The 72089-nt window shown below is 40.7% G+C and overlaps 2 protein-coding genes and 1 non-coding gene across 3 annotated transcripts; 2 read left to right on the top strand and 1 right to left on the bottom strand.

Annotated features, from left to right (window-relative positions):
* Positions 1 to 19695: 19695 nt before the first annotated feature.
* Positions 19696 to 33263, top strand: FAM3C (FAM3 metabolism regulating signaling molecule C). The gene is made up of 9 exons (XM_069850849.1): positions 19696 to 19763; positions 20908 to 21012; positions 21921 to 21950; positions 22364 to 22487; positions 26422 to 26480; positions 28321 to 28371; positions 28821 to 28905; positions 30598 to 30724; positions 31747 to 33263. Exons 1-9 carry the CDS (start codon positions 19751 to 19753, stop codon positions 31834 to 31836), a joined length of 684 nt encoding a protein of 227 aa, XP_069706950.1. The 5' UTR covers positions 19696 to 19750; the 3' UTR covers positions 31837 to 33263.
* A 10044-nt stretch (positions 33264 to 43307) lies between these two features.
* On the bottom strand, positions 43308 to 54956 carry WNT16 (Wnt family member 16). Its single transcript, XM_069849757.1, has 4 exons — positions 54865 to 54956; positions 54530 to 54780; positions 51622 to 51908; positions 43308 to 43991 (listed from the first exon to the last, which is right to left on the bottom strand). Exons 1-4 carry the CDS (start codon positions 54942 to 54944, stop codon positions 43527 to 43529), a joined length of 1083 nt encoding a protein of 360 aa, XP_069705858.1. The 5' UTR covers positions 54945 to 54956; the 3' UTR covers positions 43308 to 43526.
* TRNAG-UCC (transfer RNA glycine (anticodon UCC)) lies at positions 49221 to 49292 on the top strand. The gene has a single exon. It is a non-coding gene; the product is annotated as a tRNA-Gly (tRNA).
* Positions 54957 to 72089: the final 17133 nt, after the last annotated feature.

Genomic DNA, 72089 nt, shown 5'->3' on the forward strand with positions numbered 1-72089 from the left:
TTTTTAGGACTTCTAAAGCGCTTTAGGAGACTGCTTAGATTCAATAATGTCATGTGTGGGAACCATCAGATCTCCACATTCACAGATTAGAGGTTTTGCAAAAGATTGCCATTCTGCATTTTATCACCACATGCAGATTCCATGCGGGTCTCCAGCTTGTTATACCTTGCTTATAAGACTTCAAGACAGCAATATTTCACTGCATCTGCATTAATACCTACGTAACAGATGTTAAGACAACTATTTATGAGTCCCATATGGCAAAAGAAAATTACCACTTTCCACATCTTCTAAGTGAAAGAATACCCTGCCCTCATCAAATAGACTGATTTCACAAAAAAAAATCCCCATTACATTTCCTAAGAAGTTAATAGGACATCATATATAAGGATGCAACATTCAAGATACTTTAATGAACAAGATAAGAGATCTTCCTTTAACCTATCCTGGATATATAATTTATACAAGGCATTGGTCTCTATTTTTGTCAGTCTGTAAGATTTAAACAGTACTAGATGTACTCGCAGAGAGGACAATGAAACAAGAAACCCTGTGGTTGAAATGTGAATTATTTTAGCAGTGGCAATTATACTGACTCCAGTGGAATTTTGCTCAACTACATACAGATTTCCTTTTATAATCACATGCACTTAACTTTAAATAAAAATAGACCTAAAGAAAGGGAAAACTCAAGTCCCCCAAGTATGGGAATGATTGGGCCTGGAGTTTATTTTGATATTATAGAAAAAGGAGATTTCTGTAAAATATTGATCAGGATCAGTGCATCAGTGACAAGGAGGATGTGGGGGTGTTCATATCTATCCTCTGGACTAGGATATTTTGATTACTTCCATATCCATTCTCTACATCCGTTGTTACTCAGACTTCTCATTTCAGAGATCTGATATTTTGGCAGCTTGCAAATTAACTTCTGATAACGACAGGGCAAGAAATCAAGAAAAATGAGAAGGAATCTATTTTAAATACCTACCACATCATAGGACAATCACTAAATAATATGTTCTGTTTCAGATATACATTCCTACTGTTTATATAAACTTCATGACATCAGCCAGAAAGATAACAAAATGCTGCTTTACAGAAGACTTTTCCATACATTTTCTTGCCTGTTTGGAAGAGGCAGGAGAGGAGAGGAGTGGGCTTCATGCTATGCTTATACATTTTAGTTTCTATTTATAGCTAAGTGACTCAAACTTGGTGAAAATCACTTTTTCCTATTGATTCCAAGGCAAACTGCCTGGAGCATTCTCTAAGTAATTTCTCTTTTCTTTTCTTTTTATTTTTTTTTTTTTTGTGTGCGTATAACATTTTAAAGATGCTGTAGGCCTTGCATTTTACTTAAAACACCACCATAATACTGATCCTATCAACTGCAAAGGTAAATGTTTTGTATGATTGCGCTACTGTGTTGAGTAAAGTAATGTTTATGCCACTGATTTTCCAAGTTTTAGAGAGCTGGGTCTCTGCCAGTAGTATGAGGCTGACTCATTGAAAACTCCATGGAAAGATCTGCTACGGCAGAAGTATTACTTTATAGCATACAAACATGAAGCTTAAACTCATAAAAAAAAAAATACTGTTAAAAAGCCAGCAGGAATTGCTTTGATACCAGAAATGAGAATCAAGCGTTATAACTTACTAGCAGAACACCTATTGCCAGAGGCAATAATCAACAGCCTAACAATGAAGCACCCGAAAGATTTTACTTCTGTATTTTACCTTGTTTTCATTTATCCCTGTTAGTCCTAGGATACTAAATAAGGCACATCTCACATTTAGCTTTCTTGTAATTACATTAAGTGAAAGTTTCCATTTTCTTAAAAAAAAACCCAAAACAAAAACCATAATGCAGTGCTACAATTTCATTTAGTTAAAATCAGTAGTTATGAGAGAGACAGGAAAGCAAGGTCAGGTCAAATGCTAAAAAGACTAGTAAAGAAAAGAGTAAAAAATGCAAGACCAATAAGGTCATCTTTGTTCAGGCCTGATGTACCCAAACTCCTAAGACACTTTGGTTTCTGATGTCTGCAAAATAAATAGCTACAGTGTACGTTTTTCTTAAAATCTAACAGTTTAATGAGAAAAGCAAGCTGTTTTGTTGTTTTATTGTTTTAAACAAAGTACTTTGGATTTAAAAAATTGTAAATTTAGAATGTGTTAGATCATGATGAAACATTCAGTACACATATGGATATGAAATGCATTTTATTTCATAGTGAATTTCTGAATCTACAGCAGCAAAAATGGTCAGTTCATATCAGACTATAATAAAAAGGAATTTAAACTCTTCTAGGTACATATTTTATTTGTACTTCTTATGGAAAACCTCCACTTAACAGCCATAGCTATTTCATTACAAGGTAAATGACAAATGATGAAATGAGAAAAGAGGGAAACTTATAAGGATAATTAGAAAAAGTAAAAAAGGAAAAGAGGAACTCAGAGCCTTATTGAGATGTTATGGAGGCTGGCACACACACACTTTGGGCTCCTGCCAGCTGCCACATTTCTAAGGATCTGTGACTCTCTACCCTGTGTGTGCTGTAGCACCCTTGCAGCCAGGTAAACATTCAATAGGATTTAATCGCAGCCATTCTAAGGTTTCATTTACTTCTTCGACTTTGATACAGATGTATTCTGAAGTGCTGGTTATTGCGCAGATAATATTATTATTCCTTCTAATAATTTGCTACTTATGTAATCTTTTTTAAAATATTTGTTTCTATTGCAAACATTTGCTTATCATGGGAACTGGCCTCCTTTAGCAGTCTGTTATGTATACAGTGTCACCTAATAAGTAATCAGGGGAACGTGGCAAAATTTCATATGTTAAGCACTGAAACAACTGTCAAACAGATACATCTAGATCACCCTTTAGAATTAAAAGCTACAAAGTCCTTATTTTCTTAAGTGAAGCTCCCACTGGGGATTTCTTTGCTCATTTTGAGACTACAGTGTGTTTGAAACTTCAATGTGCTGTGAGAATTTATTGAAAAAATTTCTTGACTGAGGTTCAAATAACTATCCTTTACCGAGGAGCAGCTGGTACCAAAGTATGCTATTTTAAACCCATTAAAAGAAAGAGCCGTTGCCCAGACATGGCTAAAATAAGGTATAGAAACTTCCTTTTCTCTACCTGACTTTGATGTGTGATATGCCCCATATTTTAGATGTGGCTTTCTTCTCTGCTAAGTGCCACAACAGTTTTGTAAAAATACTGTCTTGGTTGTTTGACAGTAGTGGAATTGACTGAATCTGCCTGCCTGCTGCCCCAGCACTTTCTGTTCCCACCCCACCAATAGTCCAGCTGAGGGAGTCAGACCAACAGAAACTTTCCTCCACACAGTGGGGCAGGTTTCAGACTGAGCCTACAGGAAAGATGGGAAGGGGCTCTATCAAGGAGTCCAGTGATAGGACAAGGGGCAACGGTTTTAAGCTGAAAGAGGAGAGATTTAGATTAGATATTAGGAAGAAATTTTGAACTGTGAGGATGATGAGGCACTGGCACGGGTTGCACAGGGAAACTGTAGATGCCCCATCCCTGGAGGTGTTCAAGGCCAGGTCGGATGAGGCTTTGAACAACCTGATCCAGTGGAAGGTTCAACAAAGCCAAGTGCAAGGTCCTGTACCCAGGTTGGGGTAATCTGTGGTTTCAATACAAGATAGGGGATGATGTGATTGAGAGCAGCCCTGTGAAGAAGGACTTAAGGGTGCTGATTGATGAGAAGCTCGACATGAGCCGGCAGTGTGTGCTTGCAGCCCAGAAGGCCAACAGTATCCTGGGCTGCATCAAAAGAAGCGTGGCCAGCAGGTCGAGGGAGGAGATTCTGCCCCTCTATTCTGCTCTTGTGAGACCTCATCTGGAGTATTGTGTCCAGTTCTGGAATCCTCAACATAAGAAGGATATGGAGCTGTTGGAACGGGCCCAGAAGAGAGCTAAAAAGATGATCAGCAGGCTGAAGCACCTCTGCTATGAGGACAGGCTGAGAGGCTTGGGCTTGCTCAGGCTGGAGAAGAGAAGGCTCCGAGAAGACCTTATAGTGACCTTCCAGTACCTGAAGGGGCTACAAGAAAGCTGGGGAGCGACTGTTCACAAAGGCTTGTAGTGATAGCACTAGGGGCAACAGGTATAAACTGGAGAGGGGCAGATTTAGACTAGACATAAGGAGGAATTTCTTCACCATGAGGGCGGTGAGGCACTGGCACAGGTTGCCCAGGGAAGCTGTGGCTGCCCCATCCCTGGAGGTGTTCAAGGCCAGGTTGGATGGGGCTCTGGGCAGCCTGATCAGGGAGGTTGGAACTGGATGTTCTTTAAGGTCCCTTCCACCTCAAGCCATTCCGAGCGCCACCCGCCCCGGCCCGGGCCCCAGGCAGCTGCTCGCACCGGCGGGACCCGCGGGCGGGGCCGGGGCCGCGGGGCGGAGCCGCCGTCCCGGTCCGCCACCAGCAGGGGGCGGGCGCGCCGCCTCCGCACCCTCCGGCCGCGCTTCCTGCTCCGTCGCGCGGGCCGGGGCAGCCGCGCCGGGTGCCCGCACAGCCCAGGTAGGGGCGAGCGTCCTCCGCGGGGCTGAGCGCTCCCCTCCCGCCGCTCGGGCGCTGCCGCGGGGCGGGAGGCTCCGGTGCTTCCTCCCGCCGGTGCTGCGGGAAGCGGCGGCGGCTCCGGGCGGCGGAAGCGGAGCGGGGCTGCCTTGGGGAGGGTCGGTTCTCGGTGCAGCAGCGGGTCTCGGGCGTCTGTTGGCTGGTGGGTTACGAGGTGCGACCCTGGTTGCGCTCTGAACTTGGCGCTTCAGAGAGCGGTTGCGAGCTGGTGAGGAGAATGTGCGGCCAGGTTTGCCTTGTGCTGCTTGTCGAAACTCTGCGCGCGTTTCTTGCGTTTTTTAGCTTCTGAGTCGCTGAAGTAGAAAAAAAAAACAGTAATTCTACGCTTTTTTTTTTTTTTTGCTTTTTTTTTTTGGTAGGTAAATGCTACTCTGAGAAACACTCACTGGTAAAATATTGAAAAGGACCAGGTCTTCGAAGCAAAGGCAGTGGTTTACAAAGGCTCGTAGTGGTAAGACTGGGAGCAATGGGTATAAACTGGAGAGGGACAGATTTAAGACTAGACAAGAGGAGGAATTTCTTCGCTCCGAGAGCGGTGAGGCACTGGCACGGGTTGCCCAGGGGAGCTGTGGCTGCCCCATCCCTCGAGGTGTTCAGTACCGGGTTGGATGGGACCTTGGGCAGCCTGATCCAGTGGGATGTCCCTGCCCACGGCAGGGGGGTTGGGACCAGATGATCTTTAAGGTCCTTTCCAACCCTAAGTATTCTATGATTTTACAGTTGGATCGGATGCCGTTCTAAAAAAGGCATCCCATCTTACAAAAGCAGTAGATATATATACTAGATTTAGACGAAGAACCTTGTGAGTTCTCGAAGAATGTTTATTTTTTTAGGTTATCCTGAGACAGCGACATCTTATAAGATAATTAAGCATATCAAGAAATTCTTGCAACTCTTAGGAGAATATTTATCCTTTCAGGTTATTCATCTGTGTCTGGAGATTAGGTATTACCTCTTGATAGAAGGCAGACTTGTATTACAAGATAATTAAACATACAAACCAGCTCAATTAATTATCACACTACCATATCTTAAGTTATAGTTTTTTTCTGAGCTGCCGAGGGGCTGTGTAGTTAACCTGATTTCTTCATGTTTCGATTTTTTTTTACATTTAAAGAGGCTAAATGATAAAGTAATAACTTCAGGCTTTTGTAAAGATCTCTTCATACGTCAGGTATTCTTCATAATATTATGTGTGCCCTGTAATGCCACACAGGCTTAGAGCCCGTGGTGGTTCTTTGCAGGTGAACCTAGCTGGGTGCTCCTCTTCTTTTAAGAAAATATTTTCTTTAAGCTAAGTGGAGAATTATTGAGGAGGGAAGGATCCAAATAAAACCTAACCGAAAAGGCTGGTTGATGACTGTGCACAACAGTCCTGCTTTTTTTTTTAAAGCCTGCAAAACTAATCCAGGTGTGAATGCCTTCATTAGCACATACTCCCCCTCAGGAATTCTTTTAAGTATGAGGAAATCTTTTTCATCTATCGGTTTGTGTATTTTTCAATGTGGCAAAACAAGTTCTGTAACTTGCTCCAAGCCCGCAGGTAGGCTCCTCACAAGATAGTGGCTGGGTATTTAACATTGTGTAAGAACGTCTGATCACTTGATGAGGTGCTTGGTCTGTTGTGGCCATTGCTTCCCTCTGTTTCCAAAAACTGTGGCCTTTTGCTTCGAGGTACCCACAAGTTAATGCCTGGTCTCTCCAGGTGCTGCTCAAGTGCTTCAGGGAACATAAGCTCCGTGTTTAATGAGAATTTTATAGGCGCCTTAAGAGAAGAGCGATGATAGAGTTTGAGAATTTAATGACACTTCAGCAAGGTAGTACTTAAAAAAATGAACTGTTACTACTGAATGTATAGTTTCTGGGTTTGTTCATATTATTAGCATAATATATGAGAAATGGATTTTTTATTTGCTATAAGATCACAAGATGCAACAGTAATATGCAAGTTGCAAAAAAATACGCATTTACTTACAGATTATTTCATAGCCTGAAGATTAGGTCACCTTGATGCATCCATGACAGTTACAGAGAACTAGTTCCTTGTGATTCAAATTGTTCAAGAAGTGGTTGTTATTTGAGTAGAACTTAGCTTCTGGCTTTTAAACATAGAGTCCCAGTGAAGTCAGAGGATTGACATGGGAGTGTAAGGGCTGCAAGTCTTACTACTTGTATCAGTGATCGCTGTCTCTGTGTGCCCTAGTATAAGTGGTATATGTTCAGTTTTTCACTAAAATCTGGTGAGAAAGTTTAGAATTTAAGGCATAATTACTGTAAACCTGCATGTTTTCTGTGCCAGCGGCTAGTTGCACAACCGTGTGACAATTGCTTTGCTGTCAACATCTCTGGAATTACTGTAATTGCTTCACAGTTCAGAATGATCCCTTTGGGAGGTCTTACATTGATATGAAACCAAGACCGTCCATAAATTTGTAGGATTACAATCTGCAATTGTGTCAGAAATCTTGGAGTTTAATGATGAGACTTCATGTGATGGCTGTGCAAATCTAACAGCCTGGTGCTGCTGTGCTTTTCTTCCCAAAACTCTTAAGAAATCTGCTAATCTGGCAGAAATTATATTAATTCTCTTTTATTGGGTACTGGTTACTTTCCTTAGTAAGCAAATTCATGTGGCCTGGGCTGGAGAAATGGTGAGTAGGGCTGGAGCAGCCTGGCAGGTGAGCTCACCTATCTCATAAATTTTCGTGTTTCCTGGTTCAATACAGGCCTAAGGCCCAGTGACAAATAAGACCAGTGATGAGGAAATAACTTTAAACTGGTATTGCTGCTTGCAGCCTCCTTTCTTAGCACCAGAATTTTCAACTTGAATGGGTGTTAAAGCACCTGTAACCTGTAAATAGGTGTTCCTGGCTTCCTAATTCTTTGTCTAAAATGTCATGTCTAACCATGAATCCAAGCATAACTTCCTCATGCTTTTCTCTGTTGTAAGTGTTCTGAGAGGGTTTTTAGGACTTTTTTTTTTCTTTAAAGAAAAAAAAAAATTCTGGGTAGTCTGTTGTGTTAATTCTGGCCTTCTATTTCTTTGAATCTGTCTGTATCTTTATGTTATCCACAAATTTAAAACATTATCCCTATTCAGCAGCACATATAATTGATGACAGTATTGAGTATTGTTTTACCCAGGGTTCTTAAAATCCAGTCACACTTACGTTTTCACAGGGAGTTACTGATAGTTGGAAAATTCAAAAAAACCCCCTATTTTTGCTCCACATATATAGTACCATAATTTTATGATACAAAAATAATTTATATCTTAATTTGCAGGTGGAGGTGCAACTTGGCACTGAGCTCCAACAGGAGCTTGAAAAAGCTGAGAGGATATGGAAGAGACTTTGTGGGAGAGGGGAGAATCTTCGGAAGTCTGTTGGGACATAGAGAGCTGCTAGAGTAAACTCTGCCCTGAGTTTAACGTGCACTGCTGTCTCTGAGTCAGTTTTAATAGCAGAAAGCTGCAGAGTGTGTTTTATTTGTACAAACAAGGTAGTTAAAATCCTGCTTAACGTCAAAACAGATGACAGTCTGCCTTCTTCATAAGAATCATAGAATAGTTTGGGTTGGAAGGGACCTTAAAGACCACCTAGTTCCAACCCCCATGCCCGACTAGATCAAGCTGCCCAAGGCCCCATCCAACCTGGCCTTGAACACCTCCAGGGATGGGACAGCCACAACTTCCCTGGGCAACCTGTGCCAGTGCCTCACCACTCTCATGGTGAGACTTGCTTTCTTGTGACTGGCTGACTTCCTTCCCTTCTCCCACCCTCTCTGCAGTTTCCTTTTATCTGAAGAGAAAGTAACCATCTCCTAGTAGGAAAGATGTTTTTTTTTTTGGTATGTTTGGGTTATCACTAGTCAGTTGAGTTGTAATTTCAAACATTTAAGCTGGTATGAGCTAGTACTACCAGTGCTAGAAAGCTGCTCACCTGCTTCCAGACGCTTTTTTTCTGTTTTTTAAACCAGCCCATATATTCTTGCAGGTATTGGGGTGAGGTGGTTGAGGGAACTGCCGTGGCTGTTTGCTTGCTGGCCAGCTGAACGTCAGTGACACCCGAATAGTTCTGGAGCTGCATTTGAATGAATTTTGGCAGCAGTTTCTTACAGGGATTGGTAGTTAGTGATTTTTTTTTTTTTTAAACATCTTGATCCAGAGAGTCATGACATCAGGAGTTGTTACCGCATACAGTGATTGCATATCTGTGGCTCTGAGCATGGAGGTTATTAATCACTAAAAGCTGTGACTGTATCTGCAGTGCGGTCCCACTCTGCAGTGTCCTGTAGGCATAGCGTAGCCTCTCTGTGGTCTAGGGGTGCTGTGCTGCTACTTCTCCCCCTAAGCTGGTGCGTGATGCTTTTTCTCTGCAGGGTGCTTCCCTCAGCCGGTATCACCCTTTCTATCCTGTAAAAGACTAAAGCCAAGTGTTGTCTTTAAGAGATATAGAAACCCCTGCTCCACAATAGCGTGTCTCCTCATCCACTCATCTCCAGGTTTCTATATCTCTTAAAGAGGAGAGAGAGAGAGACCGGCAGTGCTCTCAGCAGTAGTTGTCACCTGGGAGTACTTTACCCAGAGGCACATCCCAGCTTCCTGGTGAGATCAGCTTGCTCCTGAGCAAAGGTTAAAACTCCTCCGCAACATGCAGCCTCAGCACATGCTGAACTTCTGTTAAAGAAGCTTAAACACTTGGTGGTATCAAAGTAATTTTTTTGGCAGCAGCCTGTTGTGAGGTGCCTTGCTGCTATCTGTAACCTTGATCCTCTCTGCCTTACAAAGTGTATAGGAGCTCCATGCTTTGCTGTGCCTGTGATCTTAGTGTGCAGCTCCATGATGGGGCCAATGTGGTGGTCTGTGCTGTAACTGAATCTCACTCATAAGATGGCGATCTCATTCTGACATCTTAAAGCTGCTTACTAGAGTATAGTTTTGCTCGAGGAGTATAGTTTTGCTCGAGGAGAATAGCAGAGGAGCAGATTAATCTTCCTGCAGCAAGCTTGGACCTAGAGAGGAAGTATTAGCAATGTTCCTTTCTCGTTCTGCTTGCTTGATAACTTTATTCAAAATGGGCCCCAGTGTGATGTGCTATAACCATAGCCTCAGTACATTTCTGTGGTGGTTGAGTGTAGTTACATCAAGTCATAGTAATTATATGTATGCTAATTGTTCTTCAGATCCATCACCTTTTTGTATGGTAGCTCTATTGAGAATTGTTCTATGGGCAGGATAAGATGCGTGGTAGTGATGCATTATTCTGATAAAAGGCTTGGTACTTTTTTTTTTATTAATGCAGACATGTGAAAGCTGTTGTACATTTGAAACATCTGCTGGATTACAGCAATACGTTGTTTGAAGTGAGATCTGGTGGTCTTGCAGATAAATACCTTGCAAAGCTTTATTTACTCCTTCCTGTTGTGGAAAGACTGAACACACTTTGTCCTGTGAAATCGAGGTGGTAATTTTTTTCTTAAGAAATATAACAGAAAACGAATCAGCAGTTTTGAACTTTTGAACAGGTGGTAATTACAGCAGTGCTTCAGTTGCAAAACAGTTTGTTCATAATTTAACAGAATAAAATGTTAAACCTCACTTTTCTAAATCTCCATTCTGAGATTTATGTACTTTTCTATGATGAAGCTGGAAAGCAGGTGGGTGAATGAGGTTGAACGATTTATCCTTAAAGATTTTATCTGAATTCATCTGCATGATTTTATTCAGGCCTATGAAATACAGAGCTAAGATTCTCTTAAGTAGGTACATCAACAGCAATGTTACAGTTTACTTTATCACATAGAATATGGATTTTAGAGATATTATATTTAAGGCAGTTTTTAAATATATGGAGCAATAAATTTTGTGTACTATTTGGAAGTGTCTTCAAAGTATGGATTAGGTGGTGTTTGAGGGTTTTTTTGTGCTTTTTTATTTTTTTAATTGGAAAAGGAATGAGGATTGAGTTTCATTCTCAGTGGGAAGAATGCCTTAGTATCTCAGGCTTCTCAGAGTTCAGGAGAATTTTTTTGTGTTTGAAACTGATGAGTTTGTGTGTTGCTTAAGCTGAAATACTGGATTGATGCCAATAGCAAAAGCTTGCATTGTCAGTGCTTTGACATGTCATTTGGGAAATGCTTGTTTTGCACATCAGGTATCAACACTCTCTGGCATAATGCTTCTTCTCAAGTATATTTCCTTTCTTAGAAGTGAAACTTTAGAGCAGTTTTTGCAGTGTCGGACATGCAACAGTACCTGAATTACCTGTTTTTAATTTTGGAATAAGTTTGTTTCCTTTGCTAAATTAGCCTGAGTTTCATTTGCACTTAATAGAAGTAAAATAAAATCTCATTTTAAGAAGCAAACACTTGGAGTCTAATTCAGTGTTGTCAGAATACCAAGCTGAATCTTACATATGTATGGAAGAATACACTTCAGGAGGGCTGAAACCCAACTAGAGCTCAGATTGGCCAAGTCGGGGGAAGATAACAAAAAAACCTTTCTATAAATGCATTAACAATAAAAGGAGGATCAAGGAGACTATTCAGTCCATATTGGATGCAGATGGAACAACTGTGACGAAGTACAAGGACAAGGCTTAAGTACTTAATGCCTTCTTTGCCTCAGTCTTTCATAGGAGTTGGAGGAGCAGAACAAAGCTCCCATGATCCAAGAAGAGGCAGTTAGAGACTTGCTTGTCCAGCTAGACGCCCACAAGTCTATGAGGATGGATGGGATCCATCCAAGAGTATTGAGGGAGCTGGCAGATGTGCTTGCCAAACCCCTTTCCATCACCTTCCAGCAGTCCTGGAAGACTGGGGAAGTGCCACTTGACTGGAGGCTGGCTGATGTTGTGCCCATCTACAAGAAGGGTCGTAGGGAGGAGCCAGGGAACTACAGGCCTGTCAGTCTGACCTCAGTGCCAGGGAAAGTCAGGGAACAGGTGATCTTGAGTGCTATCATGAAGCACATGCAAGAGAACCGGGTGATCAGGCCCAGTCAACATGGGTTCACAAAAGGCAGGTCTTGCCAGACTAACCTGATCGCCTTCTATGACAAAGTGACTCGGCTGCTGGATGAGGGAAAGGCTGTGGATGGGGTCTTCCTGGACTTCACTAAAGCCTTTGACACAATTTCTCACAGCATTCTGCTTCGGAAACTGTCAGCCTATGGCCTGGACAGGCGCACACTCTCCTGGGTGGAAAACTGGTTGGATGGCCGGGCCCAGAGAGTGGTGGGAAATGGTGTGAAATCCAGCTGGAGGCCAGTGACAAGTGGGGTTCCCCAGGGCTCAGGGCTGGGTCCAGCCCTGTTCAATGTCTTTATCAATGACCTGGATGAAGGCATCGAGTGCACCCTTAGCAAGTTTGCAGACGACACTAAGCTGAGTGGAAGTGTCGATCTGCTGGAGGGTAGGGAGGCTCTGCAAAGGGATCTGAACAGGCTGGACCGCTGGGCAGAGTCCAATGGCATGAGGTTTAACAAGGCCAAGTCCTGCACTTGGGGCACAACAACCCTATGCGGTGCTACAGACTAGGAGAAGTCTGTCTGGAAAGCTGCCTGGAGGAGAGGGACCGGGGGGTGTTGGTTGACAGCAACTGAATATGAGCCAGCAGTGTGCCCAGGTGGCCAAGAAGGCCAATGGCATCTTGGCTTGTATCAGAAACGGCGTGACCAGCAGGTCCAGGGAGGTTATTTTCCCTCTGTACTCGGCACTGGTGAGACCGCTCCTCGAATACTGTGTTCAGTTCTGGGCCCCTCATCACAAGAAGGATGTTGAGGCTCTGGAGTGAGTCCAGAGAAGAGCAACAAAGCTGGTGAGGGAGCTGGAGAACAAGTCTTACGAGGAGCAGCTGAGAGATCTGGGGTTGTTTAGCCTGGAGAAGAGGAAGCTGAGGGGACACCTCATTGCTCTCTACAACTACCTGAAAGGACGTTGTAGAGAGGAGGGTGCTGGCCTCTTCTCCCAAGTGACAGGGGACAGGACAAGAGGGAATGGCCTCAAGCTGCACCAGGGGAGGTTCAGGCTGGACATCAGAGAAAACTTTTTCATGGAAAGGGTCATCGAACACTGGCAGAGGCTGCTCAGGGAGGTGGTTGATTCACCTTCCCTGGAGGTGTTTAAGGCACGGGTGGACGAGGTGCTGAGGGGCATGGTTTAGTGATAGATGGGAATGGTTGGACTTGATGATCCTGTGGGTCTTTTCCGACCTAGTGATTCTGTGATTCTTTATCACTTTTTAAAAAAGTTAATAATTGAACTTTGTTGTAGTGTTTGTATCTAAGGAGAAAAAAAATAAACGTATGTCTGGGAGTCTCTCAGTTTTTGTGTGGACAAACCTTTTGCCGGTGTGGAGTTCTGCCATAACCACAAGGAATTCATGTGGATGTTGGAGTGCCTGTAGGGAAGAACTGCTTGGATTACAGCCTGTGTCATCAGAAGATACAAATAGTGCATGATTGTACAGTAAAATTGACCTACAGTAGTGACTTTTTTTTTTAAGATATTATTGGGTTTTGTGTGTGCCCTTCACCAGTTTCAGATTAAATGAGTTTTGTAAACGTGGAAAAACTATGCATCATCTAGCAGAAGGGTAAGAGATCATCTGGGTAAAGAAATATATCTTGTATTTGACTGAAACTATCATATTTGAAGCCTAGATTCTCCTACTCCAGTTTATACTTGGATTTTTATTTTTTTTTTTACTGTCTCAGCTGTTTGGTCCATGGCATATAATTCAGGCTGGCACAACCACTGGTTTAAAACCAGAGGTCACATAAGAATAACTAATGCTGTCTCTGGCTTATCTAATTCACTGTGTAATTTTGAGTACTCTGACCTGCTGGAAAACACCAGACTGAAATGTCTATTAGGAGAGGCTGGATTAAACAAAATGTTGTTTCACTGATTGCATTTTACAAGGTATGAAAATGTAAAATGGCTTTTTTTCAGCTGTTCTCTAACAGGAAAAAAAAAAATGCATCTGCTAATCATTGGGAAGGCAGTTTGTGCTGCAAAAAATAAACACTGTCCTAATCGACTCATGACTCAGAAATAAAAATCAAAAGCTCAACCTTTTTTTTGTTTCTTCCTTTGTTACTAAGTAATTTTGAATGCTCATCTAATTCTAGTACAGTGTACTTGGTATGCTATTCATATTAGCAGATAGTAAATACAGATAAAACTACGTATTATGTTCTTTGATCATTTTTTGAAGTGTACAATCCTTTTAAATTCTGTCTGAATTCAATTATAAGTATCTCAGGCTGATACAGATTTAGTATTATGTACCTGGGTAGAGATTTGAATGTACTAGTGTAGAAATACGGGGTTAATATTGAAGGAAACACTTGCACCTTGTAGAATACCTACATTAAGAAAACCATTCTTGTGTTTTTCCAGACTTCTGTGATTATTTACAGACTTCTTTGGTATTTCTTGGTTTTCCTTATAGCTGGGAAGTTGTTTTCCTTCAACATTATAACTACTAATAGCTAAGCAGCAACCAGTGCATTTTGAGAACAGTCTGTGTATTCTATCTCAGCATCTTTTAAAAAAAAAATACACCTTGGAGGTAAGAAGCAAAGTTGTCCATTCCTTCTCTATTTTCTTTCAGAGTTACTTCCAAAGCTAAGATGATTCCTTTAGCCCTTGCTTGTTTTATTTAGGTTATATAATTGTTATCTAGGTTCTTCCATTTAGGGATTATGCTTTTAGATAGACTTAGAGAAAAATACATACGAGTCTCAGTTAAAAGACTAGATAGTACATAGAGCAGAGTATTTTTTGTTTGTTTAGGCAGAGCAGAATAATTGCTTTTTGTTTCACACAGGAATCCTGTTGGTAGCATTCACAATGAGCAGTTATACTTCTGCAGCAATACCACATTGTTGGCCCCAAAATTGGAGAGCTGCTATAATCTCTTGAATCCTTTTCTTCCTGACTGCTGCCTGTTTTAGTTTATTTGATGTCTGTTTTGAAAGTGTATTACTTTGGTTTTTTAAATATCCTTGTCGGGTTTGGCACCTTTTTCTAATTAACTAAGGTTAGATTTCAAAATCATCTTGACCTTCTAAGTTCTTGCCTTTCATCTTTGCTTGTTTTTATGTGCCCATTTCATAAGTATAATGTACACATGTTGTCAAAATGCTAATGGAAATACATACTATTATCCTGGGGATGAAGGAGGCTAATCTGCATTTTTCATTATTATCCATAAAAACATTTATTGCAGTCGTGTTTGATAAACCCTTGTAATCAAATGCATTGCAAGTGAGGAGAGCTTTCATGCTCAGTAAGTAGGGCAGAGGGTGTGGCCAAGTGACATATGCCCTATCTTGTGTCCCCCACTGCACCATCTCTAGGCAAGAGTGTTGAGCAAGGCTGATAAGGAATTCACCACATTACATTGCATTCAGCTTGGGACTGAAATCTGGACTTGGTTCAGTGTTGCAGCAGCGTGGCAGTATTAATCGGAACTGCTTGTTTGCATTTTATCAATTCCTTCACTCTCCTCAATACAATTTCCTCTTGCATGTTGATTATAGGAAGAAAACTTGCTTGATGACCATCATATCTAATACATGTATGTGGAAAGAACTCAGTCTTGGTATGTTAGAAACTTCATATAATCTAATAAAACGTGATGATTTTTACTGGGCAGGATTATAGTCTTCTAGTCTTCCTAAATGAAGTTGCAGGCTCCCTCTGTGAAGTAACTGGCAGGGTTCCCTTAAGAGACACAGGTCGCTTATAAAAGCAAGTATCTGCTCCTCTAGTGATTGAAGCTAGTTTTAGAATGTATCAAATACGTGCAGTAGCTGTGTTGGATGTATGTACTAAGTTTTCAGATTTGTGTTGAGTATCATCCCCACACAAGTTTATCAACAAGCAGAACAGAGTTGGGGGGCATCCCCTTTCTCTTCCTTTTTTTTTTTTTAATTATACACTGCTGGTTTTTGTTCAACTTTGTTATGTTGCTCTATGTATAGCATTTTGGGCTGTCATGGAGTTTGCTTGGAATGCCTTTGGCAGTAGAAGTTGTAACATCTGGAAATGGCCCCTGCCTTGGGACAGACTACAGTGCACGAGGATGGGTGGAGCAGAAAAAACCGCAACCGGTAACCTCAGATCCCAACTGTCTTTTCACATATCCACTCCCTACTAGTTTGCATCCAGAGTGAATTAACACTTTTCTACACGGGTAGACATGCAACTCCATGCAAGGAAATGGACAATGACATACCAGTGTTCAAAAATGATATATAATCCATAACTTCTTATCTCCTCTGATTCGGTGAGCTGTCTACCTTTTTCCTTCCTATTTTTGAGGGGTTGAGCAACTAATGCGCTGGGCTGTGCTGAAAGAGCAATTTCTGAACTTGCTAATACGGCAACACCAGCTTCCTGCCTGTCTGCTGGTTTTCTCTCACTTTTGTCATTGAGTCCATCATGCTCTGCCAGTTCAGAGAGTATGTGCTATGTCAGTTTAACAAAGCATTCTCTTCTTTGTTTTTTACTATTCATAGTTTCACAGCTTTATATACTGGAATTCTAGCATTTTGCTGGACCCTTGTGGCTGGCTAGCTGAGCTCACCTGAAGGTTAGCACTGTCAAAGTCTTACAAGAAAATTATCTATCAGATACTTGGAAGAGGCATGACTCTACTATCCTGTAGACCACATATTTGTAGTTTTGTTCTCTTTATTCATGATGTGGCTATGTTTTACTGTAGTTGAAAGGTCGCTGGTCTGAATGTTGCACTGTTTCTTCTCCTCAATGCTAGCTCCTGTGAATTGGCAATGACAAGTAGCAAGGCTTTTCTGACAGATGTAGTTGTTGCTGTGAGAAGACTTGTCTGCACTGTTATCACCATTTTCATAGGAAAAAGGAGAGTGTGCTCCTCTGGCCTCATGAAGAGTTGCACAAGATCCCTTTGGCAAATAGGAGTTTTGGAAGTTTAGTAGAATAGCAGAAATCCACGGTGATGTTCATCTTGTGAGTTAATACATAGATATTTGACTATGCTGATTGGAATTTGTTCTGACTTAAAACATGTTTACTACTGTCCATGATAGATGTAAACGTGCAGTTTGCCACACTTCTTCCAGTACGCTACCCTGGGGAATAACAACTTCTTTTCTTTTGACACAGGGGAAAACCAGCATCTGAAATCACCTGTTTTAGATTCTTCTGTGGGTAGCTTCTTGTTTCAAGGCACTTGCTAATGCATGTGAAGGATTTCTTGGTTTCTTTCCAGTGCCCAAGCTTTATACCTCTAGTGATAAACCTCTTAGGTTCTGCACTAAGAAAATAATCTGAAGAAAATCCATGTTCCACAGTTGTGTGCAAAGCTTGCCAAAACCAGCCGTTTCACTCTGACTTGTAGATGCTGGTCACTTCTATTGCCTGTTTTGTGGTGCTCTCCTTGGCCTTCACATCTGTATAGGGTTTTGCTGTACTCATCACGAGGCTACCTTTAGACGCTGTTCTAGGCTGCCCCTCCTGCCTGAGACTGACTAATAAGCGATAAATACAAGCCTTGTTGTACTGCGACATAGATAAATTATGTTAATGTAGTAAGAAAGTGATTATTTATATTGTTAGACATCTGTAAGTTGAGAAGACGTTTAGGCTGTAATTCTCCTGCCCCTGCTTGATGGAATCATAAGTTAAAGAGGAGAAAAATAGTGTTTGGGTTTTTTTAGCCTTGTCCTAAAGCAGTCATAGGAATGTTTTTGCCACTAGTTTTGTGCCTCTGAGTCTGAGCGAGCTCAGTTGTGGTCCTGTGTTGTTTGTTTGTTTTTAAATGGTCCTAAAATATGTGCTATTATAAAACTGGATTTAGAATTTCTGTCACTTCTCTAATTCCAGTTATGAAGTCTGATACTTAAAGATGTAGAGCAGTAGTCTACAAGCATTCATAAGGGCTCATAGGCTGTCCTACTTTATTCCTGTTTTGTCTGGAATTAAAAAAAAAAATAATTTGAAGATAATACTTCATAAGAAAAGGACTTGGCATTCATAAATTATTCTCTTCCAGCCTGAAAATGCTGTTCAGCATTTATCTATACTGTAATATCCCTGTATTTATTCTCTAAGTCAAACCCCATTATTTTTTTATATGCTGTAATTTAGGGAAAGAGCCTCTAAATCACTTCTAAAATGTCTGTCAAGTTGTGGCATTTTTACTTATTTTTTCTTTTTCTAGATCAATACAGTTTCATTTAAAAAAAAAATGCCTGTTATCTGTTGTGTATTTGTTGAGTGCAACAAATAATGATCACTGAGACAGGTAGATGGAGGAGTTGGGGTGAAGGCGTTCTGCAGTCAAGGTTGTGCCATCATTTAACTTAGTTTCTGCTTTCTTGGTTTTGTTCATATTTTTGCTTTCATATTTTGCCTTCATCGTGTCTTTATAGTAAAAGAGGAAACTTCTTTTCAGCATTGATTTAAAACAGGTTCATGGTTATTCAAAGTACAGATGGTGTTTATTTTAATGATGTTTCTGAAAGTGGGCATGAGGGAGAAAGGAGCTTAGAATAATTCTATTCACAGACATCGAAAAAAAAAAAGTTTATCTGCCCAGATTCCTGTTGAGTTTTTTTTACAAGACAGATAAATACTAGCCTTTCATGGAAAGAAGATATATATGGGTATACTATGTGTGGCTATGAATATAATATTGTGTGCAGAATATGCTGTGAGATTTCCCTTGTACAACTCTAGCATTCAGAAACATTTGTCTGGTTTTGAAATGTTGTTAATACTCTTGATTAAGAACTGTTAATGTTCTTCTCCATAAGAATTTGAAAATAAATTTTTTTTATACTTTTTTCCCCTGTTTATTTCTCTCCTGACCTTTTTTTTGGAAACTTTAAGCAGTAGAGCACAATGATTGAGTGTTTGACAAAAAGGATGTGGACACAAATCAGTGAACTTGTAGATACTGAGTTAAGTGAAGGCAAAAGGTTTTTTGTCTAAACTAAATTTTTCATCCCTTGCATAGACCATGAGAGCTATGTGGAGGTGTTGGTGATTTTCTTCAAATGATTTGCATTTCCTGATGTATAATACCAATAGTTTTCCAAACAATTTCTACAGATAATGTTTTTAGCGGTTTCTAAAAGCGTAGCATAGGACTGCAGACTGTTAGAGATGCTGTAGTTTTTGTGATGAGGGTGTGGGAAGGCTGCTTAGTTTAGAATGATAGTTGGTTGCATGTTTTCAAGTTCAGTCTTAGTGTAGAGGATCCAGTAAGGTCTCTGAATGCCATTAGTTCTTCTTTTGCCATATTAAATGTAATTAGTTACACAGGAAAATGCGAAATAAGAAATAGTTGTGTTTGGTTTAGTTTTCTGTTTTGTTTTGGTTTTGTTTTTATCCAGAAGGAAAGTAACAATTACAGATTGTTATTTGTCTGAGTGCCTCGTGTATTCTTTTAAAGTAAATGAGAGCTCTTTCTTACTTGGGATCAGAAGAATTGAGATAGAAGAGTTCAGGTAGCATACTGCATTCACTTAATTTAATTTTTATTTTTTTACATGCTTGAACTACTTCAGTGTCATAAAATATATTACTATTTCTAGATATGTAGCATTTCATTAGCAAAGATTGAGATACTTGCAGTCATGATTTGCAGAGATACCCTGTCAGTGCTGGGGGTGCCAGGTGGCTGTACGTGGTCATCTTTCTGCACTTCTTGAATCGGGGGTAGGAGGAAACTTGACATAGTAGGTGTGCAGGCTCAGAGCAGTGTGGACCAGCTGTGGCTGAGTATGACTATGATGCAGAGTCAGCAGCAGCTGTGGTTCTGCAGGTCAAAGGACAAGAGATTGGGTATAGGTCTGGGGCAAGGAGTTGCTTGATGAGGAGGCGGTGGCCTCTGATAAGAGTCTGTAGGTTGTTGCACATTTTGACTTCGTGGTTACGAGCTCTTCTCAAGAAGAAACTTTAGGTTGTTCATGTGGTGTTTTTTCATATGCAGTGCTCTTCAGTTTATTCTGAAATAGCCTCTGTTCTAGGGTTGGTGCTTCTGTCACCACTGACCATCAGGTGAATCTTCTTTCTTTCTCCCTAGGTGGGCTGTTTTTAATGCAGTAGTTTCACTAGCTGGCTGAAGACTAACCATGAGAATAGCAGGTAAGTAGACTCAGTGAATTCAGACTTGTTGCTTGTGAAACAACTGCTATAGATACTATTATCAAGTAGTGATGCTAAAATTTTACAACAGACTTAACTGGTGTAATGGGCATTGCTGATGTTTAATGAAACTTATTTTTTAATTTGGGATGGTCTAAGAGCAAGAGCAGCTGGTTAAAATGCTTTAGCTTTTCTGCAGTGACTGATTAAGGTGCCATGACTTGATGTATTTTGGCTCCTAATTCTGTAAGATGATGAAGGAATAAGGACATGGCCAATTGATGTCTTAAGCAAATTTCTTCCCTGCCTCGCACCCCAACCAGAAGTGCTATGTACTGTTATGATATAGCGTCTGAAACTTTTTGAATGGTTACTGGAAGTTTGAAAGCTATAAAAAAGTCTTTTCGTAGAGGTAAGTTACTGTAGTACTGGGGTTTGAGAAACCAATTTTACTTGGCGGAAAGGGTAGTTGCAAAAATAAGATCTTTGCCAATGTAAGACTGCAAGAAAATATTACTTTAGACATTTCCTTGCAGTAGAATAGGCTGTGTGGCAATTGAACTGTTTTGAGTTTCTGATGCATTGCACTTTTATGAACAATGGTACTTTTATGTTGTAGAAGGAGCAACTTTTGGCTCCTCTAAGAGGGAATGACACCTCCTTTTACAAGAGTCTCACACATTAACCTTCTTAATGTGTGAAATTAGTCCTGATTTTTGTGACTATTTCTAAAGAGGTTTTATTAATCTCAGTATGTCTAACTGAAGTAAATCTCAAAGAACTGAAAATGCTACAATTTTTCAGACACAGCCAAATCTCCTGGAAAATGACTGTTCCAAACCTCTTTTAACCTGAGCAGCCAAGCTACGGTATATGAATCGATCCCTAATCTTGGCCACCCTTTAAAACAGAGGCAGCTCAAGTTAAGGGGAGAAGTGGTCAGAAGAGGAGTATTTGTGAACCATGAGGAAACATGTACACGTGACTAAGGGGAGTGGAACTGGAGGAGGTGGAAATTTCCCCTTTGGATAGCAGCCAGTTAGATCAGTTTAGTTCATTTTGCTAAGCTGGATTTCCATGGAAGAGACTGTGGTTTCTCCTGGCTGCAGATAATTTTTTGAAACTTTTCTCTGCTTCTGAATAGGTGCTGCAAAGTTGGTGGTAGTCGTAGCAATATTTTTATTGACGTTTTATGTCATATCTCAAGTATTTGAAATAAAAATGGATGCAAACTTAGGACACATATTTGGTAAGTGATGACTTTTTCTCTGGACATCTACTTAATGTACTTCAGCCAAAATCAAGAGTATCATATTCATTTTGCTTTAAGCCTGCGTAGGCTCTTACACTTAAGAATTTTGTGGGTTTTTTCAATGAGTGTACTTGTATAGTATAAAAAAAAAGTGTGCCTTAAGTAATTTTCTGTATGAAATATTTAACGTAGTCTCTTAATCAGTTTGATTATTTTGCCTGTCAAGTATGCATAATTCTATCTGCTTTTTCTCTTTACTGGTACTTATATTCTTCGTCTGGAGTAGTAAATTAGACAACAAATTATGTTTCTGGAAATCTGCACTCTGCTGTTATTCTGCTTAAGCAATTTAGAATTTGGTTTGGGTGGGCTTTTTTGCTTGCATGGGTACACTACTGTGTACAAGTGAATGTGCAGTAATCAAAACAATTCAGATGTGCTCAGGTTCTACATAGAAAAGGATAGGCAGTTAATGTGACTTAAAATTCAGAGTCTGTTTTGAACAAACTTTATCTTTAAAAGGGCTTTTCATTACAAAGGAACAATTTTATGTACGTGGGTTAGAGTTCATGTTGTTCAATTCCAGATTATAGCAGGATGAGCTGATATCTGAACCAGTTGTTGAAGAGTCACAGGTGTCATTAAGTATTACAGGTGTATTGTAGAAGCATGCATGATGAGGTCACTTGTGTGTCTTCCTAGCTCAAGAAAGGGAGTCATAAATGGTTAGGCTCAAATACACCCGAGTTGCAGGTTTCCAGTAACATAATGTTCATATGTATTTGATACTTCATTTCAACCAATCTGACTTTAGGGGTACAGAAAGGTTTTCAATTTATAGGGTATTTTATAGCAGATGACGCTTTAATAGCAAAATCTTCTAAATATTTCTTCTTGCATTTTAGCTAGATCAGCTCTGGATGCAGCTGCACACCGTGAGTGTTCATATTCATGTGTTTCTATTGTGACTTGTTTTTGCTAGTAACTGAAAGACTGCTGAATTTTCATAGTCAAGAGTCTTAATTACACTTTAAATGCATCCAGAAAATAATTTTATTCTTTTCCTTATTTTCCTAAATTTCTGGTAAAGTCTGTTTTTTGGCAACATTTCACTTGTTTTGTCTTTGGCTTTTAATGACGGTGCCAGAGCAAGCAGGCAGAGTGAGAAAAAGCAGTAGAAAAATGAGGTATTGCAGGAGCATAGATTATTGCAAGCTGCTGTGAAACTGCAGATGAGATACTTTGTCTTTACTCTTTCCTTGAATTCCTTCAGAAAACTAACTAATCTTTCTCTGTTAGCCTACATGTGGTGCTGACTCTAAAATCCTGTTTTATTTCTATTTAAAAGCGACAAAACCTCCAAGATACAAATGTGGGATCTCTAAAGCTTGTCCTGAAAAACATTTTGCTTTCAAAATGGCAAGTGGAGCCGCAAATGTAGTTGGGCCTAAAATTTGTGTAGAAGATAATATGTAAGTATTTTTTCTTGTTGTCTCCAAGTGTATCTTTCAAATGCTGTCTTGAATCACTTTGCACACAAAAACCCAGTAGTTTCAATGATTCTTTGGTTTTGCCAGTGGTTTGACTACATGAGAAAATTATATCACATTGTAATTTGTGATGAAGCACAGTCAGTACTTGGCAGTAAATGCAGAAATGTACACTATTTTAATACAGATGAGATAGCTGACACTTTATTTGGGGTTTACAAACTTCAGGAATAATTATAGACTTTGTCAAGTCAGATGCAAACTTGTCTCCAGGTAACTTGTTCTTTTGCCTCTCATAGTAATTCAGTGAACAATTGTATTTCAGTAATTGCTCGCGATACTTCTAACTGAATGTGATCAGCTAAAACTGTGCTGTGGAGTTGTCCTTTTTGCAAGTCATCATTTGAACTAGGTATTTTCATAGTACCAGTTTAAGAATGCTTTTTGCACTTTTCTTTAAAGGATGACTTCAAAACGGAAAAATAGTATTTTAATTATCAGTAGTTATGTAACTGTGTTGATAGTACCTAAAGTTAATAAAATATTTGTGAAATGAGGAAGGGAACTGCTGAAGCACTATTTTGTTTTAAGTCCTGTATTTCCAATAACTGTATTTTTAACACAGTATTGTCTGTAATACTTTGCCTTGAGTATTTAACTGAATACCTTTGGGTAATCCCTGTAATGGGAATATTAATATTTCTTTTTAGACTCTTTGTATCTTTGCTTTTGGGTTGTTGAGACGCATTGTCACGCAGTGTGCAGCTTCATATAGCATAAGCTGTCCACTTGATTTTGCATATCACACATCAGAAAAGACATGATGTTAGTATTGTCAGGAGGTTTGTTTTTTTTTTTTTAATGTCAATCACACTTGGAAGCCTTTGCCTTCCATTTGCATTTAAACTACTCCAGTTTAGCTGTTTCTCAGCCTGCTTGATGTTAGTACAGAGTGATTCAGGGAGCACATACAGCAGTTAGTACTAATGAATTCTAGACCAAATGGCAGCTTCACTGTGAACACCATAACCCCGTGTAATACACTAAATAGGATAATTATAAGAGAATAAGAAGTATTTGTTTACATTTTCCATGACTTTACTCTCTGATTTAAATCCGTAAGATTAGTCTTATATGATCTTAGAGAAGACAGTATTTTTAGCATTAACCCTAGCAATTAAGATTTAGCAAAGTTGAAAACCTTTTTTCCCTGACAGCTAAACACGTGCATCTTCTTCATTTTTTGTTATTAGCAGAAACACAGGCACCATTCAAATTTCAAGCTGTTCTTCTGTGAGGCTAACAGTTCAAGCTTGCTTACGTGTGTAGGAGTAGGTTTGCAGTGGAACACACTGTAGTTGGGAAGCATGTGCAAAGTGAGCGTGAGTTCACCGTTGAGATGTACTAACTGACAGCTGCTAGGTTCTGCTTTCCATTCTTATCATTGATTCACTTCGTGACCTTGGACAGTCTTATCTAATCTCTCTGCATGGTATTTTTGTTGCTGTTAACAAAGCTTGCTGGATTCTTATTCTGGTTGCCAGGAGGCTTAGTATCTGTGCAGACTTGGGGCGATTCAGTGATTAAAACTTGTGGGAGTGTAAGTAATATTTTAACTTCAGGACGGCAGGATTGTGGGTTTATTTTTTTTAATGTCTTGCTTACTGGTTAACTAGGAAGAGATTTTTTTTTTTTTTCCCTGTTTCCTGGGTCAGTGTTTCTCCCTCCTCCCTACCTCCAAAAAATCCTCTACTGGATATTTCAATGAAGAAAGTGATGAAAAGAAAGGAAGTAGTTGCTGGCAAGAAATGCTTTATTTTAATACTAGTGTGCACCTTAGTGCTCAGCTGTTGGAGTCTTAAGTCCAGTTTCCCTAGGCAAAAATATTTCTGAATTCTTTCTGAGGAGGACTTGCAATGTCTATGTAAATGTCACCCAGGAAGTTTGATTACTTTCATCTACAGCTTTGCTCTTCAGACATTTGAATTCTTTTCCAGAAGCTCCCATAACTTGTTGACTGTAAATTGTTGGAAGACTTACAAAACTGATGCGCGGCTGCCCTCCTGTGAGAAAACTGTCACATTACAACCTGTAGTGTTAGTGACTTAGTGCACAAGCTATCTCAAGTATGTAAAGTAGTATTTCAGCTCTGAAAGAACTTCTTTCCTCTTAAGTAGCTCTTTTTTTTTAGTGATATCTTGTGAACTCACTCCTGCAAAATGCTTTTCTGATTACTTTGTATATTTCTTCATATTTCAAAGACAAGGAAGCAGGGATGAGTTTTCATATCTTCACAATAATATTTACCGCATAGTTTTTTTGCTTTGTATTAGACATAAGTTTATCAGCCCCATTAGACATGATTTATCAGCCCCTTTACTGCTCCTGTATGATCAATTTTTCTTCTTAATTCTATGATATTTTGGTGTGAAATAGGAGTTTGGCTGTATGGATGTTGAGTTGTAGCCTTGTTCTCATATACTGGAAGAACATAATCCAAATTAGGAAAAACATACTGTTTTTACCAGAATTAATATTCTGTTTTTACCAGAATATGAAATACTGTAGTTACTGCTTCATGGGCTTTTTAGAAGTGGCAATATTGCTGTACTACTTGATCAGCGACTTCACTGTGCAGTTTTACTACTTCTGTTAAGCCACTTGCATGATTGTGCTGCAGTAACCTTATAGCAGAATATTGCATTACATTCCTTTAATAATCAGTAATTTTTGTATTCGTATTTGCAGGGGTTTTTTTGTTGTCTGAAATCCTTTATAACTTTTGTAATATATGTGTGGATTTTTAGCATCTAGTCACCCCAGTATAGGTGTTGACTGGTATTTATTTACAGAGAATTTTGTAGTTAAAATTAAAGGAAGTTCTTATTCTTTTTGGTAAATTAAACATCCAGTAAATAGTATATAAGTAAAGGAGTGCATTAAGGACTTCATTGGCTTTTTTGTTTCCATGTATATTTTTGGTCTTTATTTGCCGTAAATTTTATTGTTCAGAATGGATACTCAGACATGATGTGAAAATAAGTTATCAGAGAAGAAATGATCATCCAGTGAATAAAATACTTCTGGAGTTCCCTACTTACCAGAACTGAATTACACATTTCAGCAGAAAATTCCAAATCTTCTGTTTCAGAAGCCGAAGGCAGCACAGCATCCTAGCTAACAGTCTTAATGTTCCTGTTAGCTCTTCTTTACAGCTCTGAAGGGCTTCCATTTCATAATGTGTCTCTTTCCAGCTCCTTTGCCGCTCTGAGTTTGGCCAAGTAATTGGTGTCGTAGTTAGTGACTGTTTTGTTGGGGTATGTAACTGTACTCCAAGAATGCATTCAACTTTTATTTAAAGTTTAGTCAATGTATTAACTATTTTTCTTGGATTTAGCTTTCCTGTTACAGGTACAAATAGCTGACTGCTTTGACTTTTCTTCTTAGTGTGGTGACGCATTATTAATTTTAAATACCTCTGTTTAGTTAGCTTTTAAACTCATTAACATAGTTCTGTTTCTCATGTGCTTAAAAATTAGTAAAAATACTGGTTATGTGACTGCTAAGCTCCTCAAATTATTATTTGTTTCGGGCTCTTTAACTGCAAGGAATTTTCTCAAATATGGGAATAGGACTTTATTTTTGTGACACTTAATATACACACTTACTTTGAAACCAAGATCAATAAGTGATTAAATGAAATGGGTACAACTGGGGATATTTGGTCTATTGTTCTCAATTCAGTGGTGCCATAAAAACACACAGATTAGTTCAAGGAGATTTTGCTTCATTTAACTACTCATGAACATGTGGTCCTTTGACTACGAATCTCTATGTATCTGATCCTATTTAAAAAACAGATATTTCATATCAGAAAATTGTCCTATTAAAAATAAAATTGTTTATTTTGTTTCAGTTTAATGAGTGGAGTTAAAAATAATGTTGGCAGAGGAATAAATGTGGCCTTGGTCAATGGTAAGTGACATTTTAAGTGATCAGATTGACTTAATTTTCAAATTATTTCTGAAATTTAAGTTTAAATTCTAAGGGGATGTTTAAAGGCAAGCAGGCGTAGAAAAAAAGTACTTGGCATATTTTTACTGAGATAATGTTGGGTCCTGGTGCTTAAACCTTTTTGTAAGAAAGCTGAAAAGCTTAGTGCATTTTTGTTGCTAAAAGTGTAGTAAAAATAGCAGTGTGGAGTGCTGTGGTGACTATCTTAGTGACACATGAGAAATTCCTAATACGCCTATAAAATGGCAAAGGACACAAGATACATGCTACTTCCTTTGACGTTATAGGTTGCCACCACTTCTAAAACTTCGTAGACGAAATTCTTCTATTGCTGTCTTTTCAGTGAAACTTTTTTTTTCAGAGAAACAATTTTTAAACTGCATGGAAAGACAAGCATATTATTTCCTAGCTTGAAATTAGTATATTTGATTAGTCCATATCTATAGATCTTGTCCCTAAGGACATCTTGTTTTGTTAACATAACGAGAATTGTGTTCAGGATTCTTAACTGTCATTAAACCAAAACAAATTTACCTGAATTGAATATGAGTACTGGCAGATTTGCCCTTACTGTGTAGGAAGCAATTCCTTGTAGCACTATCATTTTACTGCAATATAAATTCATATTATTTTTGGATTGTACTCAGTTTTATGCTGTATAAAGCATGACTTGAACAATAATTGCCTAATCCTATTTTGACCTCCTAAATTGTCTCAATCTCTTCACAACCAAAATACCTACCTTTGCGTTATATAGCTGTCAGTCTTCATAGAATCATAGAATGGTTTGGGTTGTAAGGGATCATTAGGAAGAAAATTGTACCTTCCATCAAATACTGCCTTTGTAGACAGCATAATAATGATAAAAGCTAATGAGATTATTGTATTGTCTACTTTCTTCTTTTTGTTCTGGATGTTTAGATAGATAAGAATTTCCAGTCTATAGCAAAACAAGCAGAACAATTTTAATCTTTCTCACTTTCCATGTGACACCAATGGCAATCTACAGCTGTGCTATCTGTTTTTGCAAAAGCAACTTAAAAAGGCAAATACACTAAGTGAATTATCTTTATTAGTTTTAGAGGCTCTGGGCTTCTTGTTTCGTATTCCACTTGAAGCAAAATCAGAAGCTTCCATCTTCTCTCTTTTTCTTTTTTAATTCTTCTTCATCCTCTCTTACCTTTTCCTGCACCTTTTCACAAACTGCTGTGCTGTTCAGGGAGTGATCTTCATAAAAGATAGCGTCCTGGGCTTGGCTGAGAGAGATTTAATTTTCCGAAGAAGCTGATGAGGGGACACGGCTGGAGCAGCTGACCCAAGCTGGCTAAAGGGGTATTCAGTACCATGACTTCAGACTTAGGATATAAAGGGTGTAGTTGACTGGATGGGGCTGTTCATGGCACAGTAAGTGTGGTTCAGGATTCTGGATAAGGAGTGCACTGGACATCTGTTTCTGGGCAGTGAGTGATTTCCACTGTAGGTCACCTATTTGGTATCTTCTTTTACTGTTGTTTTTTTATTCTCTTCTCCTTTGCTGCCCTATTAGACTGCTTTTATCCCAACCCACGAGGTTTGCTTTTTTCCAATTCTCCTCCACCTCCCGCTGGGGGGAGGCAGAAGAGGAGTGAGCAAGTGGCTGTGTGCTTCTTTGTTCCAACTGAGGCTAAACCACGACACGTAGTAATTGATTTATGTGGTGTCTTCTACAGCAATTTCTGTGCAAGAGTCAGTAAGAGGAGTTCTACATATTGTCTGTAAAATAATTTTGGATATATTTGACACCTTTTTTTTTTCTCTTCAGGTAAAACAGGAGAAGCATTAGACACTAAATTCTTTGACATGTGGGGAGGAGGTAGGTACAATTAGAGAAATAATTTAAATGCTTTTATTATTATTATTATTACTATATTCTTCCCTGGGTCTGCTTTTCTATGCTTTATTTGCTATGGTAGTTTAAAGGTGATAGTTAAGGGAGTGCTTCACCTCTACCTTTGTAGTTATGAGGAGAGTGCAACTTTAAACACAAATCATTGAGGTGAAAGGGAATGTTGTGGTTAATCAAACATACTTGTTCTCTAGAGTAGTTCCCACTAGTGCCGATGGCTTTACACAATAGCCACAATATTTCTGTAAAACAAGAGCACTCTGCATTTTTATCGTTTCTCCCACTTCCTATCTTTTTGTAAATCTGTAAGTACATTTACAAATATTCTTAAAAGGAATAAATATCTTTGCAGAAGACATCACAGGTGCTCAAATATGGAGTGATGTTAAACAGTTTTATCCTCTCTCACTTTTCAGATGTGGCACCATTTATTGAATTTCTGAAGTCCATCCAGGATGGAACAATAGTGTTAATGGGAACATATGACGATGGTGCAACCAAGTATGTAATTGATTTATGTAGTATATATTTGTTAAACATTTGAATGCTGTTTTATTAAAAAAAGTGCATTCTTTATCATACAATCACTTTAACAAAGTTTTGTTCTTCCAGGGTGATGCTTTCAGTGTATTAGTTTTGTAATGCTTCTCTGTTTTGGGGACAATAAGGACTGAATTAAAACTAACCAGGTGTAATGGGTTCTATATGTGTTCTCACAGAAGACTCTTAGATGTATACTTTTGTCATCTCAATAGCAGAGGAAAAAAATAGATTAAATATTAAATTAGATCCTGCAGCAAGAAATATCACACATTTTTAAAAGTCTGAAAGGCTAGAGATTAATAGTTGACTAACTAGGAATTGCTTTATCAGTACTTGTAGTTGGTTTTCTTTACTTCTCTGAGAAAAGATGTTAATGCAACAAGATGAGAGCGCAGGGCATATGGTCAGTCCAACATGCTGCTTTCTCTTGCTATGAAGAATATATTTGCATATCAGATGTTGTACTTTTTTTTTTAATCCATGCCATATCCACCCTGGTTCATGAAGACCATGTAGGTTTGAAGCTGCTCTCCTAGGATTTTTGTTTCTTCGTGCTGGGACTGGATCTTCTATCTGTTGTTCAATTCACTGGTTGCTTTTCTTCTTGTTCTTTTTTCTCTCCTCTTTCATATTTTAGATAATAAGTACAGATAGTTTGTTTCAGTAATCATGTTACAGATAGTGTTTTTTTGAAAGCTTATGTGTAGATACAACATCAGCTAAACAAAGTGAATTTGGCCCATTTGTGCAGACATCTGGGAACCTGCTGCTTTTTAATGAAATTGCGTAATTAGCCAAAACCTTGCCACTGATGGTTGATGATAATCATAAATGCCAGCTCTTGAAAACAGTTAAAACTGTAAAGAACCAAAGTGTTTAAAAGATTAAATTTTTTTTTTTAAATATAAGCTGCCTTAATGCTCTAGAAACTTAGCGTGGGTTGTGCAAATAACCTCCAAAGTACTTAGTCATTTCCATAATTTTAGCTAAAGCGAGTGATACAACTATACCTCAGTTAAGTAGTAATAATCTGAAGTTGTGCAAATCATGTTGTTTAGTAGTCAGGCAAATATAGTAATTGAAAGGAAGAAGTAGAGAGCTGTTGTTTGAAGGTTTTTGAATGATAATGCCATCCTACAGAACTATTTTCCCTTCCATACTAAAATTATCCTACTTGGACCTGCAGGCACTGAGCCATGCTGTAGAGCAGCATTTTGAATTTTTAATTGATCCAAGCAGATAATAACTTCTTTCAAATATTTAGGTTATTCTTCTAATCTAAAATAGCTTTTACTTTATCTAGACGTCAGTTTGAGACTGAAACAATGTTTACTTTTAAGGTTGACTTTTCTTAGTTGCTTGGAGAATTTCTAACATAACTTGAGATGTATGTGTAAATTCTCACAGGAGAGGGATCTTGGCTTTTGTTGATGTACTGATAGGTTTGTATGCTGGTTTCTTGAGATTGTAATATTAAAGAACAGTGCTCATTAGATTAGGTGATGTCAGAACTAGACTTACCTGATTTTGAAAGATAGATCTTGACCAATATTGACTGACTTAAGCTGTATTTAATCAGATCCATTGAATAATGAAAGCTCTAAGGACATGTATTTTATTCACATACTGAACTTCTCTGTTTTGCTCAAGGCTTAATGAAGAAGCACGGAAACTGATTGCTGAATTAGGAAGCACATCTATTACTAACCTTGGCTTTAGAGACAACTGGGTCTTTTGCGGTGGAAAAGGAATTAAGACTAAAAGTCCATTTGAACAGGTCTGTGGTTCTATAACTTACTGAAATTTAACAGTTTTTATAAATGTATAGTGTATTTTATAAATACCTGTCTTGAACAAATGCATGCTATCTGTTGCAGTAGTGGCACACAGTATTATTTTCAAATTTATTCCTTGATTAGCCACCTCCTCTTAAATGTATGTAAAAGATCCTTTGATTCACAAATAAGAAAATATCTTATATGGGGTAGGTCTTATTGTTGCAGTAACTAGACCATTTTTCTTCTTAATGAATCCAATTAAATTGAACAATTCAAAACTTAGTGCTGAACACTTGTATTTCAGATGCACTGAAAATCTTAGACCACCAACAGATGAGTGGCAGTTAAGCTGTTGGTGTTCCCAGTAGTTCACTGTGCTCTTCTGACAAAAATAATTGCTGCCATAGCAAAATTTGTGAAATAGACTATATTCCCATACTTTAGCTGTAACAATTCAACATATGTCATTGTTGCCTTTAATTACTGATAAAGGTAGCTTTATACTAGGTGCGTAGGGAAGGCACATTCTCTTTTGCCAGCTCTGGGAAGGTGTGAGAGCTTGTGCAGGATTAGTAGCAAACTCTTGGAGGCAGTAATGTCTTACCTGATTGCAGATGATTGCTTGATGGAAACATAACCCTCTAATTTAAAAAAAAGGCAAACATTCAACATTAAATAATGTTCTTTAAAATCTCACTATTCATTTTCAGTGCCTTGAAAATTTGCTGTCCCCATTTATTTTTTCCTAGTGGTTTGTGTTTTAGTGCAGTTGATCTTCTAGAAAGTGTTTTCTCAGTATGATTTAACTGGTTTTGGCATACACTTATCTGAGCAAGTTACATGAAGTGGTGAATACTGAGAGATTGTTGTATTGGATAGAAAGCACAAGAGGCTAGCATTAATGTCTCCTCTTTGTCCATGGCCTGAAAATAAGTAAATAAAATATCCTTTAAGCCTGTGAGTTAAAGCCAAAGGATAAAATACTTTACATTAATGGTAGATTGGTGTTTTCTATTTATAGCATATTAAGAACAACAAGGACACAAACAAGTATGAAGGCTGGCCAGAAGTTGTTGAGATGGAAGGCTGTATCCCTCAGAAACAAGACTAAATGAAAACAAAAGGAAAAGAGAGAATATGGAAGAAAATGCACTTTCTACTATCATTAGGGAGAGGGCTATGAAGGAGACTGTACTGTAAATAATATTTTTAAAGCATGCAACCATCTTGTCGGTGTGTGCATGAGCACTGACATTTTGAATATTGGGATTATTTATTGCTAACACAAATGGAAAATGTTTTTGTAAATACGTCCAAAATAAAAGAAACATCAAATTATTTCTATGCAGGTTTCTTAAAAGCACAGTGTTTAGGTTGCCTGTGGTAAATAATACCTTGTCAGCCGACTGGCTAATAAATTGAATATGCAGAGAATAAACAGGTCCTGACAAATGTTGTACTGTCCTCTTAAGTGTAATATTGCTGTGTTATGTAACCTTTGTGGAATATTGTAGATTTTAGTGATAAGTTAATAAAGAGCTTTAAAGTTTTTTATCCTCTGCCTTTTTAATGGCAGCATCACTTTCTATTAAAGCTGTTTGGTTATTCTAATACCAAGTGCTCCAGAAATTTATTTTGTAGTCCCTCATCAAAACTGAACGAACAAGCAGCAAAGGAAGAATATGTGACAGTGTAACACAGATATGCCATGAGAAATACAATAGAAATTATTTTTATTAGAGGAAGAGTAAAATTAAATATATAAGTAGAGTGCATGGTATTTAAAAGCATTTGGAAAGGATTTGTACTTGAAATTAATGTTTACTTTGTGGAAGAGACTTGGCATGTTAAGCAGCAGTACTGTTGCCAACTTGTTCAGTTTTCATTGCAATTCTTATACTGCTACTTAATCATTGTTTCTATTGGGAATAAATTTCCCTTCACAAAGAGCCTGTTAGGAAGCAGTCTGCCTTCTAGTGAAAATTGTTTCAGGGAACATAACTGTTCACCTTTTCCACCTATGTTATATCTAATGTGAGCTGAAGTAATTTCTTATTACAGTGAGATGTTAGAGAAAGCATTGTGTCTTGGGTTATGCAATATGTGACATTTAAACTTAACTGACAATGTTTCCTTCATAATTTTTCATTAAAAATATGGACCAAGTTGAAGTGGCCTTTTTTGTTAGCTTTTTGAAAACTTCTGTTTCTTTTAGGTAGAGCCAGCCTGAACTTTTGCTGAAACTAAGTATGGTATAATTGATGGTTTTAGTATTCACAAAATAGGGACTGACACAGAATTGGGTGTAATTTCATGGAGCTTTGTCATGAGTTCTGATATAATCTTCAAAAACTTCTAGCTAGTACTGTGGGGTAAAAACCATAAAAGATCTTTGAAGAACCTATAAGTAGAACACAGTGGCACTAAAAATACTGTTATTGTTGATATCTTCTGAGACAAATTTAATTCTGTGCTTTAAAAATGTCAAGCAATATTGGGAATTACTTTGTAAGTCAAATAAATAACTTGATACCAGAGTAAGACTGGATTCTGAGTTGTTTTGTATGTTTAGCTTGTTAAGTAGTGTGATTTTCCCTCAGGTTTAATGTAGGACAGCAATAAATGCACCTTGTGCAGTGGAACTGCTTTTGTTAAATTTTCATATTTTCTTTTGTAGGAGGACATGTCAAAATCCTGTATATTTTTTCGTCAAAGTGAACCCCCCTGTTTCCATCAATTGGAAAATGACTTCTATTTCATAACATTAGGTTATTGTGGAAAACTAGTTGTGTAAGTCCTGGAATTTTCACAGAAATACAGTTTTGTTGGTGTAAATGCCAATATTGGCTGTGCTGCTATCCAGAATAATACTAAAATAATTTGGAAGCTACTTGCCAGGGGCCTAAGGGTGGAAAAACCCCACATTAGTCTGCATTAATAGCTTCTCTTGACTACTCTTATCTTCATTCTTTTGGTTTTGTCAAATTAAAAAGTTCAAATTTCCTCTACAAAATAAATGGAGGGCAAATAAGTTTGAAGCAAACTTCTTATATCCCTTTTAAATTTGTGCCTTTTTTTCTTCCAGCAATCAAAACTAAATATATTATGACTCTCTTAACCCCATAAAGTTGTACCTGTCACAAACCCTATAAGCAATGGATTTTAAAGCAATAAAATGATAGGATTGGTTTTGTAACTTCTTAAATTGTTTCTCACAGCTGTATTGTATTGCATTTAAAAAGACTCTTCAGTTAGATAAATGGGAGAAGCCATGCAAATGAGGTCTCCTTGCTGTTGTCCATCATTGTGTCTTGAGTTGCCACAAGGTCTATTCATGCTATCTCTTCTTCCCTGTCTTGAGTGGGCTAGTTACAGTTGAGGTACACTTTCTGATGCTTACTTTTAGGAAGCATTCCTGATAATCTATCCATTTCACTTCAGTTACTGGGCACAAATATTACTTCTATGGCTTCCGTGATGTGTCTCACCACTGGTGGTAGGAAGTAGTCAGTTGCAAAGTTGAAGGCATTTTGTACAGGTAGCATCATGTGAAGGTACCTTGTGCATGGGACAGATCTCTGTGGTGCATGTTTTCATACACAAGATGATAAGAACAGTTGCAGCATCTTGCAGGCTTGCTGAGAACAGAGCAGTGGGGGGAAAAAAAAGGGGAAGTGTGTGAGGGACGCCTACCTCAAAAAGTGCAGTTGTGAGAAGAGGTGAGGGAGGCCACAAGAAGATTCTAACTTCATTTTCACCAAAGAGCACCCACCTGGGATTCAAGCTACATGAGGGATTACTTCAGTGGAACCCACAGCTTTCAATTGATGTACTAGTGTTGCTTTACAGGGACAACAGGGTCCTTAAGAAAGAAGTTGAAGGGGGTCTCTTTCTTTACATGCCTTCTGCGTTTTTCCTAGTGAGTTTTATAATCAAACTTTTTTTTTTTTTCCCTCTGGAAACAGTAGAGACTTTTACAGCTGTACTTAGAAGTGCTAGTTTGGAAAATGCTGCTTTGCTCAGCATGTTTTGCTTTCCAGATGTCTTACTGAGGCAGTCCATTCCGTCAACCATTGATGTGACTGCTAAACTCTTGATGCATATGTAGCTTCTCCTAAGCTGTTTGGATTTTCTGCAGTCTGAGTGTTTTTCAAGAATGAGTGTATTAATAAAATAGAGGCCAGGTGGATAATTTCAGGAGGGAAAATAAAGAAAGAATACTGCCACTGTAACTGTGGACTGACTTGCCTATGTGAGGGTGGGAAGTCCTTCCCTAAACTGACTTGGGTCATGGCTAAGGTGGATAGCAAGCAAGGGACTTTTCATTGATTAAATCCTCTTTGGTTTTACATCTGTAAGGCCAGGCTAAGTCTGTACCCTAACCTTAACACAAGGTGCCTGGCTAGGGAAATTGAAGGAGAAATCTGGAAGGCTGCACTGGAACTTTGAGGCCAAAGCAGGAAGGTGCAAGAACAGCTCTTGGCACATTTGGTGATACCATGAGAGGTCAGTGGCTCTGATGCCACATTGGCGATAGGAAGGACCCTGATTCTTACCCTCTGAGCAATGTGCCAAAAGGACATGAACACCTGGGCTCAGCCACCCCCTCCTGCTGCCTTGCTGGAGGTGACTGAATGAAGAATGACAAGAGGGAATGTGCTCTACTTGAGATGGTGCATTACATTTCTGATTATCTCAGCGTTAGCTTAAACCTACTTCTAGTCCTCCCTTCTCCTGCAGTCAGCCCTTTCAGCCTAACGAACAAGATCCAGTGCATTCTTCGTAGAGTGGGGTTAAAACAGGTTACTTGGTTGTTTCTTATGCTTAGCTATCCATCTAGATAGGTCGTCTCAGGTACCATCCAAACCTTCTTTGCTGAAAATTAGTGATTACATCTTTGAAAGTTGAAAAGTGATGGCTGCTCCTCTTAAATGTCTTTTACATTCTTTGTGGCCCTATCTTTTCTTTTCTAGAACATGCAACCCTGTTCCTTTAATCTTGTATTTATTCTTTTTAAATGACTACAACTTGTAAATCTGCAATGACTCACTCTCTCAGAAAGTTCTATTCCTTTCTTAGGGTGTTGTCCATAGCAGGATATAGCTACAACCTCATTGCCATGAAAAAAGGCACTCCCAGCAGAGGAGGAATCCTGTTTCCTTTTTGAGCTTGATAGATGGCAGTGGGAGTGCTGTCTCTTGTGGAACATAGACATCAAATGTTTTTTCCTACCAAATGCCTCAGTAATTATCTTCCCCAGCCTTGAATACTTCAGCATTGTCTTTATCAGTACAGCCTCGTGTTCCCAGATCTTGGCAGCTGAATCATCCTTCCCAATGGAAACTTGGTGGACAATGTCTTGGTTTATATCTTTTATATCTTGGACCTCAGAGGTGCCTTGAAAGTGCTTAAGACACAATATAAATAACTACACTGTATGTTTTGTAGTGTGTTAGTAAATAAAAGTATGTAGAAATGAAAACTTTCTTTAAGGGCTTTAGAAAACATATGGAAGAGAGTTAGGGATCAGTACAGAGCACTGTAACAGTCCAGCTATGTTGTCTGCTGTGTAAAATGCACAGAAATCACTCCATCCTCTATGATAAATTTCTGACGGTTGGATGCAGCCCAAAGCAGCTGGTTAATTCTGTGCCTCTTGCTGGTCTTGAACTACAATGCAAGAGATTTAGAATGGTTTCTTAGCATCGCAATCAGCAAATGGAAGAAAACCAACCAAACAACAACAGAACACTGAGAACAACTTGTATTTCGAGGTTTTTTGAGTGGTCATAATCCAAACAAGATCTCAGCAGAGAGGACGATACTGTTCTGTCTTGCCTTATTGCTGTTTAGTCCTTAATGGCCAAAAGCAAAGAAGGCTTTTTAAAGGGATTTACTGCAGTTGTACTGCCATAAAATCCTTGATCAATGGAAAATGTGTCTGCCCTGAAGCATCAACCTTTCTTACTGTACAACTGGCTTATTTTCCTGAGAGGGCTCCTATGTTAGCACATTATGAAGGATCATAAAACTCTGCAGGAGGTTGTTGTAGTGTTGGATAATCATAATCCAAAAAGGTTGATTCCACCTAAATTTCTTGCACAGAAATCACTAAAATGTGTTTATTTCACTAGCTACTTTCTTTGCAGAACTTCTGTCAAATACCCTCCATTTGCACTGTGTGAGTTTTGGTTTTGGGATTTGTTTTATGTTAAAACTCTGGAGTTCTTAGTGTACATGAAGTGTGAAACCACAGTCAGACTATATTCTGATGGTGACAGCACAGTCGGCTCAAGCAGTTACTACTCCTGGTCCCCTCCCTGAGTAATTACTGCCATGTCCTTGCTGCAGTTTGCTGCTGCCAACTGAGTAAAATCTATTGGTTTTGCAGTGTTTCAGTGAACCACATTGTTAAATTGTCAGGCTGGGGTCAGGGCAGGGCATAGGAAGCCGAAGCCTGTGTTCAGCCAACCTGGTAGGCAAACCCAGCCTGCCCTGAAACTACAGCTCCAAAATCAGCCACTATAAAACTTAACAACTTATGTCTCTATGTTTCAGGTAACTTCTAGTTTTGCTCGCATTGGCATAACTGGGAATGACAAGCCAGCATTGTTTTTTTAAAACCAAAATATCACATATTAAACTGGAATTGGACACTGTTGCTGTTGTGTTTCTCTGCATGTTGATTCTCTTAATGATACATAAAGTCAGTATGTTTAATGTCAAAATATTATTTAGCACATACTGAGACACAATAGAGTGTCAAATTAATTTCTTAGATTTGGGGGCAGATTGGTCCAAGCAAAAGAATGGGACATTGTTTCAGTTATCAGCTGCTTTTGTGCTACTGACAGGAGGCACAATGTACCTTTCAGCATACAGAGTAAATCATCATTGCATGAATAAATCTGCAGTCTGTTTTTAATCCCTAGTATAATGTGAAGCTTTTTCTCTAGAAAATGGAAATGCTGATGAGATGTGTTTTACTCTACTTCAAAATCAAATACAAATTTTCAGAGCTTTGGGAAAAATTTTTATAGAAGTATTATCCAATCAGAAGATTCAGCATTTTAATTAAGGCATCCTGATACACACATAACACTTTAAAAATACGTATATAAAACTAGATTGTAAGCTGATGATTCTTGAAGTATTAACAGAGAAAATGTACAGCTCATTCAAATTTACACTATATAGTCACAAGCATAGCCAGGTTGAGAGGAAAATGACATGGCCAAACCCCGAAGTAGACTCTGATCTTTTAGCCTGTGACCAGCTACTCATGCTTACAGGCTCAGGTTCAGTAGAAGGTTTCACAAGGTATGTTGCACTACCCTGAATGAATCTCTCTATATCTATCTAGTTCAATTAGTGCATCTAAACTCAATCTGTGCATCTGCTTTCACTCCCCTAGACACTTTATTTGTTACATCTCTTTGCTGTGCAAATGAAGTGATATCTCCCCTCCACCAGAGGCCATCCCTTTGCAGTCGGACTTGGCATCCAAATTCCTGCCTTGGCCAAAGGGATCACCACCAATCAGTGTTATCTGCTAGCTGTGAAATTACTTGCAGTCTTATATTCCTTTCTGCCACTGTCCTTCCAGCCCTGTAGAGCTGACAGAGTGGCCACAGAGGATTAATTCCCATTTCATTCTCCACTGAGTAAAGCATTAGTTAGTTAAAAGAACTGCCTGTGGAATTACACACTTGTTGATTCAGTATAACAGCAGACTCTGGGACAGGCACAGGTATTTTAGCATTAATTATCTACAACATTAATGAGGAGTTCAGAGGCACCATTCTTTTCAGGCTGAATTTGTCATTGGGGGCTAAGGGGGAACACATGGCTTCCAGAAATACAAACAGAGGGTCATGTTTAGGAAATGCAATTTTAGCCAACTCGTTATTTTAGTCTTTGCTTGTCCTTGAAAAAACTGGACTGGGCTCTGCAGCAGGACTTGCCCAGAAGTCACAACCTGGATGGTTGCCATGCAGTCCTAACTGGCAGACCACAGTTTTCAGACTATGCAGGCTGAGAAACAAATGCAGTGACCAGACAGACAAAGCTGATGATAAGGAGACCTGATGATTTTTTTTTTTAAACCTAGGTCTTCCGCTGCTTTTGCAAATGACTTTGAGTTAGTCATTACTCCTCAGTTTCCCATGTGTAGTCAAAATACTACTACTACCCTCCTTAATTATTTTAATGGCATGTATGAATGTGAAGCCTCGTTTCTCTCTTAGATGTTATTAGCTATTGTCTGCCCATGCTGGTTCACCAACAGTAACCAATGTGGAAATGTGTAGAATCCTAAAAATTGCTGTCGCAAATCCTTGTGTAACATGAAAAATAGTCGTGATACTGCATTCACCGTCACTGCTGCTGCTGGATCTTGGTACTCCAGAACACCTGGCAGGACAGATCAGATACAGTCAGAGAGAATTCACTATTAGCATTTTCAGCATTTATTCCACTGATACTTCTTGATATTCACGCTGTGTGATATCAACCATATGTCAGAGGCTCAGACAAACAGTGCCTTATTTGGCATGAAGTCTGCCACAGTGGATGATCCTCTTACATGTTTTCAATAAAGTCTAGCCAGCAGGGTGAATTAGTATGTGTTCAGCACTTTACATAACCTAGTTGTCACAGTTTTGATCTATGAGGAACTCCCTTAAGTCAAATTTTCTATCTTGTGAAACCTCATCCTTGGATGAAATCAAGCTCCATCAGAAACCTCAGCCAAAGTGGACGTCCTTTTAACATCATTTCCTCTGAATGACCAATGCTGATTGTTGTTATTTACTTTACACATATGTTTCACATACTTCTCATTCACTGGAAAGTGCTGCCTGACACAGACAGTTTGATAGCAATGGAGATGATCTCCATTCCCTATGTGTCCTTTGACAAGGGAGCTCCAACAGTCAAGGACAAGACAGTGCTCGTGAGTTGCTGATGAACACAGTCTGGCACGTCGACAGGCTAACCAGCTGTATTCCTGTAGCAACTCCTCTGAGTGTGTCAGCACTTCAGTCAACAAAACAACTTTGCTCTCAAAATGTGCAGCCAGCGCACATGCATTTCTGCTTTCAAAATAGCACATATCATTTTCACTGTCAAAAGAGGTTACAATTATCCTTTCTTCAAAAAGCAAACTTGTGGCGTTTTTCATAGGTTTGCTACTTTTCACAAACTGCTGCTCCATGCATAAAAGGGCAATGTGAGGGAACAGGACTGAGATAAAGACCTTTCCCCCACTCAAACTGAATTTCTTTCCATTTTTTTTTTTCTAATCTTGCTTGCTCAGATAAGCACACACATATCTACTTTCAAACAAAAGGATGTATTATTGCAAAGCCATACAAGAATATTATAAAGCTATGTTTTCAAAGCCAACAACCTTGATCGTTCAGTCCCAGCACTAAGAACCCCCCCCTATTAAACTGAGTGAATTAAATTCATCCCAGTGCCATATGCCCACAAAAGTGGCTGAACCCCGTATGTCATTGCACACAGGCTCCTTCTTGAAAGCAGAGGCATGCTGGCTTACTGATGGTTCTCCCTCTTGCTCTCACCCAAGGAGAGCTTTTCTGGAGTGTGGAAGGATTAAAGGCAGTTTTGTGAAATAAACGTCAGCTAATTTCTTTAGTCCTGCTGCTGCTACAAAACAATGTTCATATCCTGATCCCTACCAGAACGGTGATGCTGCCCATCCAAAACTAGTTTCATGGGTGCAGCTTAGGCAAGTTACAATGGAGCGTAACTTAAACAGCAATTTCAGCTCTGATAGGTAAAGATAGGGGCTCATGCTCCAGTCTTGCCTGCACTCAGCTTTGCTTCTGCTTTCCCTTCCAAGCCCCCGGTGTTAGCACAGCAGGAGAGCAAGCGGCAGCCTCTCAGACTGAATATGCTTGCTCTCACCAGTGCTCTGACCTCAGTGCAGAAAGGATAATGCTACCTGCCATAAGGTAGTTCTCTTCAGTTTCTCAGAGGCAAGGTGAGTCATTCTGCTGCCAGTGATGCTTCAAACCCCTGTTGCCTTCTTTGCTCAGCCACTGTAGCTTTCAAAAACCATTTGTGTTTCTTCTTCTCATCTTCTGGCATTCTTTGAATAAATAAATAAACTCTTACCACCACATAAAACCAGAAAAAAAATCTTTTATTAACAACATTTAAGAACAAAGAGTTTTTTAAACTAGATAACCTCTCAAAAATGATGCAGTCCCAAATACTTACTAGCCAAGCAGGCAAGACATGCTCTGATTGTGTGGGCTGCATCACGACTGCTCCACATCTCCACACAGTGCTGATATGAGTGGCCTTCTCCTTCAAACCCACAAAAATAGCCTACTGAGATTTTTCTTCTGGACAAATCCTTGAAGCTGACCTTAGGCCTAGGAGTCCAGCACCATTTTCTCCCCATTCCCTACTCTGACAGAAGTTAAGGTGTTCCAAGAAGTACAGTGGCCATGATTCTTACTTTACAGATCAGACATGGAAGAACCTGTATGCCTGGTAAAATCTAAGGTATTTTTGAGACATAGTTTGGGGCTGCTTCAAAAGAACATCTTGGTCTCTGCACTGAACTCGCAGCACCTAGTTTCTGCTGAGAGCCCCATATAACATAGGAGTGATGAGCTCAACACTGAAGCTGGTGGAGGTACCACCAAGAGCAGTCTTACCCAGGGCATGGAGGCACTTACCTCTGCCAGCAGCTTAATGTAGGGCAGATTCAGAAAGAGAGGTGGTCTCTACAACACCTTCATATCAACAGTGACCAGCAGCATGTCCCATCCACGCTGTCAATTGGTGCTGTGGCACAGCCTGTGGAGCCTGTGGAAAGCCTGTAATTTCATTGCTGGAAGGTGGGAACATCCTGGGGCTCACAACTCTCTTTGCAGGGTCCTCCATCAGAATATGTCCTTCTCATCAAAGTTTTCACAGGGAGGATGTTGAATTCTCCTGTGGCAGGGACTGGTGTACAGACACCCTTTGCATAGACAGCAGATTTTTCAGCCTCAGGATTAATTATCTGGCTATGGCAATGGAGGCAGACTGGACAAATGTGGAGGGAAGGTCCAAAAAGAACCTGCAGATAAAGGACTTTTTGGTTGCTGAACTGACGTTTCTAAGATACTCTACACAAGGCAGTGAAGTGCCACAACACAGATAATTTTGTCTGCTTCTTCCTGACCTACACATCCAGTAAAGAGTGTCAGTGAATCTGGTCACCATCTTTCATGGGAACATAACTGACATCGAGGAAGTTAATTCCTCAAAGTAACTTGGAAAGCCACAAGTGAACTGTCTAAGATGATGTCTTTCTGAATACTGACTGTTAGTGTAGAACAAGCCAAGGGACTGCAAACCCTTGTAAAACCCCTTGATGCCAGTGGGAGTTCTGTACTTAGTGCTGGAGCTGGGATTTCACTGTTTGTAAAATGGATTTAAAAGAATAATAATAAAAAATTGTAGAGAATACTAATTAACTGATCATTAGAAAATCATAGTAAGTGTTTCTCATCAGTGTGTATTAACTGCAGCAGTTACAACTACCCTGATGGTAAGAAAGAATTTATGCAATTATCTGACTAATATTCCCCAGCACATGCAAACAAAAATCAATTAAAGGCTACTACAATAGTAACAAATACCTAACCAACAAAGGTCAAAGGCTGTAATCTTATCACATTAGTCTTGGAAACCTTTTACATAACTTGCATAATTTAAATATTTACAAAATATAAACTTTCTTGTCTTATCAAAAATAGGTCTTTGCACATTTAAACAAAAGACATCCTTTCACATGATGCTTTTTAAGCCAGGCATTAAATCATTGCATAAAAATAAACAACCTTTCACAGATGTAAAGCAAAATTGAGCCAACATATGGAGGGGAGAAAAATGTTACCAATACCAGTTTAAGTATTTTAGTGGTGCGAGCCAATTGATAAATTACATTGTGCATTGAACTTGCTTAGGATGCAACCTAATGAAAAATTCTAGACACTTCTTCTGTAAGAGAAAACAATGTTATAAAAACCATTTTGCTTTATGGCAGATTTCTTTGGGCTGAAATAGCTAATTTTGAAAATGATGGTGACCCACCAGCAAGATGGTTGAACGTGGCAGATTATTGGATGCAGCACAACAGTGGGGTGATGACCGGCTGATTTGCAAACTGTGTGTTCAGATACTGAGGAAATGCCTGTAAAGGATTTTATTTCCTTCAAACACCAAACTGTATTTCTGTCCCACTCAGACCTGTCCTTTGTGCATTTGAAAGATAACCTATAAAAAATCCTGAGGTTGCTACTTAGTACACCGTTCAAGCTCATCAAGCTGCACTCCAGCCCCTCTACTCCAGATACTGCTTGCTCCGTGGACCCCACTCTTTCTTTCTTCAGAAATGAACCATCTAGTGGATACATCTAGTCCCAGTTTTCAAAATACATATATAGTCTCTGGCTAATGAGATCTTGAGTTTTCTCCACTGTACCTACTGATGTTGTGGCTTTTAAAAGACTTGGCAAGTTTAGTGTCTGTCCCTGCTCATGAAATTATTTGTCCAAATGTGTAAACAGGAGTCCCTTTTTGTTATTTCAGCTGTCCCTGTGTGCAGGTTGCTGTTCACTTGGTCGCTCTTTCATACACCAAATGCTTGGACTACCTGTTGTTTGGCAATAGCCATTCCCCCTACAGTCCCATGTGGTAAAAGTACTTGCTGCCTGTATGGCAGTTGTATTTACTAAACAGTGCAGGGAGGTTTGGCCATGTTTTCTGTACTTAATCTTATTTGCAGGTGTGTACGTCAGTCATGGTCTCACACCTCCGGCAACGCACATAGCAGCACCAGACAAACTTGCATTCACACCTTTCCACATGCCTGACGACGTGGGTGTTGTACCCGCGCCCACAGCAGAGGAGGTTGCAGCCATCAGGTCCCTCCGAGGTGCGGTTGCATTCCCTTCCCTGAGTCCCAGGGATCCCCAGTTTTTGGTCTTCGACGCAGTAATTCGGTGATTTGTTCACATACAGTAGGTCTTCTTTCCCAATTGGTATTTTTCGCTGGCTCTTCTCTTTTCTGCGTAGCTTTTTTTTCAGTCTGTCTGATATTTGTATGCTGTTTTCATACTTATCCTTTAAAAAACGGCCTATCTTTTCAAAGGAGGACATTGTTTTCCAACAAGTTTTCACAGCACAGGACCCAGAAACACCATGACAGCGGCAATCCACCGACATCAGCTTTGCTACAGCCTGAAAGCAAAAGGAGAGCTACATTTGGATGTGGACTTTCATTCATTAGGAATACTGCCTGACATCGGTAACAAAGACATCTTGAAGTATTTAATATCACAGTTGCCATCGCCATTGCAGTGATGGGGAAGCCAGAGCACAGGAGGACACTTGTTTGGAATCAGCTTTCTGACTCCAGACCCCCACTATGAGAAGCCTGATCTTCAGAAGTGCTCTGCATTCGCACTTTGCAATGGTGATAAAAGCAATATCAAGTCACAATAATGAAAGCTTGTATTTCTGGCTAGCTTTTCATTCTAGAGAACCCTATGTGTCTGAAATGATATGTCCTGTGTTGCTCCTCACATCGCTGGAATGGAAAATGGCACCATTCCTGTGTTGGAAGACATTTACTAGGCAGTTCTATGCCCTCTTTTCAGAGCACCTTGCGACTACCATCAAGCTCACTAAACATTCACAACACAGTCTGTAACTAAGGCCACGGGAATGGCTTGAGGACACACGACAGGGTGCAGCTTACAACCTGGAGGTGCCTCGGGTCAGACTTATGTTGGAAGAACAGGAGAATGCCCATGTCTCTGAGCAACACAGAAAGTCTGTCAAAGGAGCCACAATAGGTCTGCAGAGGTATCTTCAGCTCAGGTATTCTGGAGTAAATCTCAGGCGCTTCTCACAGGATCAAGCCCTGTTCCTGTAGTTTATGTACGCTAGTATCATAGTGAGTTTCTAGTGTTTCCAGTTGCATAATGGCTCTGTTTGACAGTTACATTCATATCAGTTTTATAGCTTTCAATGTTTTAGCAAAATTGCCACGGTTATTATCAATATTAAAATACTCCTAGATGGACTACTTTTCCATGCCTATGCAGATGCAAGCATTGGGCTGAATAATAACTGCGTGACCAACAATGGGAATCTGCAGCCTACATTAGGCTGTTGCAACACACAAGATTTTTGGCTCAGTTTATAGGAGACCAAGCCTCAAAGAACCGGAATCTGTAAACAGCAGTAACTTTCTTTATCGGGGACTACAACTGAGTCAGCAGACAATCAAAATAATACTTCCTTCTGGAGTATCTAACAGTCATAGTATAAAATTATACAGTTAGGCTTTTGACACATCTCACGTTAGAGTTTGGAAGGGTGCACAGTGAAATCATCACGTACACAGATACAGTAAAAGGACAAGATATCATAATTTTTGTTTCATTTTGTTTTACCTTTCCATTAACATGTTCTCTGGAGCCACTGTAGACTCATAAAGGTGATTGGTAAATGTTGTGGTAAGCCCATGTTACCATCTTCCATTTTAATAACCTTTCCCCTCATGTTTAATTTCCACAATCAAGGCAGTTGGGAAATGTAACAGAAAATACGAATTTTAAATTAACTCATAGTAAATTTCTCTTGGAACTTCTCATGCAGCAAGGCCAATACAGATTCAGATTACTCAAAAATAATGGAGGAACCACTATCTCCCACACAATGAGGAAGACAAAACCCACCCACAACTTGATGATGTTTATTATATTTCACTTAAACCTTCACTTACCGCACAGCCCCAAATGGTATTAACTGCCATCAATCTGTGTCTTTCTCAAACTGTCTTAGGGAACTAAAAAACCAAAAGACAGATCTATCTAGCTCCCTCCTCTGGTTTCCCCTGAGAAAATCGTTTCATCTGTGCATTTTTCTAAGCCTTGACTCTGCAGTGAAGTCATAGGCCTGAAATCCTACCAAGTCCTACTGACGTTATGCATAACCAGAAATAAACAGAAGTCCCAGACTGCTTATTTGTAGCACAAATGCCATCTTCAAAGTTTCAGAGCTAGTCAAGGCACAGAGTAGATAAAACCAGCTGTTTCTAACCTGTGTGTTAAACTGAGACTTTTCATCATGGTGAATGCTGTCACTGAAGTTTGGGACAAGTCCAGTGTTGTTAAATCCATATGGCTAAATCCATTTATTTCAGTTGGAATTGAGGCCTCCTGGCATGTTCTACCCCAAAGATATTGACACAAGCCCGACTTGGTTGCAAACATTGTTAAAAATACACATGACCAAAGTATTTGCTTGCAGTCATGTCTTAGGTGAATAAACAGAACCTATTTGTTGGTACAGGTTACTAAGGAAGCCAAACAAGCAAGGCATTCAAAGAACCATTAGCAAGAAGTGCAGGTGTATGCCATAACCTAAAACAGCCAGGAGCCTGTGCAAACCAAACCTGGTGAAGTGATGCACCAATACAGGAGATATTTCCAGCTGCTGTGAGTTGCTTTTGGGACTAGAGATTTTTCCCCATCCTGGAAGAAATAAGAACATTGCAACAAGATGACCCTCACCCCGGAGAGCACACCAGCTCTATCAGTGGTAAATTGACTGGAAGCAATTCTTATAGATACTTGTCTTCTCTCCTTCACAAGCTAGTTTCTGCTTAATAGACAGACCTGACCTTGTGCTCATATCTCAAGAATCTATCAATAAGGAAATCACTGGGTAGTCAGAATATGCATCATTAAGGTGAAACAGTGATTGAGGCAGATGAGATTTTGAGATCCAAGGACAGAAAGTCTTTGTTAGAACACAGATAACCTAATAAAATGCCAAGGAAAAGAGAAACACGATATGAAAAGATAAATTATACACATAATATAAACCAGAAAAGATTTAACAGTTTTTTTCCAATTTCTAATTAGTTATTTGTATCAAGGCAAGTAACTAGAATCTCAAGTAGTTTGAAATCACATTGTGCTATAAGATTTACAAGATTACAGATATAACCCTTGCTTTCACTGCAGCATGATGGGATACTAACTAGGAAAGAAACAATGGGAAAAATTGACAATGGGAAAAGTTGACTTGGGGAAAAGTGTACTTGCAGGTCTCCTAGAATCATGCATAGTAAAAGCTGGATGAAACAGAAGGATCTGGAAATTGTCAGGAGAAACTCTGGACCTGTCTACTCAGTGCTAAGGATGAGTTACTTCCATGTGGACAGCAGTTGACAACAAGAATCTCTCTCTGATGATGAATTAATGAAAACTAATGGGAGACGGTGTTTCTAAACAGGAACAGAAACTGATGTTGGAGTCCCAGGTTGACATCAAAATATAAAAATACAGCATATATTGTATTAGCAGTGTATGGATGATCAGATGAATGCAAGGACTACAAATGTGATAGTGTGCAAGCACTGAGAACATTCACAACTGTTATAAACATTTGTGGTTTTATTCTGTCTTGCTCAGGTTTCTCACATGAAGCTTTGTTGCATTCCACTTTAGAATGATTTATAATATCATCAGAATTGTGCTTGATGCTGGGTTATTGCTTCCCAGCTGCTAGGATGACCAAGTGTTGTGGTTAGTCTCCAACATATTTTGGGCTGCCTCTACAGCCAGCACAGGGAGCTCACATTTTGCTTTGGCTGATCACAAAATGTGTTCAGCCACAAGTCCACCTGAGCAGCTCCTCTTGCCCCTCAGCCCTGGTGGTACTAGTGCAACAAGAGTGTGACTGGTCTTCAGCCAATTAAGGTGTCAGTGGAATCACATTTTGTGTACTCCTTAATGCCAATTAATGCTTAATACCACCAAGCTATGCTCTCTGTTTTGGTGCACTGCTCTCAGCTGAGACAGGGCTGCAAGTACTCGTTTTGCAATGGGAACTGATGCCTGTAAGCAAACACCCTAATTAAAGCCACTGGTAGAACTAACAGGACTATTCATGAAGACAAGCGCACGTCCTACCACAGGTACAGCACTAAAGAACAGTTGCAGACTGTTGGTGGGTCTGTTAGCAACCCACAAGTACCAGTAAAAATAAACAAGCTATTTAAATGTGAGAACACAAATTCTGCAGACTAAATACATTTCCACAAGTGGAAAACTGAGAAGAATTCTTCCCTCAGTAAAAAAAAAATACTAACACAATAATAGTCAAGCCATGGTGCCTGATTCCCCTCATACTTTTATATAAAGGGCAGAGATGCTCAACTCACATCTGCACATCTAAGTACACTGAACATTATGATGGTAAAAGGTGATGGACATTTACCTTGTTGCAGAATAAGGAATGAAATCTGGATCTTCCGGTGTTCAGGTTAGTGTCCTAAACAGTGAAAAACTCAGTCAAAGGATCCTTACTCTCTTAAAATGGATATATCTTGGATTTAACTATGAGATGTTGAAATGTAAACCAGCATTTTATATGGAAATGGGAAAGAAACAAGAGAATTCTACACATACCAATTCCATTAGTAACTCCGAACCCTCACGAAAGTTTTGTTCCTGGGAGATTGCTCTTTCAAGACGCAGAACCAGGAATATAGTAGTATTTATTATGAAAGGTCATAAGGTACCAAAATTTATTGCAAAAATGAATCTGTGGCAGCATACTTTGAAAGCCTTGATGGAGACCTCAGTATCATGAAAAACCTGAAACCCATAAAAGTCCTCAGGACCTAATGGATCTTTTGGGCCAGATTCTACCACATTCCTGGTGACCGACAGCCTAGTCTAAAAAATGGTTTATGCATAAAACCAATACCTACGATAATTTGTATGCTGTCAAAAATTCTGTTAATGGAAATTGACTCACTTAATCACATCCTCCAACCCCTTGTAACTTCAGCTCACTGAAAATACGTCATCTTTGTCTGAATGCACTCTTCCCCTTTGCTAATATGTTCTGTCCCCATGACACAGGTAGCCCAACTGGCTGTGTGACTGCTATAGATAAGATCAGGGAGCTGATCCAACTTTAAAGAAAGGAACAACAAAAGAGAAGTTCATCTTTTAGGCTCGGGGAGGGGGGGATGGGGAAGGGGGGTTTAAAGCTGAACAATTCCTTGGTACAGTTTACAGTGCAAGACCCCAATGATGGTAAATGAAGACCATAAGTGAAACTGTCAGTGAAGACAAAAGCACAGCAAATTACTACTGTTGCTTACATAAAGCTAATGGCAGATAAGAGAACAAGGTATCAAAAAGAAGACCTGTGTTGCTGCCATCTAAGCACAGAAATAACACCTCTCTTTCTCTTTAAAGTTCCTCTAGAGCCTTGCAGTCCTCTTCCCCACAATTCCACTGCCACCCTAATCTGAGAAAATGGCACTGTCCAATAATAAACACGAGCATTAAAATAAAAATTCATACCTAAATATTTAAAAGCACAGAAATAAAGCAGATTATTTTATGGAGATTATTATCTCCTCCCTCCCTCATCACAGCGTTGGTGGTATAGTGGTGAGCATAGCTGCCTTCCAAGCAGTTGACCCGGGTTCGATTCCCGGCCAACGCAGTTACCTTTTACACAGAGACATTAGAGGGATAACTCGTATGACTGGAATGGTGTCATGGGCGGCTACACTCATTTTAGATTAGACAGACCAGCGCAGTGAGGTGGTGGAGCTGCTCTTTATGCGAGAAAGAAACTGGAATGTATTGAGCTCTGCCTAGGGGTGGATGAAAAATGAGTTGAGAACCTATGGATAAGAAAGAATTAAGGGGCAGGCTAATATGGGTGACACTGTTTTGGGTGTTTACTACAGGCCACCAGATCAGGAAGAGTAAGTCAAGGCAAGTCTCCTACAGACAGCTGGAAGCAGCCTCACACACACAGACCCTGGTTCTCACAGGTTCTTCAACCAACCTGATATTTGCTGGAAGAAGCAACACAGCTAGGAACACACAGATGATGCGGGAGCCAATGAGAAGAGGTGTACTGCTGGAGCTTGTATTAACAAAAAAATAAGGTCTGGTTGGGGATGTGAAAGCTGGGGGAAGCCTTGGCTGCAGTGACCATGAGATGGTGGAGTTCAGGATCTTGTGTGGAAGAAGGAGAACAATAAGCAGGATCACAACCCTGGACTTCAAGAGAGCTGACTTTAGCCTCTTCAAAGTCCTGCTTGGATGAATCCCATGGATTAGGGCTCTAGAAGGTGGGGGAGTCCAAGAGACCTGGTTGATACTTAAGCACCTCTTCTTCCAAGCTCAAGACTGATGCACCCATATAAGTAAGAAATCAAGCAAAGGCGGCAGGAGATCTGCATGGATGAGCAAGGAGCTCCTGGAAAAACGCAGATGGAAGAAGAAAGTTTACAGAATGTGGAAAAAGGGACTGGCAACTTGGGATGAATATACAAATGGTGTCACGGTATGCAGGAATGCAACAAGAAGGCTAAGGCCCACTTGGAATCAATTCTGGCAAGGGACGTCAAGGAACAGAAGAAGGGCTTCTTCAAGTATATCAGTAGTTAAGGGACGAGTAGGGAACATGTGGACCTGCTGCTGATTGGGGTGGGTGCCCTGATGACAGAGGACACAGAGAAGGCATAATTACTGAATGGCATCTACTTAAACTCATACTAACTGTTCTTAGTGTCCAGTTTGGTGTAAAGTTTGCTTCTTCTACTTCAGTCTTGAAAAGAGCCTATGTCTCCACAAGAGTTTTCTGGTTTTCCAACTATATAACTTAATTAAATTAAATTACGTATATTACCTTGCAAATTGTAAAATTATTTTAAATTTGAATAGCTTACAATGACACCAGCATGGCTCTTGCGATGTCTTACTATGCCTACTCCCTGTCTATGGCAGATAGGAAAGTTTTCTTCAGTAAAACCCACTAATGCTGCTTCTGAATACAGGAAATTACTGAGTTTCAAAGAAGTCCACCAGTATGTGCAGTCAAAACCAGAGGATCTCCATTTCTTTTCTTTAGTTACAGCTTGTCACTAAGCAAAACAGATTTAAAGTATTATAGGGCCAGTGAGGGTCATTAAAAACTCCAATGTAAAGCAGAGAAAGTAATTTTAAAGCAGGAACCAGAATCCAAGTCTCTGCCATTCCAGACGTAAAGCCCAACCACTAGATTACAGACTTGCATTTCCCTGTACTGGCTGTTTCTGCCCCCATTTATCAACCTTTGCAGAATAGGAGAGGAGGACCAAATGTTGCACCCCCTTACACAGACATTTCCTCTGCAATTATGTGTTTGAAGTCCTTTGGGCTGAAAAAGACCCATCCAAAGCCAGTCTCCTCCCACTTCTCTGATGAGTGCCCTATCCAGTGGTCTACTTTAAAATAGAGGTGTCATTTCCATCTCATCTTTTAAAACAAAAGGTTAACTCTTGATTTCCTCTCTAAATTACTTTAGACTTCTGCTCTCAGTGATAGACCCCAGGCTGTGGCTAAGTAACAATGCCTTGTGTCCAGTCTACCTGCCCATTCAGCATTAAAAACAACAATGTTCAAACATTAAAAATGCCAGTCGTGATAGTAACAGAAGAATCAGTGAAAAAACTCCTAATGCATTGTGCTGATGACAAGACTATTTCAAGTTTGCTACAGAATTTCAAATATCTGTTTAAGATAACTTTCATTAGCACTCCAGATCTAATTCGTATTTCATAGATTTTATTTTAACCTGTGGAATTTAGTTAGCCAGTTAAAACCAGCTTTGATTCTGCATTTGTACACGTTTCCTTTGTTGATGTTAGTGCTATTCTTGCCATTGACCCCACCTGTATGTACCTGCAGTCAAGGACAGGCCAACACGTTTGGTTGATCCTATTTTGTCAGTGAAGGTGAACCAGAAGTTGCTGCTGTTTCTGAAGGGTGACACATACCTGCCTCCCTGCCTCATTGTTGTGGAGGTTCATCACTGCCAGTCCACTCCTGCTTTTGCCTGTCATGTTCTTAATGGGCACATCCAGGAACTTTCTACTGAATGACATTCCGAAGTGGATATCATCAGAGCAGCCGCCCCAGTGCCAGCCCTCACTGGCCGAGCCTCCATGCCGCAGGTTCATGTCGCAGGAGCACTCAGTCATGTTTCCAACACTGCACGACCGTGTCACTGAATGCACGAGGCCTGCTGATGTCACTGCGTATATGAATGCAGTCTCCTTCGTGCCTACAAAGCAAGACATGAACACGTTACTTCATAACTCCCTCTGATTACCTTCCAGGCGGAGCTGCAGAAAGTGATTTTACAAGCCAGGCTATTATTAAAAAGGACCAGTTACAAGTTTAAAGTCATGACAGCTTGGTCTGTTGAGTTAACTTGTTTAAAGCAGTGGATGTTCACATCCAAAAAACACTTCAGGGCCTCTTCATATGACCATGCTATTAATGGTGCTGTTTCTGGCTGCTTCTACCATGTGATTTTTGGTAACTCCTTTCTAAATCTGGTTGGGAAATTTATTTGCCACAGAAACTTTCAAGCTAATTAAGTTTTAATAATAAAAAAAAAATCAACCCCAAACCACACCCCAAGCCCCTTACTCTTCACTCTGCTTTTCACTATTCGTATTGATTTGAAGAAGTTAGTTCAGAACCCAGAGGAGGAAAGTGAAGCTGTTACAATCCTAGGTTACTTTGGTAGAGGGCCAGAACCTACCTCATGCTAATTTAGCAAACGTTGAGGTTGTTCGAATTCACAAAGGTTGCAAAGAGGCCCAAGAATCTTAAACCAGGCAGAAATCAGAATAGCACAAGGTTATTTAGGCCATCTGCTTTTCCTAGAATAAGTTGGCCATGGGAAAAACAACATAATAAAAAGCCTTTAACTGCCACACTCAGAAGAATCATGGAGAGACCTGCCTGGGCCTCATAAGCTGGTTCCATCCTCTGAGACTTCTGGAATAATGCGGCACAGGACTTTCTGTGTTAAGTAAGATATATACTCTCTAAGCAAGCTGAAAATCAACAACTGGCTATTAACTGCAGCTAAAATGTCATTGTACTAATTTTCACGGTTGTAAAAACAATTTGTTATTTCCAGTCTCCCAGATTTCTGCTCACGGGCAGGAAAGTTCCTGTTTGTTTCTCCTGTTCATATTAGTTTTTGGTGCTGGTACCATCATAAAATGCTTCCACAGTACATACTTGTGAAGCTTTGTGGGTTAGCAGTGCCACTCATCTGTGCGTTAGCAGTGCCACTCATTTATGGGTCTGAAGGAACAGTCCTTCCCATTGGACAGAAGGACTAAGATATGATCATAGAATCACAGAATAGTTTGGGTTGGAAGGGACCTTAAAGATTATCTAGTTCCACACCCCCTGCCATAGGCAGGGACACCTCCCACCAGACCAGGCTGCCGAAGGCTCCATCCAACCTGGCCTTGAACACCTCCAGGGATGGGGCAGCCACAGCTTCCCTGGGCAACCTGTGCCAGTGCCTCACCGCCCTCATGGTGAAGAAATTCTTCCTGATGTTTAGTCTACAACTGCCCCTGTCCAGTTTATAGCCACTGCCTCTTGTCCTGTCATTACAAGCCTTTGTAAAAAGATCCTCCCCAGCTTTCTTGTAAGCCCCCTTCAGGTACTGGAAGGTCTCTATAAGGTCTCCTCAGAGCCTTCTCTTCTCCAGGCTGAACAACCCCAACTCCCTCAGCCTGTCCTCATTTGGGAGGTGCTCCAGCCCTCTGATCATCCTTGTAGCCCTCCTCTGGACCTATTCCAACAGCTCCATATCCTAGGATACATAGGGCTACGTATCCTAGGATAAACTGCTCCCTTTGGAGTTTTTTCCTTTTCTGTTTCAGAATAGGCATCACTTTTTATTGCTTGTTTTATGTTCTCATGGCTAATGTTTGGGATTTTTTCTCATTGTCGTATTGTAGTATAAAAAGAAGGTTGCACAAACACAAAATAAAGTATTACAGTACTTAACATCACATCAGTGGCTATGCCAAAGTCATTGAGCAGAGCGCTCAAAAGAAGCTTGCAGGATCAAGACCTTTGATACTGACACTTAACACAAACAAAACTGTCCCTATTTCAGGGTAAATATCAGCATTTCTATTATTAACTCATGCAACAAAAGCAGTTTTGGTCTTGCTGTGCTGAGCAATACCATATAATTGAGACCATAGGATACATGGTTTACAAGGGCTTGTAGTGACAGGACTGGGAGCAATGGGTATAAACTGGAGAGGGGCAGATTTAGACTAGACATAAGGAGGAATTTCTTCAATATGACAGTGGTGAGGCACTGGCACGGGTTGCCCAGGGAAGCTGTGGCTGCCCCATCCCTGGAGGTGTTCAAGGCCAGGTTGGACGGGGCCTTGGGCAGCCTGGTCTGGTGGGAGGTGTCCCTGCCCATGGCAGGGGTGTTGGGACTGGATGCTCTTTAAGGTCCCTTCCAACCCTAACTATTCTATGATACTATGATTTTATGATTTTAAAGTAATTCCCATCGCATGTGGTGCTGTAGGCAGATTTTTACCTGCAATCAAGTGACCTTTTCGAAATACCACGCCTCATTACCCCACTCGCTCAGTAATTATGACACAAGGGGATGAACCCAGCATCAGGCTGAGCACCGCAGCGTTTCCACGCAGCCAAGCGGATCTCGTTAAAGGCGCTGCCACCCGCCGACGTCTGAAGCGAAAACAATTACAGCGAGGAACGACAGTTCGGGAAAGACGCCGGCGGGTTTTGCCTGCTCGGCGCATCTTGCGGAGCCGCGTTTGCCTCCCGGGGGGGCGGAGGGGAAGGGGGCGCCCGGCGGGCCGGGGACGGGACACTCACCGCTGCCGAGCTGATGCCCGAAGGCTGCGGCGACGGTGGCGGCGGCGGGGGGGCCGCGGGGCGGCGGGCGGCAGTCCCAGCGCTCGTGTCGGAACTGGTGGCGGCACTCCCGGAGCCCCAGGCGCGCCCCTTCCCGGACCGCGGGCATCAGCTCCCGTCGCTGCTCGCACAGGTCCCGCTGCCGGCGGCTCAGCGGAGGGCTGGGGCAGCCCGGCTTCTCCTGCCCGCCCGCGGCGGCGACGCCCAGCCACCTGCAGAAGCAGCCCCCTCGTCAGCGCCGGGACGCGGCGGCCGCGAGGGGACGCGGCCCTTCCCCCCCGAGCCCGGCTACTCACATCCAGGTGCCGGCGGCGGCCGCGGGGCAGAGCGCCAGCAGCAGCGGCAGCAGCGACCCGAGGGGGACCCCGCGCCCCATCGCCGCCGCATCGAGCCCGACGGGCCCCTCCGCCCGCCCCCCGCTCGCCTCTCTCGCCCTCCCGGGGCGGACGGGGCTGGGGAGGCACGAGGGGAAGCGCCGGGAGCGCCCGGATCCCCGCCGAGGTGCGAAAGCCGGGTTTGATGTTTCCCCGGCTCTGCCCCCGCCGGCAGCGCATTGGGCGCCCGCGGCCGGGGCGGGGCGGGGGCTGCGCTCGGATCGCGCCGCTCGCCCTGAGCGGACCCGCCGCTCGCCGGTCCGCCCTGCCGCTCGCCGCCCCGACCAGCTGCTCGCCAGCCCCACCCCCCCCCCCCCCAGCCCCCCCAGCCCCCCCAGCCCCCGCAGCCCCCACAGCCCCCGCAGCCCCCGCAGCCCCCACAGCCCCCGCAGCCCCCACAGCCCCCGCAGCCCCCGCAGCCCCCACAGCTCCCCGGGGGAACGCGCCGAGAGCGGCGGGCAGGGGTCCGGGAGGGCGGGTGCGGGCACGGGAACCTGTTTAGCCTGGAGAAGAGGAGGCTGAGGGGAGACCTCATTGCTCTCTACAACTACCTGAAAGGAGGTTGTAGAGAGGAGGGTTCTGGCCTCTTCTCCCAAGTGACAGGGGACAGGACAAGAGGGAATGGCCTCAAGCTCCACCAGGGGAGGTTTAGGCTGGACGTTAGGAAGAAATTCTTCACAGAAGGGGTCATTGGGCACTGGCAGAGGCTGCCCAGGGGGGTGGTTGAGTCACCTTCCCTGGAGGTGTTTAAGGCCCGGGTGGACGAGGCGCTGAGGGGCATGGTTTAGTGTCTGATAGGAATGGTTGGACTCGATGATCCGGTGGGTCTCTTCCAACCTGGTGATTCTATGGTTCTATGATTTCATTCACAGAAAGAAGAATCATAGAATCGGGGAGTGGTTTGGGTTGGAAGGGAACTTAAAGGTCTGCTAGGATTAGATGATCTTCAGGGTCCCTTCCAACCCAAACTATTCTATGACTTCGTGATTCTATGATTCTATGATTCAAACCATTCTATGATTCTATGATCCAGTCCCAACCCCTCTGCCATGGGCAGGGACACCTCCCTCTAGACCAGGCTGCTCAAAGACCCATCCAACCTGGCCTTGAACACCTCCAGGGATGGAGCATCCACAGCTTCCCTGGGAAACCTGTGCCAGTGCCTCAACACCCTCATTGTGAAGAATTTCTTCCACATGTCTAATCTAAATCTCCCCCCTTCCAATTTAAAGCCGTTCCCCCTCATCATCTCCAGCCCTTGCAAAAAGTCCCTCCCCGGCTTCCTTGTAGGTCCTCCTCAGGTGCTGGAAGGTCGCTATAAGGTCTGCCTGGAGCCTTCTCCTCTCTGGGCTGAACAACTCCAACTCTCTCAGCCTGTTCTTATAGCAGAGGTGCTCCAGCCCTCTAATCATCTTCTTAGCCCTCCTTTGGACCCACTCAAACACTTATATAGCCTTCCAGAACTGGACACAGTACTCCAAGTGGGGAGAAGGCATAAAGTATAACATTCACTACACTTTTGATTCAAAATTTCTAATGCTTTTGCAGTACTAATTAACTGGGTCCAGACACAGCATTGGTATTCAGTAGGACAGCATTTGTCCACTCCTATTGACTTAAGTGACACACTCTTATCAACCACTACCTCAACAATTGTTAGTTACTCATTTTACACGTTAAAGCCAGTGAGTCAGCTAGCACCTGATGAAGAGTTGGTGTTGGCACTCTGGACTTTCGGTTCCTCTTTGATCACAATATATTGCTGCTTCCTTCTGCGTAAGTGAAACACCTGTACTAAAAATAGCCTGGATAGAATGGCAGCTTTGTGAAGACTTTGACTTGACACAGTTGTAAATTCACAAAATAGTTCTTGTTGACTGACAACAGGTCCAAGTGAAAAGCATGATAAATCATCTTAAATGGCAGATGTACATTTTTATGACTACAACAACTTGAGAAATAATAACATAAATGTGGTGTTCCCCCTGCCTTTTCCCCCATGGATGTGCTAAGATATTTTAAGAGCACAGGCTGTTGTGCATTTAGATCTATAAAATTATATCTCCTTCCTACTTCGTGCTCATTTGTGTGCTCTTAAAGAGTCTCCAAAGCACCACCAGTTCCGGGCAGATGCTGTATGACCCCACAAGCTATTTAAACCTTCTGATATGGCTTGTTTTCTCTGTTCTGAGTTTTAGTCTGGAGAACATCTGCTGGTGGTTGCAGAGAAACTTAGTCTGGAGTGAGGGAAATGAATGGAGGATGACATTAGAACACAAGGAACCGGACATGAAACAGGCCTGAACCAGCCAAAACTGTGTGGGCTGTGTCAGAGAATTATCTAATTATTCCAGGACACATGGTTCATTTTATCCTCATTGCTGCTTCCTGGCTCCATCTACAAAAGTCAATTCAAAGCCCTGGTCTAGCAGCCATATATTTCTTATGTACTTCTTGATCTGCTTCTATATATATTTACCATCCACTCTGAAATTGGTTTTACTTTTTACCTGCCAGAACTTTTAACAGGATTCTTCTCTGTGGTTTGCAGGGGTAGTGGGTTTGGGTTTTTTTTGTTTTTTTGTTTGCTTTTTGGTTTTGTGATTATTTTTGTGGGGTTTTGTTTGCTTGTTTATGTTTGGTTGGTTTTTTGGTTTTAGATTAGTATGGAACTTCTGGTCCTAATTTCTTATATGTGGATTTCTCCCTAGAAGCTGCAGAATCTTACATACTAGTAACGATGTCAGATTTAAGTTAGAAAAATATTGATTTAAAAAATTTTAATGCTATTTGTAGCATATTTTATATATGATACTGTAAAAAAATTACCTCTCTGTTGGGTTCCCATATGCTGGTATCTGATTTCACCTACATTTTTTTGCTACAATAACCACTAAGTAGTTAGGAAAACCCTTTGATCATATGTAGTTGTGTAAAGTGAAGCAGTTGCAATTTGGAAGGCTGATGCTGAAAACCAAATAATTGTAAGGGACTTCCTGAGATCATCCAGTTCAATCTTCAGCAGTGAATGGAAGCAAACCACATTTTTCCATATCCGTTTGATTTAAAGAAGTTTAGATTGTTATATATTTGTGTCCTACTCTCCCATCTGCCTATCTCATCTTTTTCCCTTACAACCACTCCCCCATTGCCCATCATCCTGCACCTCCTCTCTGGCTGTTGTAGTATGGTCGGTTCCCCACCAGATTGCCCAGCCTCTGCCCTTCTCCTGCCTCTCAGCTTCCTGCCTGCCACTTGCACCATCTCCCTTCTTTGTTCCCTCCAGCAATACTCCCCTCTTTAGGCAAAAGCAGCATGTATAGGAGTATCTCTATTAATCTAGAGCTATATGACTGCATTTTGCATGGTCAGCTACTAAAAAGGGAAGAGCAAACAAATTACTTTGCAGGTTATGTGTTTGTTGCTCTACCAAAATTTATTGAAATTTGCCAGGTATTTCTAAAGTCTACAATTCTAAGTCACTGGTTCTTCAGAGCCCTCTGTGCTGGAAGACTCTATGACAGACAGCAAAATGAGTGTGTTGCAGAGACAATGAACTAGAATCCAAGCCATGGTCAAATGCCAAACCGCAGTGATCAAAGTAAGATAACTTAGACTTACTGCTTATCTTACTTATTCTGGCTAAGGTGTGGCTGTCTGTGTCTATTCATACTAAAATGCCCATTTTTTTTGAATTTTAAAAAGAAGACAATAAACTTTTGTTAAAATAAATAAAAAAAGGAAATGCATCTAATCTAAATGGTATTTCCTGACTGGACATTTACTAATGTTTAATGATGATTAATGTGATCTTGACAGAGGCAGTTACAGATATATATGGTTTTGATTCCCTGTTAGATAAGAAAAAACACTCCGTTGTGCAGAATCTGTATGAGATCACTTGACAGATAATATGCTTCTGAGATAGACCAATTGTCTCTTAAAAAAGTTAGTGGCTAGTGCTGTCACGATGATCAAGGTCTCACTAGGAAATTTGATCTTATTTACTAGAAGTGAGTACATGCAAAGTTAACTACTCCTAATCAAGTCACCACTTTTGAAAGCTTCTTTCAAATTATTTTCCTTCTCTTGGAACATCTATTGCCCAGCAGGGACATGAACGCAACACGGCAGACCACATTATCTATACATATGGGCCCTACTGACCAGTGTGTGTTTGGGGGCCATTACCCCCTTATCTTAAAAAAGCAAGCAGAGAAAAGTGTGGCATCCAAATAGAAAAATATCCCATATTCTCTAAATCAGGTTGTCCCTTCACCTAGGACATTTATCACATTTGGTGAACAAGCACAAATCTAATGCAATAAATGCACTTTCAGTCCACTCAGGTTCTTGGCTGCACGATGACAGCCACCAGACCTGAGAACTGGGAACGTGCCGAGTCTTTGCATTGAGGAAACTGGAACTGTGTCAGCATTAGTTGTTGTCATCAAGTTTTGTTGTGTTGGTTGTGACAAAACCTTCTGAGGAAAGCACCCAGGCTGTTTCCAGAGATCATGTGCCAGCAGAGCCTTGAAGTAAGTGTAAAGATCACTGGCACGCAGTCAGTATTTGTGAATTGCTATATGTGTTCACTTATCAGTCACATACTCAGCGTGGGGCACTACCCTGATACCACAGCAGTATCATGATTCTCCATGGTCAGCTCGGCACTCTGCCAGGATTACTGGGAATTGATAGCACGATATTGTAGCATCTGCAAACCAGGATTGTGCCTTGGGACGCCTGACCCTGCCCGGTTATCTCATTCCTCTTTTCTCTGCCCCCAGTCCCTTCCTCTTTGGCCCATGGGCAGTGTTGCTTGTATTAGCTGGCTTGTTGTGAGAGCAGGGAAGGGCTGGAAGCAACCTATGCTCACATCCCTCTCCCCAGCACAATAGCACTACCTGAACAGTGTTGTTGCACCGTGGGGGCTGTGAGAGTACTGAACCCTCAGGAAGAGAGTACTTGAGGAAAGATGTGCAGTGAGACTCCAGAGTTCAGGCCAGGGGTCCTTACACTCTTGGTACAGTTTTCCCCTTACACTGCAGCATCTCTACGTGAGGTGACACCCCAGCAGACGAGTCTCAGACCCTCAAAAAGGTCAGACTGGTAGAAGGGAAGTTGTAGAGGAAAAGAGAGATGTCCCTTTTCCCATGCATAGTGCCCTGAGATCCCTCCACCTCTTGTCCAGAGGTGTGATGTTATTGTTGTTCTCACTGATATTTTTTATTTTAGTGTGTATAGCCTGAAAGTACACACATCTGTTGCTAATTTAGACGTGGCATGCTGAGTTTGCAAATGAACGGGACAGCAATTAAAGTGCATCTGGTGGTGACACGGCAGCAGATGGAGACCTCACAAATGTATAATAATTCCAAAGCTACCCTTTAATATTATCTTTATAGTAGCTGCACAACACAGTATACATAACTGAGTTTTTGATGTGCATGGATATATAGAAAATGGAGAAATAGAACCTAGAATACAGCAAAAGAGCAGGCTTGTCACAATCTCTTTCATCTTCACCAAAAATCCAGAAGAAAGCTAGTATAGCCTTCAAGTAAATTTTCCATAGCATGTAACTTTCAGACAGTTGCTGAAGCAACTGCTGAGCAGATTTCCTGGCAATCTATGTCTATCGATGATGCGTTGCCAGAAGGCCAGGGCTTACGAAGAGGGAACTCAGACTGACTTTGGAGTCTGCTGTTCCTTGTGGCCACAAATCTGGAGAGAACGTACTGGACTTACCAATATTTACATGAGCACTCCAGATGCACGCGAGATCTGCTTGTATTTTAGGAGAACTTGGAAGCAGACACGTTTTTTTTTTCTGAAGTGCTGCTGGCAAATCCTGTTCTCTGATGTGGACAGTCTAAATGTAGGTGTTTTGTAGAGTTCCTCCACAGTGATGTTTTTGGCGTATGAGTATTAAGTAGAAAGTGTCAGGGGAATGATGATAATTCTTCAAAGCATAACTAAGAGAGGTGTGAAAGATGTGGATCCTCCCCCCATTTTAAGTTCTGATTTCACTCACATCCTGCTTACTATCAAAAGTCAAAATTAGTAGTAAAATTGTATTTTATAACACTGTACCTTTATGCCATCAATGATTTTTTTCCTATTGTTTTGAGGAGGATGGGAAATGCCCTAAGAGATACGATATTACAAAAAATGAAATCTTTCAATGATATAAAATTTGCGTAGTGATTTTCCTCATACTTAAAGCAGCATTATTTAAAAATTTAAAATAAGATTAGAGGAGGATGAGTGCTGCTGTCTGGTGTCACAGAGCTTCCAGGAGGTAATAATGGAGTTTGGTGAAAAAAATAGGTCAAGTGTAAAGTGACTTCAGGAGAGGGGGGAAGTCTGGAAGTATTCCTTATTTAGTTTTTAAATCAGACTTCCTGAGGGTATAACACCACTGCTTTGTTGCTGTTTGTGGGAGTTTTATAAAGAAGTTTCTGAGACAAGCAGGATAAGATGCTCTCTGTGTGTGAGCATACGTGTCTGTGCATGCGTGTTCACTCTCTGCACAGAAGCAGCATGCTCACAAGGACCTCACTGTATTTTAAGTAGATAACAGGTAAAGGAAGGAAACCGAACTGGTCCTCTAGGAGCAGAGCTGTCGGCTACTCAGTTCATATTTCTATCCCAACTACTGACTTGCAATAACACTTTCCACACAACTCTTTTGTAGCTGTAATTTTGTTGTACCTTGTAATAGTGCATGATTCACCCAGAACCATTGCCATCCTGTGATTAGAGAACAGGGATTCGGAGAGATATTTAATTTGTTGGTGTCAGATGGCACATCATCCTGAAAACCATGATAAGGCCTCAGTTTTTCATTACTCATTTTAATGAGTTACTTAGCCTTTAAACGAGGATAATGAGAGAAACAGAATAATCTACGCCGGAACTGTCATAACACAAAGTCAGCGCTCAATTTATTATATTCTTATTCAAGGATGTACAGAAGTGTGCCTAATCCATAAAGCATTTGGTCCAGCCATTGACTATTTTCATCATATGTCTGAATTTACCTGTAAGGCCAGTTTCAAAAGGAGGAATTTAAGGAAGAAGTGAGAGTGAATGGCATTGTGTCGACAACCACAAGATGCTTATAGTCACTTGCTACCTCCAATATGTTGTTGACAGGAAAGAATGAATGGTATAAATTTTCAAGTTAACAGTCTTCCAAGTTATATTATGACATTTAAATAATCCCAACCATGGGATTCAAATCATTCAAATCATCCCTTCATAAAGGTTCATTTTAAAGTCAAATGTTTATAGGTTGCCTTGATATAGCAGGTTTTATAGCACTTCCAAAATTTTTTATTAAATTAGCTGATAAACACCAGATCCTTCCTTGAATCTTACTGAATGCGGCTAATTCAGTGTTATGTTACTTGTTTCCTGAATCACTTTCTTATTTCCTTTTCCTTAGTGAACCCCTCCTTCTCTCTTTCTAACATGATTTTATATTTTGGCTTGGCCTGGCACTGGAGTGTTTGAACCCCCATTTTAGCACTGTTATCACAAAGAATTTCAGTTTTGGAAATCTTACCCTAGTTATATCCCTGCAGCTGTGATATTTATCCACTGTTACATAAGGCAGGATGGTTGTAGTTTAAAATGTGTGTAGCCACAGGCAAGATGCCAAAGTCTACAGGGTTTAAGGCTGTCCCCAACTAATTGGACTCTCTGCTAAACTGGCAAGTTATCAAAGTAGTTGGCGTTTGACACCTCAGCAACCTTATAATAGTACAGACCTTAATCATGCAAAAGTTAAGGCCAGTGGGAATAAGAGGGAAGAGTTAAGGTTGTTTGGGGACTTTTTGTTGTGCTTTTATGTCCTTCCCTCAGGCAGCTTCTTATTGTGTTAACAATTTTTTATTTGAAAACTTACTTTGACTCTTGTCTTTAGAGATGTTTCAGTGGTTCAATAGCAGCAAAAATCTCTAGTGACCACCAGTGAAAACGGGATCAGTGTGGAGCTTGGGTCTAGGTGGTGTCAGGAGTCCATAAACACGAGCAGCTCTGAAGGAAGAGTCTCTGCCCTTTCAAAGCGCACTGGCTAATCCCGACCCTGACAATGGAGTTGGGCAATTTGTCACTTGCTCTGCCTTTCCTCACCCATCCTGCAGAGAGAGGGTTGCTGCCTGGAGGGCTGGGATCTCTTGCTGGCTGCAGCTCCTGTGGCATGCAAAAGATCCCTAAGATGAGGCTTAAAGGAGCTCACAAATGCAGCTCTAAAATTAAGTCCTGTGGTGCCATAAATACCTGGTTTTAATATTGTACACAGTAATAAGTTTCTTTCTTGAACGAAAAAATTATTTACAGCCTCATCCCCCAGTTAATGACTTCTGTCTAGAAAGTAGGCATATTTATATAGCTACAATATGTTTATGGCAACTGCTTTCAACTCTCATTATTGTCCAGAAAATTCCATTATCTTGTGATTCAGAATTTCCCTGCCCTTTAGGTAATGAAGGACAACAGCCAGGACCATCAAGACCTCTAATTTTGCATTTGTGTAAATATTAATCTCTTTTACTTCCTTAGCAGCTGTGGTAGAATTTACTGTGTCTCACCATTCTACCTCAGATGCGCTTGGTACTTTTCATGTGCGAAAGCCTGACAGGTGCTTGATTACTGTTGCTGAATTTTCTATCTATGTCTATTTCTAGAGAAATGATTAGGAAATATGTTTGGATAATGAAATTTGAGTGTAAGCTGTATATAGTTAGTCAGAATTGCTTTCCAGAGTTAGACATCCCATTGTCTGTGTTTTAATGGAACATACACGTTCTTCAGCCACACCCTCAGGGATCTTATCTGCAAGGCTCCCAAGAAAATCCACTCATTCATGTCCAGACATCATGATGACATAGCACAGGTCTGGTCCAACACCAAAAAAAGAAGGGAAAATGAACCTTTTTTTTCTGAAAATGACTATCACTATCTTCACTTCATCTTATTTTCCAAGGCTTGTTATACTTCTTTAGAGCAAAGGGGAGGAAAGAGACAGGGACTTAATATTTTTATTATAAGAGAGTTGACTTGGTTAGTTGGATGCTCACTGGATACGAATCCAGTATTTCTGTGCATTTCTTGTCTAACTCTCAGGCTATCTAGCATATCATAGTACATTGGCCGATAGCATAGGTGATTCAATAAGAAAGTTTTGTAGACTGCCTTGGTTATACTTGCCTTGTGTTTTGAAGTACAACTTAATGGACACATACAGTTAAAAACTTCATGATTGTAGAGGAAGCCTGAGTTTGTGGTTCAGGTGGAAGAATATATGAAGGAGAACTCAATATATTTTGCTTTATTGTAGCTGTCACAAATTTTATATTATCATGGATTTGAAGCACTGATTCCTTACTTTTATTTTCACATTTGAGTTTGAAAATGCTGTCACTAACAATAATGCTGTCGTTGGTGTTCTCATTCTGGTAAATGTAGAAATAGAAAGGTAAAAATACACTAACAAAGCAGAAGAAAAAATATAAACTGAATTTGAAGGGCAAAGAGTAAATAATTTTCACTTATCTTTACCAATAACGATGGCTTGTACTGTCACAGCAACTGGCAATGACAAAAACTAATGCAGCGTAGTTAGAGGTGAAGTCTAAATACAAAATGTTAAGTGAATCGTACGTATTCAAAATGGAAAGGAACATAAGCTCAGTTATAAAATACCCAGAGCTTGCAAATATTCCATATGGTCTCTATTTTATATCTGACTACTTTCAAGGAATACATGGCACTATCTTGTACAGTATAAATGAAGCAGAAAAATAAGTGTCTGCTGATCAAACTGTATCAGACTATATTTATGTCATACAAAATGTAATGGTAAGTGCCTACTAGATCAGATCCCTACAGCAATATTGGAGGACAAAGTCTCATTGTATTATTTGTGGCTACAGAGGAGCTGTATATTAACTTTAACTTTACCTGCCCTACAAAAACAAGCAAACTGTTTTTTAAAAAAATAATCAGATGTAAAACTACTCCCTAGCTGCAGAATCTATGAGTTTCAGAAAGTGGCCAGGAGCTATGGAAACAACTTTTTTTATAGAAGTAAGCTTTAAGACATTTAAGGCTGTATGCTGAGGTGATGTATTACAAGGTACACTGCTTTACAATAAGACCCCTGAGACCACTTATGCACGTGTGAGTGTGAGAGTTGGTGCAATTTACTCACCAAACCCCTGAACATGCTATGTTACAGGAATACAACTCCGCCTATTCAGATTAGGGGTCTCTACCTCAACAACACAAAACTTTCTTTCCTTTAGTACACTGTCACTATATTAGGACCAGCTAAAAAGGAGGCTGTGTAAATATACCATGTAATTTCACCTATAGAAGCAGAGGGGGCGAAAGATAAAAGGGAAGATCAGACATATTTCGGTGAAAACAGAAACACAATGAAATTTGTTTACAGAAAAAAGTAAGGGAAATGAAGGAAGAGATGAGTCTTGTAAGAGAATATGGAAAATCAAAATACATTCTCACCTTTCTCTGATATTCATCTCTCAATCTTTGCTTCTAACATATTTCAGTCACACAGTGGGCTCCAGTTGTAAACACAAGAAGTCTTAGCTCAGGAGAGACACGTTGAGCCCAGAGGCTTGCTGAGATGTGGAGGTTGTTTTAAGTCCACTGTATGGCTCTCTCTGACCTTTTAGGGGAACAAACTATGCACCTTGCTCCATGCATTTGCTGGCAAGATGGTCTGTAATACTTATGAAAGGGGCTGCATCATGGAAGCATCCTGGCTCACTGACAAAGCCGTTGCTGCTCATCTGCCAAAATAAAGCTGATGGAGATCACAGCTTGACTAGCTGAAAACCGAACACTAATCATTAGGCTAATGTGGTGTGAGGTGATTGGAAAAATTAGCTCAATCACCTGTTTGCAAACAGAGAGGGGGAGATGGAAAGCATGGATCCCAGAAAAAATAAGACAAAATGATGGAAGTGGAACAGAAAGGCTGAAAGATTTGACAAAGGGATATTTGGTGAAAGTCAGGAAAAGAAAAAGGCTGTAAATGCTTTTGTTACTTGTTTGCAGGATTCACCAAGACAAAACAGGAGAGCCCGTGAGTTGCTTGAACGCAGTCATATTTGTACAGAATAGCGTGTGAATCCAAGTAAAGCATGAGCGAATCTGACAGACTTTGAGCTTCAGAGGTTTGTCTTTTTGTGGTCATCTGGAAGCCCTTCTAGGGGATCTTTTCAATAGCTGGGGAAAGGAGTCTAGAAGTGAGGAAAAGGAAGCAGGTAGCTGGTCCACATGCTGGAACTACGTGCAAGACATTAATCCCAAACAGCATTATCTGCATTCTTGACTGGATGGCCATAAAATATTCATGGATCCAGCAAGTATGTCCATTAATAGCAGCTGAATATATGGCTGTGACAGGACATTTGCTTATATGCTTTTGTAGTAGCTGTCTTTAAATCTGGATAGATACTGAGCACTTCTGCTGCATATCTTCTCGGGATATGCTCTCTTCTGCTTATGGTCCTCGGGGACAAGGGAGCGGAACAGAGCTGGCAAATTTTTAAGGATGCTTTCCTTAAAGTGCAAGAGCGCTCAGTCCCCAGGTGTAGAAAATCAAGCAGGAAAGGGAATAGGCTGTTGTGGCTGAGTTGTGACCTCCTGGTTAAACTAAAGAAGAAGAGGGAACTGCACAGGCAGTGCAAGCAGCGATGGGTAACCTGGGACGTGTATAGGGACGCTGCCCGGTTGTGTAGGGATGAAGTCAGGAAGGCCAAGGCACAGCTGGAGGTGAACTTGGTAAGGGAAGTGAAGACCAACAAGAAGGGCTTCTACAGGTATGTCAATCAAAAGAGGAAAGTCAAAGAGGACATACTCCCACTGATGATTGGGAATGGTGACCTTGTATCAACAGATGAGGAAAAGGCTGAGGTATTTAACAACTTTCTTGCCTCAGTCTTCACTGATAAATTCTCTCCTCACCCCTCCTGGGTCATGGGATGGCAAGATGGTGACCAGGGGGCTAACCCCCCTCCCACAGTAGAGGAGGATCAGGTTCATGACCACCTGAGGAACCTGAACATTTATAAGTCTATGGGACCTGATGAGATGCATCCCAGAGTCCTGAGGGAGTTGGCATTAGGCAAGGCACTCTCCATGATATTTGAAAAGTCATGACAGTCAGGAGAAGTCCCTGGTGACTGGAAGAATGCCCGTTTTTAAGGGAGGTTGGAGCTAGATATCTTTAAGGTCCCTTCCAACCCTAACAATTCTATGATTCTATGATCTTCTTTTTCTTCAAAAATAATTAGATATCATGCATGAGCAAGCCAGCATTGGACCTTAGATTTCTGCCTGTTAAGCACAGCTTGCATTTCCATCAGTATTGTTGTATGGTCATTAAAAACCTGCAAAAAATCCATCCAAACTGAAAAAAAAAAAAAAAGGCTAGATCCCTCAATATTGCTTGGCGAATGATTTTAAGACACAAATAGGGACAAATCTACCAGTGTTGTGTTATAGCTTTTTACCAGAGCCCTTGTAAACCAAGCCTTGAATTTTCTTTCGTTTTATATTGAAGTACACTGCCACTTGGACATTAGCCATACTTTTCACTTCAACAACTTGTCTGTGACTGAATTATAGTCAAAACCTTAAATGTGCCAAAGGACTTTTCTCCCTGTCAGCGTTTCCTACCCAGATCTTCTGCACTCCTTTTAGAAAGCCTTTGCCCAGCAGAGGCAATGACAACCTTGAACTGGGATAGAAATAGTCAGAGTGGTGTTTTCACTTACAAACATGCCAGAAAAAAAGCAGCACGATCATCTCAGCTTCCTCAAGTCCTAGAGGGAGGCAGAGACCTGTTTATGGTGGAGAGAGCAAGGGTAGCTTTTACATTCCCAAATGGAAGAAGCATGCCCATGCAGGGAGCACATCTTCAGGACAAGAAAAGTTTTGCTGGATGTGCAAGTGCTTCCTTGGGCTGGTGTACAGTTCTCAGTCACTTTGCTTGCAAAAGATTGGAGTGTGCTACTGTACCAACTCTCTCTCAGTAGACCATACTCCATAGTCTTGCAATGGTGTTTCTGTTATTTGGGTATTGATAACCTACAGACAGGTCACCATACCTGAATTGACCTTCCCACAGTCAAAACACAGATTTTCTGGAGGGTATCAGTCTGAATTAGAAACAGCTGTGTACTTGAAGGACAAATAATGACTAAGCATTGATATTCTGACCATCAGACCCTAGGAAAAAATCAGCTGCCCAGGCTGGATCAGAATTGAAGATAGTATGCTGGATACAAAGTGCAGTAATTGCGACATTGTCGAGACAGCCTCTGCTCCAGACTGGCTCCAGCGGAGTGACTGATCACTCATTAAAATTACTTGCACCTCTACTGAATTTTAATTAACAAAAATGTGAGAAGCAGGTGTTAACTTGTTTTATAGACTCATTATAATCCCTTGGGACTCCATAAGCACAGTTAGATATAGTTACCGAACAGCTGGAAGTTCCAGACTTTGACCCTTTTCATCTCATTTAGAGAGTTGTGTTTGTAGCCGGTACTATTTAATATTAATTTAAGGATATTGCTTTGATGCCAGGCATTCAAACCCCATGAGCTGCAGGACAAGTCCATCAACAGGATGCTCTTTCTCTCTGTGGCTAACTTGTGGAGAGATTGTCAGCTCCATCCTGCATCCAGTGTACCGTTTGCCTTTCCCTTCTATGTCTTCCAAGATGCTGTCATTCACCTGCTGTCTATCTAACAGCTGTGCGGCCCAAATAATCTGAAACTGCTCAGGTTAGTTTACATACTTTAACTTGCAGAGGTCTCTTCTAGCCTGTATGGTTTTGAAAGTAGTGAGTTAGAGAGCAATTACCTGAACTGATAGAAACCACGAAGTAACAGGGCAGTAATGTTTGGGGTGTGTTTGTGTGCATGGGGCATGGACAGATGCTCAGAGCAGTGAATTCTTCATAGAGTCAAAATGGAGTATGTGACCAAGGTGTTTGTCTCAGTTCTTTAGCACATATTAGGTGCTTTAACTGCATAGTAAAGCCAGCAGACTCAAATTGCTTCTTCTTGCCATCCCCTTCTAGTACAGGCATAAGTCCTACAAGCTGGAGCTCTTGGATATCAACCAGGTACCTATCTCTAATCTGGCTTCTAAACCTGAAAAACAATCTATATTATTTTCTGGGTTAAGTGCCTGTCAGCTTGGCTTTTCTCACAGGAAGAAAGACATTCAGCAGCCCCCTTCTAGGGCAGTAGATGGAGATTTCTTTTTCATTTTTCCAAATGGAGGATCTTGAACCTGTATATCCCATACTGCCATGAAATGTTCTGCTCACCAGGTTACCTACGTGGCTGGTTTTCCTCTGATCTAGCACGCTGTTAAACAATCAAGCAGCTCCAGGAACAGTTATTGAGAATGTACCACTGGGGCATGCTGGGAAGCATGTCCTGGTGGTTAGCTTCTGATCAAGTTCCTTGTCTGAATGAGCTGGACGGTGAGGGTGAAAACATCTTCTGCCCTCACAATGAGTCCTGCAGCCTCTGTTGAGCCAACATTCATCTTTCAAAACTTTAGGCACCTACCAGACAGTTCTGAGAGTTATTTTAGGTTCCCTGTATGGAAAGCAATATTGTAGAAAAAACAGACATCTCTAGAGAATATTTCAGATCATGGTCTTTCTGTGAGTAGCACAAAGAAGCATAATGTGACTACTTATAACTAAAATGCCTCAGTTAAACATCTAGAACTAAGCAGGAATCTGGGTTCTGGTGCCTGAAATTAGGTAGTCTCTGGAAGTTGTAATCCTTGACTTCCAGGCTGAACTAGACCTAACAGGCATGTCTTGTGTATGTCTACAGGCTCCGTTTTATGTATTATGTAGCTGAAGGTGTGTGGTTTTGATAGTTCTGTCAGGGCTTCAGAGCTGAACTGTTCTAGAGACAGAGGAGCCATGCAGACAGTCAGCAACTGAAGATTACTAGACCCTTATTCCTTATTACTGCACAGAGATGACGCAATGCAGAATTTAGGGACTAGTGATAGGTGGAGCAGTAAGACCTGTTATCGTTTAACCTTTTACCATCAGCAGTAAATCTCCTTGTATGTATGTATTTTATAATAGTTGAGCAGGACACAGTGCACAAACGATGTTGAAACAAGATTTTACAGTAGCTAATAGATACCATTTGCTGTAAAGAGAGCTCAACAAAGGCTCTGAGATGAAAAGAATCAATCAGTCCACACAAAGTATGTTCAAATTGCAATCACTCCAGTAAAAATTTTAGGAGGCAACATCACATTATTATATATGAAGATGTGACTGCGATTCTCTATTTTAAAGGCAGCCAGTTGTGGTCTCAATCATGCTGGGTGCTGCATTATCTAATGACTTGCACAGTCAGGCTGTCAAGGTTTGAAGTGTTTTCTGTCTTGTTAGGATAATAGGGATCAACAGGTTTCCTTGAATATGTTGGGAGCATTAAAGCTATTATAACCATAACCATTGATGATTACCAGTAAATATACAGAATTTTTGGAGCTGGCATGTGGAAGTATAGGAAAAAAACCCCACAGAAATAATAAAACTTCTCTGATCTACAAGATAATTTGTCTGTCATCTGGGGAGGCTGCAGCCATTATCAGGCAGAGCAGAAATATTATTTTAAGCTCCGTAATCCTAGATAATCATAAAAAAAATGGGAGTTGATACAAGCAAATACAAAAGAAAAGATAAAAGAAGTTTTCATAACATGACAAGTGAGGAACTATGCCAAATACAAATATGGTCTTCAAACCCGAATTTACTGAGTTTAAAGGACACCTGGCCACTTTTATTTTGCCCTATTGATCTGTAGAGAGGTCTTTGAAACATCACTTAAGGATTTTAGTTCTGTGGTCTTGTCTTCATCTTAATCTGCCTACCATCCCGAGAACAGCACCAGGGGAGGCAGCGCTGGCAGACGCCGAGACAGGCATTGACAATTTTAAAGGCCAGTTGACTCTCACTGCTCAAGACAGATAAAAAATTTCACAACACTGAAAACACCATAAGCCTTCGGAATTGTGTCCTTGTAATGAGGTATATGAAGGAAATACCTACCACAGTGTGGACACAGCTCATTTCACTCTATTAGGAGGAAGCATGCAGGGAAGATACCTTCCTTTATTTCATGCCAGCAAGCAGTAGAAATAAGGTTTGTTGAAATTTGAGAAAAGATCTTGTTGTCTGAGATTCAGCTGAAAAGGACTGAATTCTGCTCCTCATTAGAGCAGTTCAATTCTAAAGGAAATCAAGAAAATGCTGACGAGGTGCTGTATTTCACAAAGACCTCAATTCAGATTTCATTTAAAAATACACTTCACAGAATCACAGAATTATCTGAGTTGGAAGGGATCCGCAAGGATTGAGTCCAACCCCCATCCCTGCATAGGACAACCCCAAAATTTACACTGCGCGTGTGAGTGCATTATCCAAATGCTCCTTGAATATTGTTAGTCTTGGTGCCATGACGGCGTCCCCGGGGAGCCTGTCCATGCTCTGCGTGAAGAACCTTTTCCCAATAGCCAACATAAACCTCCCCAGGCACATCATCCTGCCATTCCCTATCATTGGTCACCAGAGAGAAGAGATCAGTGCCTGCTCCTCCTCTCCCCCTTGTAAGGAAGCAGTAAACTGCTATGTGGTCCCCCCTCAGTCTCCTCTTCTCCAGGCTGAACAGACCAAGTAACTTCAGCCGCCCCTCATACAACTTCCCTTCTCCAACCTTCTCCAACTTTGTGGCCCTTCTCTGGACACTCTCCAGTAGCTTTAGATCCTTTTTTCAGTTCAGGGCTACTTAACATGGTGTACAAGCTGTGTTGTGACCCTATAGGCCTCTCCTGCCTAGTCAACTTAATGACTTGGGTAGCTTTCTATGGCACTTGGGTCTAGGTACTGGCCTAGACTGGTACATGTAACACTATTTTTAGTGCCATCAAACAGCAATCCAGTAGGGCTAAAATACATAGCGTGTTTTTACTGTACAGTCAGGTCTTTTCTGTTTAACAGGTAGTGTGAAGGTACCAGTAAACACTGCAGCATATGCAGGATATCCTGCATC

This window comes from Phaenicophaeus curvirostris, chromosome 1 (genome assembly GCF_032191515.1).
Source record: "Phaenicophaeus curvirostris isolate KB17595 chromosome 1, BPBGC_Pcur_1.0, whole genome shotgun sequence".
NCBI classification, from domain to species: Eukaryota; Metazoa; Chordata; class Aves; order Cuculiformes; family Cuculidae; genus Phaenicophaeus; species Phaenicophaeus curvirostris.

Excerpts from the sequence above, each read along its gene's own strand:
- FAM3C (XM_069850849.1), top strand. Across the intron at positions 28,372-28,820 it reads CTTTGACATGTGGGGAGGAG|ATGTGGCACCATTTATTGAA; the intron begins GTAGGTACAATT and ends CTCACTTTTCAG. Across the intron at positions 30,725-31,746 it reads CTAAAAGTCCATTTGAACAG|CATATTAAGAACAACAAGGA; the intron begins GTCTGTGGTTCT and ends TTCTATTTATAG.
- WNT16 (XM_069849757.1), bottom strand. The coding sequence starts at position 54,944 with ATGGGGCGCGGGGTCCCCCTCGGGTCGCTGCTGCCGCTGCTGCTGGCG. Across the intron at positions 51,909-54,529 it reads CGGGCATCAGCTCGGCAGCG|GCACGAAGGAGACTGCATTC; the intron begins GTGAGTGTCCCG and ends CTTGCTTTGTAG. Across the intron at positions 43,992-51,621 it reads ACAATGAGGCAGGGAGGCAG|GCTGTAGCAAAGCTGATGTC; the intron begins GTATGTGTCACC and ends TTTTGCTTTCAG.